Source organism: Nomascus leucogenys, chromosome 10 (assembly GCF_006542625.1).
Source record: "Nomascus leucogenys isolate Asia chromosome 10, Asia_NLE_v1, whole genome shotgun sequence".
NCBI classification, from domain to species: Eukaryota; Metazoa; Chordata; class Mammalia; order Primates; family Hylobatidae; genus Nomascus; species Nomascus leucogenys.
The window spans coordinates 65,120,721-65,181,668 of NC_044390.1; the positions used below are offsets into that span (position 1 = coordinate 65,120,721).

General features: G+C 50.5%; 3 protein-coding genes and 1 pseudogene across 5 annotated transcripts; all 4 read right to left on the reverse strand.

Moving 5' to 3' along the window:
- Positions 1-5,841: 5,841 nt before the first annotated feature.
- LOC115837075 lies at positions 5,842-6,331 on the reverse strand (annotated as a pseudogene).
- A 16,109-nt stretch (positions 6,332-22,440) lies between these two features.
- KLK5 (kallikrein related peptidase 5) lies at positions 22,441-30,070 on the reverse strand. The gene is given in 6 exon segments (XM_030821785.1): positions 22,441-22,928; positions 26,169-26,302; positions 26,388-26,615; positions 26,618-26,643; positions 27,508-27,766; positions 29,998-30,070. Coding segments are annotated over 6 exon segments (876 nt in total). The 3' UTR covers positions 22,441-22,772.
- A 5,598-nt stretch (positions 30,071-35,668) lies between these two features.
- Positions 35,669-46,714, reverse strand: KLK6 (kallikrein related peptidase 6). The gene is made up of 7 exons (XM_030821167.1): positions 46,617-46,714; positions 45,460-45,552; positions 44,984-45,031; positions 44,082-44,238; positions 40,216-40,463; positions 38,672-38,808; positions 35,669-36,354 (listed from the first exon to the last, which is right to left on the reverse strand). The coding sequence occupies exons 3-7, from the start codon at positions 45,021-45,023 to the stop codon at positions 36,202-36,204; spliced, it is 735 nt and encodes a 244-aa protein (XP_030677027.1). The 5' UTR covers positions 45,024-45,031; positions 45,460-45,552; positions 46,617-46,714; the 3' UTR covers positions 35,669-36,201.
- A 6,844-nt stretch (positions 46,715-53,558) lies between these two features.
- On the reverse strand, positions 53,559-59,199 carry KLK7 (kallikrein related peptidase 7). 3 transcript variants are annotated; one of them, XM_030821897.1, is made up of 6 exons: positions 58,991-59,055; positions 57,965-58,095; positions 57,409-57,556; positions 56,639-56,886; positions 56,049-56,185; positions 53,559-53,952 (listed from the first exon to the last, which is right to left on the reverse strand). In XM_030821897.1, the coding sequence occupies exons 2-6, from the start codon at positions 58,035-58,037 to the stop codon at positions 53,797-53,799; spliced, it is 762 nt and encodes a 253-aa protein (XP_030677757.1). In that variant the 5' UTR covers positions 58,038-58,095; positions 58,991-59,055; the 3' UTR covers positions 53,559-53,796. The 3 variants fall into 3 exon arrangements, with proteins under 3 accessions (XP_030677757.1, XP_030677760.1, XP_030677759.1); XM_030821900.1 differs by lacking the exon at positions 57,409-57,556 and having other exon boundaries at positions 53,604-53,952; positions 58,991-59,199; XM_030821899.1 differs by lacking the exon at positions 57,965-58,095 and having other exon boundaries at positions 53,604-53,952; positions 58,991-59,172.
- Between the last annotated feature and the right edge of the window lie 1,749 nt (positions 59,200-60,948).

Here is a 60,948-nt window from a genome sequence, read left to right on the forward strand (position 1 = left end):
GAACAATTTCACTCATCTTGGTCTACTGCCTTGCAGGGGTGTTTTGGTAGAGTGGTTTCTCCACAGTTTTTCTTGAAACCCAAATCCTAATCCAAAGCTTTGCCGAGTAATCCATTATCCTTGAAACAACTCTGTGAGGTTGTACTATTATTCTTGCATTTTGGCTTGGAAGACTGTGTGCTTAGTTCCTCTGCTATCCTGTCTCTGTCCAGCACACACACACACGCACACACACACACACACACACGCACAAATGTCAACATTGGTTTCCTCTGGTTGGTGAGATCATGGGGTGTTTTTTCATTTTTGTTTTTTGAGACGGAGTCTTGCTCTTTCGCTCAGGCTGGAGTGCAGTGACGTGATCCCAGCTCACTGCAACCTTCACCTCCGGGGTTCAAGCGATTGTTCTGCCTCAGCCTCCCCAGTAGCTGGAATTACAGTCTCCCGCCACCATACCTGGCTAATTTTTGCATTTTTGGTAGAGACAGGGTTTCACCATGTTGGCCAGGCTGGTCTCGAACTCCTGGCCTCAAGTGATCCGCCCACCTTGGCCTCCCAAAGTGCTGGGATTACAGGCATGAGCCACTGCACCCGGCCCAGGCTGGGGTTTTTATTATCAGAAATGCTTTCATGGAATTTAAACCCAACTTTTACATGTAGAGGGAAGCGGGAGGGGCGGTCAGCTACCCCGTAAAGGGGAGGCCCCTGTCCAGGCTAGAATTCAGTTTCTGACCATGGTGCTGAGTGTGGGGCTTCCATGACACAAGCTCACAGACACACACACAAACACACACTCACATACTCTCTCATGCTCACTCACGCACGTCTCACGCTCACACACAAAATCACAGACCTACATAAAACACACGCCTATAAGCACACACTCATACTCTCACAGCACACTCAGACATGACCTCACACTCATCTCCACATACACACATTCACACTAACTCGCCATGAAGACCCACAGCTTTCGGGGCCAAGATCAGAATCAACCTGCCTCTTTCTTCTGTACTATTTCAGAGGTTCCTGGATGACCCCTGGGCTGAACTTTCTATTTTATTTTGGTCCCAAGGAAATATAACACTGTAAGATCCAACTGCTGCTTTAATCCAGGCTTAGTTGCAATGAAAGAAAACCTCAGGCCACATGCTAGGATGGGACTAATGAGGAAGTTTAGGAGGGAAAAGGTTGACTAAGCGCCTTGGGAATATGGAGCGTGGGCGTCCTCCTTTGTTGAAAAAGATAAGGTAGATGGTTGAAAAGGACATTCAAACCAGTTGTTAAGATTCAAAGAGAAACAATGGCAATAATAAAACAATTTCACCCAATGGGATGAAGATCTTGGTTAAGCTGGATGTATTTATATTCAATGTCTTGCCATCACAAAATTAATTCCTGGATTGTTTATTTGTTTGAAGCTCCCTGGTGAGCGTAGGTTTATTATTATCATCTATGAAATGTGAATGATCAATAATGATGGGGCCTGGCACGGCTCACCTCTGTAATCCTAGCACTTTGGGAGGCCGAGGTGGGTGGATCACTTGAGGCCAGGAGTTCAAGACCAGCCTGGCCAACATGGCAAAACCCCCTCTCTACTAAAAATACAAAAATGAGCCAGGTGTGGTGGTGGGCGCCTGTAATCCTAGTTAGGGAGGCTGAGGCAGAATTGCTTGAACCTGGCAGGTGGAGGTTGCAGTAAGCTGAGATCGCATCACTGCACTCCAGCCTGGGCGACAGAGCAAGACTGTCTCAAAAAATACTATTACTACTACTAATGATGATGATTATGAAAACTTTGTCAGCATGCTCACTTTAGATAAGGACTTAACTGCTTGTGCCTCAGTTTACTCATCTGTACAATGAGCTTTTTCATGGTATCTTATTCTACAGTTTTTAAAGTGGTGGTTTTACAATATATTATATTTTCTGAAAGTTAAAAGCCATGTTTTTAAGCTAGTTTTTAGCTACTTAAAAGTGAAAAGAGCCTCAAAATCCTGAACAATCAGAGAAATGCGAGTTCAATACAGCAGAATATTACTTTACATCTGTTAGATTACAATGGAAAACTGGGCAATATTATGTAGTAGCAGAGACGTGAAAATTCACATGTAGAAACCTAACCCCCAAGGTGATGGTGTTAAAGATGGGACCTTTGGGAGGTGACTGGCTATGAGGGTGGGGCCCCCAAGATGGGATTAGTGCCCTTAGAAAATAGGTCCCAGAGGCCGGGTGTGGTGGCTCATGCCTGTTATCCCAGCACTTTGGTAGGCTGAGGCAGGCGGACCGCCTGAAGTCCAGGAGTTCAAGACCAGCCTGGCCAACATGGTGAAACCCTGTCTTTACCAAAAATACAAAAATTAGCTGTGCGTGGTGGTGTGTGCCTGTAATCCCAACCACTCAGGAGGCTGAGACAGGAGAATTACTTGAACCTAGGAGGTGGAGGTTGCAGTAAGCCGAGATTACGCCACTGCACTCCAACCTGGGCGACAGAGGGAGACTCCATCTCAAAAAAAAAAAAAAGACCCCAGACAGCTCTCTCCTGTCTACCATGTGAGAACACAGGAACACAGTGAGAAGGTGTCATCTGTGGGCCAGAAAGTGGCCCTCACCAGACACTGAATTTTCTGGCACCTTGATGTCGGACTTTCCAAATTCCAGAACCATGAAAAACAAATTTATATTGTTTACAAGCCACCCAGATTGTGGTATTTTGCCATGGCTACCTGAGCCGACTCAGACAGCTGGAGAAGTGAGATGCTAACAGGGCCCAGACCATGTCAGCCCCTGAAGACTGCGGTGTTCAGTTTGGGCTTTATCTTAAAAGTAGTGGAAGGCCATCAAGAGCTTTGAAGCAGAAAAGGGACTTCCTTCAACCCTTCCCCTAATCCACATGAGATTGAAATCCAAGCCTCCCACCCCTGGCCACCTAGAGCCCTTCAAAATCCTGCCGTCACCAAAGGAACACCCTTTCTGATTTCCAAACGAAATGCACCTCCAGGAAGCCCCAAATGCAGGTGGACGGAGGTGGCAGGGGGTGGTGTTTGCCAAAAACGGTCGACTTTGAAGTAGGGACTTTATTTGACCTCTCAGCATTCTGGTTCTCGAAAGACAGTCCATAGGTAGAGTCCTCCCTTTCAGCCCTAGTGCCGCCTCTTCTCTCCTCTCCCGCTTCCCTCTTTTCCTCCTCCACCCTGCCCTCTGTGAAAGCCCCAGAAATTTGCAGCTCTTCTCATTATTAAGCGGAGTGATCCAGCCTTTTCCAACCCCATCACCACTGCAAGCCCTACTGAGCCAAACACCCCCTGCTGTTGACAGTCACAGCAAAAGGCGCCTCCTTCCCGAAGAGCAGTACTCACCCTCCCCTGTTTGCTGTGTAGGGAACAGCTGAGGGACAGAGTAAGGCAGGAGGAAATAGAGACCAGTGCAGGGGCAAGGGGAGAGGTCTTGCAACTGTCCAGCGTGTGTGTGTTTGCTGTTCCCTCTGTGCCCTTCCCTCTATTACCTGCCTAACCTTCTCCCTTGATGTCTGCAGTCTGTGATCTGATTGACCTCCCTACCTGGCCTCTCCTGACCAGCGGATGTAAAACAAAACCTCTTCCAGGCACTCTCTGTCCACGTTTCCTGCTTTATTTGCCTTCATGGCATTTAACACCACTGTTGAGAGATAACATATTTATAGGTGTTTATTGTCTTTTTCCTCCACTACAAAAAAAAAAAACCCTATATGAAAAAAGGACTTTCTCTTTCTCACCCAACTTGTTCATTGTTGTGGTCAGGGGAGCTAGTGTGCCTGGCACATAGTAGGTGCCCTATAAGTATTTGTTAAATGAAGGTGTAAGTAAATGAATGTCTAGGGGAGAGAAGATAGTGGCTTGGGCTAAGGTGGTGGAAATATTTATTTATTTATTGAGACGGTCTTGCTCTATTGCCAAGGCTAGAACGCAGTGGTGCAATCTCAGCTCACTGTAACCTCTGCCTTCCGGGTTCAAGCGATTCTCAAGCTCCCGCGTAGCTGGGATTACAGGCGCACACCACCACACCCGGCTAATTTTTGTATTTTTAGTAGAGATGGGGCTTCACCACGTTGTCCACGCTGGTCTCAAACTCCTGCTCTCAAGCCATCCGCCTCCCTCAGCCTCCCAAAGTGCTGGGATAACAGGAGTGAGTCACCGCACTTGGTCTAATGTGGTAGAAATAAAGGTAGGCAGAACTCAGCCACTGCGACGCAATCAGACACATGTCCGACTTTTTCCTTCAACATTTGATTGTGAACAAATATACAGCAAAGTGAAAGAAATGTACAGTGAACACCCATATACCTGGATTCTACCGCTAGCATTTTACTGTACTTGCTTTGTCATAGTTACTCTTCCATCATCCGTCATCCATCCATTTGTCCATCTGTCTGTTTTATTTTTGATGCATTTTAATGTAAGTCACAGACATATGTACACATTACATTAGACTCTTAAACTTATATCATTTATTATAATTCAAACTTCATTTTTTGATATAAAAGCCACATATCATGAAATGCACCAAACTTAAATTGCTCTTTTCTTTTCCTTTCTTTCTTTCTTTTTTCTTTCTCTCTCTCTCTCTCTCTTTCCTTTATTTATTTATTTATTTCTCTTTCTCTCGCTCTCTTTCTTTCTCTTTCTTTCTTTCTTTCTTTCTTTCTTTCTTTCTTTCTTTCTTTCTTTCAGACGGAGTCTCGCTCTGTCACCCAGGCTGGAGTGCAATGGTGCAATCTCAGCTCATTGCAAGCTCCGCCTCCCGAGTTCAAGCAATTCTCCAGCCTCAGCCTCCCAAGTAGCTGGGATTACAGGCACCGGCCACCACGCCTGGCTAATTTTTGTAGTTTTAGTAGAGACAGGGGTTCACCATGTTGGCTAGGCTGATCTCGAACACGTGAACTCAGGCGATCTGCCCCCTTCGGCCTCCCAAAGTACTGGGATTATAGGCATGAGCCGCCGCGCCTGGCCTAAGTTGCGCTTTTCAACGAATTTTGACAAATACTTACATCCGTGTAACCCAGACCTCTGTTACCATGCAGAACACTGACCATCCCCTTCATACTAGTTCCCAGTCAATCCCCACCCCTACTGCAAGAGGCAAGCAGCATTCTGATTTCTGTTTACCGTAGGTTAGTTCTGCTTGTTCTGGAGCTCTATATAAATGGAAAGATGAGTATGTACTCTCTTGGTGTAAGGCTCCTTTCACCTGGACATTCACTCATGTTGTTTTTCATTTAGCAGCAGTGAAATTACTGGCAATGACTGAGGCAGATACTATTATTTGACTACACCGCAGTTTGTTTCTCTGTCTTCCTGTTGGTGGACACCTGGGTTGCATCCAGTTTGGGGCTGCGGCAAACAAAGCTGCTGTGAACATTTGTAACAAGTGTTTGTGGGGACATGCCCTTTTTTTTCCATTGGAAAAATGCCTGGGAGTGGGCCATAGAGTAGAGCGTGTTTAACATCATCAGAAACTGCTAGACTTTTTCCCGAAGTGGTGAACCATTTTACACTCCCTTCGACCAGGTATGAGAGTCCGAGGTGCCCCAGCAAGTGTGCAACATCTTGGAGTTTTCATCTTATTTATTTATTTATTGAATTTATTGTAGTTTTCTGTTATTTAGTTTTTATTTCATAATCATAAACTTAACTCTGCAATCCAGCTAGGCATGGAAGGGAACAAGGAAAACGTGGAACCCAAAGGGAACTGCAGCGAGAGCACAAAGATTCTAGGATACTGCAAGCAAGTGGGGTGGAGGGTGCTCTCCCGAGCTACAGAAGGAATGGTCTGGTTGTTAAGGTAAAATACAAGTCAAACTTATTAGAGTTGTTCACAGTCAGCAATGGTGACCTTCTTGCTGGTCTTGCCATTCCTGGACCCAAAGCGCTCCATGGCCTCCACAATATTCATGCCTTCTTTCACCGAGCCCCACCTGCTTCCCATCCAACCACTCCGTCTTGGCAGTGCAGATGAAACACTGGGAACCATTCATGTTGGGGCCAGCATTTGCCATGGACAAGATGCCAGGACCTGTATGCTTTAGGATGAAGTTCTCATTATCAAATTTCTCCCCGTAGAGGGACTTGCCACTGGTGCCTTTATGGCATGTGAAGTCACCACCCTGACACATAAACCCTGGAATAATTCTGTGAAAGCAGGAACCCTTATAACCAAATCCTTTCTCTCCAGTTCTCAGAGCACGAAACTTTTCTGCTGACTTTGGAAACTTGTCTGCGAACAGCTCGAAGGAGATGCGGCCTAAGGGCTCTCCGTCAACGGTGATGTCAAAGAATACAGTGGGGTTGACCATGGCTGATAGTACAGGGCTCTTGGCGGCAGTGTCTGCAAAGCCTATTTTAATTTTTTAAAGCCGATCTGATGGGTGGGTGGTAGCGTCTAATTGTGGTTTGAATTGGATTTCCTCTCATGACGAAAGAAGTTGAGCATTGTTTCGTGTGCTTCATGGCCCTTTGTATGTCTGCTGTTGTCAAGTGGACCTGTGTACACCGAGAGCTGACCCGTTCATGTGTATCAGTTCCGTGGGGCTGCTGTAACAAAGTACCACAAACTGGGGTGGCTTTAAACAAAAGAAATTTATTCTCTCAGAGCTCTGGAGAATATAAGTCTGAAATCAAGGTCCCCACGGTGTCGGCAGGGCCACACGTCCTCAGGCTCTGCGTAGAGTCTTTCCTGGCTTCTGTTGATGGCTGCCGACAACTGACCTTCCCTGGCTGGCAGCTGCAATACTCCAATCTCTGCCTCTCTCTTCACATGGCCTTCTCCCTTTGTGTCTGTCTTCATATTTTCTTCCCTCTTTTTATAAGGACACCAGTCATACTGGATTAAGAGTCCACCACACTCTGGTAAGACTTCAACTATTTATACCTGAAATGACTGTATTTCAAACTAAGATCACATTCTGAGATCCTGGGGATTGGAACCTCAACATATCAGCTGGGCGCGGTGGCTCACATCTGTAATCCCAGCACTTTGGGAGGCCGAGGTGGGTGGATCACCTGAGGTCAGGAGTTCAAGACCAGTCTGGCCAACATGGTGAAACCCCATCTCTACTAAAAAAAAAAAATACAAAAATTAGCCAGGAGTGGTGGTGGATGCCTGTAATCCCAGCTACTTGGGAGGCTGAGGCAGGAGAATTGCTTGAACGTGGGAGGCGGAGTTTGCAGTGAACCAAGATTGCACCATTGCACTCTAGCCTGGGTGACAAGAGTAAAACTCCATCTCAAAAAAAAAAAAAAAGAAAAAACTTCAACATATCTTTTTGCAGAGGAAACGCTTCAACCTATAACATTATGGATTCGGTAGCCTGCCCTTTAAATAATGACCAGGCTCTAGGCTACATCTCAGATGCATCAGTGATGCATCCCAGAAGTGGTAGTGTTACCATGCAACCAGTGGGCTCACAGTCCCATGTGCATAGAGGCCAATACCATGGCACTGGCTTTTGAGAAAAGAAAAACTTAGTTGCACGTTGACTAGCAAAAGGACACAGGAGGAAACACCTGAATCTGTCTGCCTGAGCTGGCGGCTGGAGCAGGTTTTATAAGCATGGAGTAAGGAGGTGTGATCTGATTGGATCAAATCTTATTGGATCCTGGATCCTGCCATGCAGTGTCCGCTTCTTAATTCAGTCCCTGCTCCTCCATCCAAGCACTTTGGTTCCCCCGTGGTTGCACGCATGGTTCATCTGGGTGTACTCAGGTTATATGACCTGAAATACCATGGCAACTGAAAAACAACTCACAACTTTGTTACATAAAAGTGGAACCAGGCTGGGCACGGTGGCTCACACCTGTAATCCCAGCATTTTGGGAGGCCGAGGCAGGTGGATCACCTGAGGTCAGGAGTTTGAGATCAGCCTGGCCAACACGGTGAAACCCCGTCTCTACCAAAAATACAAAAAAACTTCACTGGGCATGGTAGCACACACCTGTAATCCCAGTTACTCGGGAGGCTGAGGCAGAAGAATCGCTTGAACCCAGGAGTTGCAGGTGGCAGTGAGCCGAGATTGTGCCACTGCACTCCAAGCTGGGTGACAAAAGCGAAACTCTGTCTGAAAAAAAAAAAAAAAAAAGCGAAACCAGATTGGTCTGTGCCAACTCTGGGGCAGGCACTGTGCATGAGGTGGAATCGTCATCTTGGTGTTACAGGTGAAGAGTGAGACCTATACACCATGGCTCAGAGAGGTTGAGGACCTTGCCCAAAACTAGACAGCTGGGAATGGCTTGCAGGATTGTAGGACTCCAAATTTCTTTTTCTTTCTTTTCTTTTCTTTTCTTTTTTTTTTTTTTTTTTTGAGACGGAGTCTCGCTCTGTCACCCAGGCTGGAGTGCAGCAGCACGATCCTGGCTCACTGCAACCCCTGTCTGCCAGGTTCAAGCGATTCTCCTGCCTCAGCCTCACAGGTAACTGGGATTACAGGCGCCCGCCACCACGCCCGGCTAATTTTTTGTATTTTTAACAGAGACGGGGTTTCGCCATGTTGGCCAGGCTGGTCTTGAACTCCTGACCTCAAGTGATCCACCGGCCTCGGCCTCCTAAAGTGCTGGAATTACAGGCATGAGCCACCGAGCCTGGCCCTGGACTCCGAATTTCATGCCCCTCCCACAACTTTCCCATGTCCCAGCTCAGTTCTTTCAAAGGCCTCCAGGTGGCGCGATAGAGCAAATGGTGGATTCCGCTAACTTGGGTTTACAATTTCTTCCCGGGAGGCTTGCAGGGTGGGGCACTTGAACGTGCGCACGAAACACCGGGGGATCTTATGGAAATGCCGCTTCTGGTTCAGTTGGTCTGGAGTGGGATTGTGTTTTTAATACGCTCCCAGGGCATGTTGCTTCAGCTTTGAGCAGCAAGAGCTTCATTCAGTGGGGTCAACAGCCCTCGCCACACCTGTGCAGGCAGCCAACTGCAGAACAGTAACTAATGACGTTCATTGCAATCACAGAAACAGCGATTTCCACATGTTTATTCTGTGCCGGCCTCTGTGTTCTTGTCTTTGCCTTCGTGCGCATTCTCTCCTTTAGTGCTCAAGACAGTCTTATGAAGTAGCATCATTTTACAGAATAGGAAACAGGTAGGATTGAACCAGTCTGTGTCTATTGCCCCCCTTCCCTTTTTCCTACAGGATAGATGCCATCCCTGGGGCACTCAGCCCAAGGCATGGGGGAAGAGAGGCCCGGGCTCTGGGGGGTTGGCTGCAAGGCCAAGCAGTGGGACGAGGTCACTCAGGCAGCGGGATTGTGGGGATTAGGAGGAAGAGTGAGATCAATAATATGCAAAGGGCCGGGCGCGGTGGCTCACACCTGTAATCCCAGCACTTTGGGAGGCCGAGGTGGGCAGATTGCTTGAGGTCAGGAGTTCGAGACCAGCCTGGCCAACATGGTGTAACCCCGTCTGTACTAAAAATACAAAAAAATTACAGGTGGTGAGCATCTGTAATCCCAGCTACTGGGGTGGGGAGTGTTGCTGAGGCAGGAGAATCGCTTGAACCCGGGAGGCACAGGTTGCAGTGAGCCGGGATCATGCTGCTGCACTCCAGCCTGGGCAACAGAGCCAGACTCCTCTCTAATAGTAATAATAATAATAATAATAATAATAATAATAATAATAATAGATCTGCAAAGGAACCCAGATCCCGCACTACCTCCCTTACAACTCACCAAAGGAATCTTTTCTCTCTCTCTCTCTCTTTCTCTCTCTCTTCCTCTCATTTCTCCCTCTCTGTTTGCCCTTCTCTTTCCAGATCTCTCTCTGGGTCTCTTTCTCTTCATCTGTCCTCCCTCCTCCCTCCTTTCCTTCCTCAATCTCTCTTGCTCTCCCTATGTCCTTCTTCCATCACTTTCTCTATGATCAGTGTTTCAATCTCTCTCTGTTTCTCTCTCTCTCTTTGAATGTCGCCAAAGCTAGCTCTTCCTCTCTTTCTGAATATTTCTCTACCCTCCCCACCCCCAGTCTCTTTAAGCTTGAGTAAGGTGGTATGAGCCTACAGTCCCAGCTGCTCCAGAGGCTGGGGTGGGAGGATCTCTTGAGCCCAGGAGTTTGAGTCCAGCCTGGGCAACATAGCAAGATTCTGTCTCAAAAAAAAAAAAAATCTGAGTCTGTTTGTCTCTCTTTCCCCAAGTTGCTCTCTTTAAGTCTCTCTGAGTCTATCTGCCTTAAATCTATTCCAGTATATCTCTCTGTTCCTCTCTTTCTTCCTTTTCCTCCTTCCTCTCTCCCTCCTTCCTCTCCCCTCCAAATCTGTGTCTCTCTCCATCTCTCTCTGAGTCTGTCTTTACATGTCTTTGAGTCTCTCTTTCTTTTCTTTTCTTTCTTTCTTTCTTTTTTCTTTTCTTTTTTTTTTTTTTTTTTTTTTGAGATGGAGTCTCACTCTGTTACCTAGGCTGGAGTGCAATGGTGCAATCTCAGCCCACTGCAACCTCTGTCTCCCAGCTTCAAGTGATTCTCTGGCCTCAGCCTCCTGAGCGGCTGGGATTACAGGCATCCACCAACATGCTCGGCTAATTTTTGTGTTTTTAGTAGAGACAGGGTTTCACCATGTTGGCCAGGCCTGTCTTGAACTCCTGACCTCAAGTGATCAGTCCGCCTAGGCCTCCCAAAGTGCTAGGATTACAGGCGTGAGTCACCGCACCTGGCCGAGTCTTTCTTTCTTTAAAGTTCTCAGAGTCTCCCTCCTTCCCCCTTTCCTACCCCTTCACCTCACATCCTTATGGCTTTGGCCCTAGGTACCTATGTTTGCTTTTGCTGGCACAATCTAGTGTTGTGGTTACCGGCACGGGCTCAGGACTCCTACGCCCTTGACTCAAATTCCAGTTCTGCCAAGTACCAGCTGCAGAAATTGAGCCAAATTCACCAAACCTCCCTGCTCGTCAGCCTCCTGGCTGGCTGAGGGCCTCCCTCCTAAGGTTTCTGTCAGGACCAGGAGAAATAAGCATGCAATGAATGCAGTGAGGTGTCTGGCACTGGATGAATGGTAGATGTGGTCATCATCATCATTATTATTATTACTAATAAAAGGTAACCCACAGCCAGCCTCTCTGTAGCCAACAATTAGATGCTTATCTGGTGTGTGGAATGCATGGGGGGAGGGCCCTCCCACCAATAAAATTGGGGCCACTCCCTGACCTCGGTTTCTCGCCAGGATCAACCACCCCAAACGCGAGGACCGGGTGGAGGATGTGCCAGCTTTCTGAGCCACACCCACTGACACTTTTCGCCCTCAGTCAAAGCCTATCTGAGATCCTCAGCCAATTCTGTGCATTTCATGTTTTTTTCTTTTTTAGAAAGTGATTTATCTATTTCCCTGTTTAGAGACAGGTCTTATTATGTTGCCCAGGTTGGTATTGAACTCCTGGGCTCAAACGATCCTGCTGCCTTGGCTTCCCAAAATGCTGGGATTACAGGTGTGAGCCACAATTCTGTGCATTTCAGAGAGATATGTATTCAAGTGAGAATCAGCCACTGCTGGGTTACATTAAGTGTCTGGTTTAACAAGGCAGGGATAAAAAACAGCATCAGAAGGTGGCCACAGTGAGCAGGAACCACAACACACACACACACACACACACACACACTCTAGTCTCACAGGGGGCTCAGCCCCAGGTCAACATCCATGCAAGCTATGGCTTGACAATTTGACAAGCTACTTTTTACTCTGTTTATAGCTTAGGTGAAGAGGTTGAGTATTAAATGCATTATTATCATCACTGGTTCACACAGATTCCTTTCTTCATTTTCTTTTCTTTTTTTTTTTTTTTTTTTTGAGATAGAGTTTTGCTCTTGGTACCCAGGCTGGAGTGCGATCTTGGCTTACCATGACCTCCGCCTCATGGGTTCAAGCAATTCTCCTACCTCAGCCTCCTGAGTAGCTGAGATTACAGGCATGCGCCACCACGCCTGGGTAATTTTTTGTATTTTTAGTAGAGGTGGGGTTTCTCCATATTGATCAGGCTGGTCTTGAACTTCTGACCTCAGGTGATCTGTCCACCTCAGCCTCCCAAAGTGCTGGGATTACAGGCATGAGCCACCATGCCCGGCCCCTTTCTTCATTTTCTCTCTCTCTTTCCCTGCCTTCTTTTCCTCCCTCCCACTCTCCCTCAGTCTTACAAAATGTGCAGTGTGGTTCTTATGTATGTGTGACTTTAATTTACGTAATTGGCATTGGATGATATTCTTACACTATCCTAAGCCACTTTGCAAATAGCACTGTGTTTTTAAGGCCCATCCGTGTTGTTACGTGTTCATACATGTGTTCGTTGCATCTGACTGTTACATAGGAACTTCATGGCGGGACGTCCACCACATTTACACAATTCCCCTACTGATGGGCACTTGGTGGCTTCCAGTTTCTGGCTACTGCAAAGAACACTGCAAAGCACAAGCTTGTACGTGTCCCCTTGTGGGTGTGTAAGAATTTCTTTGGGATGTATAGCCAGGAGAGAAATCGCCGCGTCATTGGGTGTGTGTATACTTGTTTGATGAAATAGCATCAACTCCATCTTCATAATTGGAGACACCACACTCAACCCAGTTGCACTTGAACATTCGAATGTCTACACATCCCTGACAGCCCTTGACCTGGTCTGCCCTTCTCAAAATGAGAAGACTACTTGATGTAAAGTCACATCTCAAGTTTCAGTATCTAAAAAGTTTGAACATCTCTCTCTCTCTCCTTATTGAGACTGGGTCTCACTCTGCGATCACGGCTCACGGCAGCCTCTCAGGCTCAAGTGATCCTCCCACCTCAGCCTCGAGAGTAGCTGGGACCACAGGCTGATACCACCATGCCTGGCTAATTTTTTTTTTTTTTTTTTTTTTTGAGACAAAGTCTCACTCTGTTGCCCAGGCTGGAGTGCAGTGGCGCGATCTCGGCTCACTGCAAGCTCCACCTCCCGGGTTCTCGCCATTCTCCTGCCTCAGCCTCCTGAGTAGCTGGGACTACAGGCGCCCGCCACCACGCCTGCATGCCTGGCTCATTTTTAATATTTTTTTGTAGAGGCCGTGTTTCGCCATGTTGCCCAGGGTGTTGTTGAACTCCTGAGCTCAAGTGATCCGCCTGCCTCGGCCTCCCTAAGTGCCAGGATTACAGGCATGAGCCACCGCGCCCGACATTGAACATCTCTATGTGCATGTTAGCTTTTGGAATTCTGCTTCTGCAAATCACCTCTTTGTAGCTTTTATCCATTTACCTATAATGATATCCATCTTTTTTCTCATTAATTCACAGGTGCTTCTTGCATATTATAGGTTCTAGTTCTTTGTCCATTTTAGATGTTACAAATAACTTCTCCCATTCTGATAAATGCCTACTAATGGTGCTTACCTTCTCTTAAACCAAAGTGTTTAATTTTTAAGTAATCAAACTACTCAATGTTTTGTCATATGATGTGTGTTTTTTTAGGTCTTAAGAAGTCATCCCCTATCACAGAGATTCAAAAATAGGCCGGGTGTGGTGCCTCATGCCTGTATTCCCAGCACTTTGGGACGCCAAGGTAGGCGGATCACTTAAGGTCAGTAGTTCGAGACCAGCCTGGCCAACATGGCAAAACCCCCATCTCTACCCAAAAATAGAAAAAGCAGCTGGGCACAGTGGCAGGCACCTGTAATCCCAGCCACTCGGGAGGCTGAGGCAGGAGAGTTGCTTGAACCCGGAAGGCGGAGGTTGCAGTGAGCCGAGATCACGCCACTGCACTCCAGCCTGGGCGACAGAGCGAGACTCTGTCTTAAAAATATAAATAAATAAATAAATAAATAAATAAATAAATAAATACATAAATAAATAATAGGAGAGAGAGAGTAATGTTTGGACCTTTGGACCTTCCACCTCTTCTCACCTGGAATATGGGTGCCTGGAGGTGGACCAGCCACCTTGCACGATGAGAATAACAGCCACAGGATAAAGATGGGACTACAAAAAGTAGCTCACATATCTGATAATTTCCTTAAGAACTCCATGCATGGACGTCCTACATCTGGGCTTGGAACAGGCAGAATACAATCTTGGGTGTCTGGGCTATCGCAATTGGTTTTCTATATGCCGATATAGAGAGGATGGCATGGGAAATGATGCTTCTAGAAACTGAAAGGTGAGCTAAGACATCGTGCAGATTTTCCTGGGCAGCCTCGACTTTCTTTTCCTGGATGAAGATGTCTTTTTAACATGGAGGCTGGATCCAGAACCAGGAGGGGAGAGATGTCTGTAAATTGTTCCCATTAAGGGTGGAGGAGATCAGTGTATTTCCTGCACGGTGATGTAAGTGGTGAGAAAAATAGGGCTGTGGTGGTGCAAGAAATAAGCTCCTTGCCCTACTAGATATTAAGACATGCTACAAAACAAAATTAATGTTTTTAAAAAAGGGTGGGATCAGTGCAAGAACAGACAAGTAGACCAGAGAGGCAGGAGAGAGGTCCTAGAAAAAGAATCGTAGGAAATTGATGTATCATCATATAATATATTAGGGAGTTAATGTAAGATAAAATATCAACACAAATTAATGGGAGAATGATGGTATATTTAGTAAGTGGCATTAGAAAAACTGGTCTGCTGTGCAGAGAAAAAGAGACCTAGATTTATAATACTACACATGAATTGGATTCCAGCCGTATTAAAGACCACTGTGTGAAAGATAATATTATAAAATTAATAGAAAAAATCGTGGTGAATATATATTTATTTAATTAATTAATTTATTTATTTTTGAAGACAGAGTCCCACTCTATCTTCTACCAGCCCAAGCTGGAGTGCAGACATCTCTCCCCTCCTGGTTCTGGATCCAGCCTCCATGTTAAAAAGACATCTTCATCCAGGAAAAGAAAGTCGAGGCTGCCCAGGAAAATCTGCACGATGTCTTAGCTCACCTTTCAGTTTCTAGAAGCATCATTTCCCATGCCATCCTCTCTATATCGGCATATAGAAAACCAATTGCGGTAGCCCAGACACCCAAGATTGTATTCTGCCTGTTCCAAGCCCAGATGTAGGAGGTCCATGCATGGAGTTCTTAAGGAAATTATCAGATATGTGAGCTACTTTTTGTAGTCCCATCTTTATCCTGCGGCTGTTATTCTCATCGTGCAAGGTGGCTGGTCCACCTCCAGGCACCCATATTCCAGGTGAGAAGAGGTGGAAGGTCCAAAGCTCCAAGCATTACTCTCTCTCTCCTATTATTTATTTATTTATTTATTTATTTATTTATTTATTTATTTATATTTTTAAGACAGAGTCTCGCTCTGTCACCCAGGCTGTAGTGCAGTGGCGCGATCTCGGCTCACTGCAACCTCCGCCTTCCGGGTTCAAGCAACTCTCCTGCCTCAGCCTCCCGAGTAGCTGGGATTACAGGTGCCTGCCACTGTGCCCAGCTAATTTTTGTATTTTTAGTAGAGATGGGGTTTCATCATGTTGGCCAGGATGGTCTTGAACTCCTGACCTCGTGATCCACCCGCCTCGGCCTCCCAAAGTGCTGGGATTATAGGTGTGAGCCACCGCGCCCAGCCTACTCTCTCTCTCTTTTATCAGCAAAACAAAAACTTCCCCCAGAAACTCCAGCTTTGTCTTCTTGCTTATAACTTGATGACATGGCCACCCGGATGTATCCAGGTCATGTGCCTATCTGAGCAATACTCGGGCTCGCCAGTAATGCAGTGGGAAGAATGATAAGTACATCTCAGTTGCACCCAGCTTGCCCCGTGCCAAGTCAGACAAGTCACAAAACACCAACCTCTGCCTCTTAGTCCACACACATCTCCCCTCTGTTCGCCCGTTTGCCCTTGAGCCTGAACTTGATGGGAAAATGCATCCAGGCTCTGCCATTAGCAACAATCAGCGTGGGGATAGCGCTTGCATCTTTGGTGGGCAGAGAACCAAGCACACTGTTTCTCCTAAACTCTTGGTTTATTTTTCTTGAGACAGGGTCTGGCTATGTTGCCCAGGCTGGTCTCGAGCTCCTGGGCTCAAGCAATCCTCCTGCCTCAGGCTCTGAAGTAGTTGGGATTACAGGTGTGAGCCACCATGCCCGGCCTCTCTTCTTTTCATCGCAGTTGTAGCAATTGTCCCACAAGCGTATTACCTTTACAACTGTTAAAGAAACTAGAAACTACCCAAATGTCTCCTCATAGTAAAAAAATGGATCAATAAATCGGAGTACATTTACACAATGGTATACTGCTCAATGATGAGAATAAAACATTTACAACCATAAAGAAAAACCTGGGTGAACCACACAATATATAATACTGAGAAAAAAAAGCCCAACACAAAATAATATAAGTCACTTTTTTTTTTGACGAAGTCTCACTCTGTCGCCAGGCTGGAGAGCAGTGGCGTGATCTCAGCTCACTGCAACCTCTGCCTCCCAGGTTCAAGCGATTCTCCTGCCTCAGCCTCCCAAGTAGCTGGGATTACAGGTGCACACCACCACGCCTGGCTAATTTTTGTATTTTTAGTAGAGATGGAGTTTCACCATGCTGGCCAGGATGGTCTCGATCTCTTGACCTCGTGATCCACTCGCCTCGGCTTCCCAAATGATTTTTTATTTATATAAACTTATTATACTTCTATATGTCTATGTAAATAAATTTATATTTATATGTTGTTCATAAATAGGCAAAATTGATTTATGGTGATAGAAGTCACAAAAGTTGCCACACTTGGGGAGAAGCCATGAAAGTCGCTACCCTTGCAGGCGAGGGAGTTAGGTAGTAGTGGAAGCGGCTACACTTGGCAGGGGAGGTAGTGACTGTAAGGAGGACCCCGCTGGTTTTTCTGAGGAGCTGCTTATGTTTCGTGGCTCCGTCTGAATGCTGGTTACAAGGGTGTGTTCTGTTCTGTGAAAATTCGCTGGCATTTATGATACTTCTGTGCATGTTTCTTTCTTTTTTTTCTTTTCTTTTTTTTTTCTTGAGACAGTCTCATTCTGTCGTCCAGGCTGGAGTGCAATGGCACAATCTTGGCTCACTGCAACCTCCGCCTCCTGGGTTCAAGTGATTCTCTTGCCTCAGCCTCCCGAGTAGCTGGGATTACAGGCGCCCACCACCGAACCCGGCTAATTTTTGTATTTTTAGTAGAGACAGGGTTTCGTCACATTGGCCATGCTGGTTTCGAACCCCTGACCTCAGGTAATCTGCCCGCCTCGGCCTCCCAAAGTGCTGGGATTACAGGCGTGAGCCACCATGCCCAGCCCTGTGCATGTTTCTTTATACTCATTATCTTTCAATAAAAGTTAATTTAAAATATTGCTGCAAGGGCACCCATGGGGCAGACATCATTAGTTGTTCCTCCTCTTCTTTGATGTCAGAATCCTGATTTCTCTCAAGGAGCAGCTCAAAGGAGTGCTTTAGGGGAGGGCCTCCACTCCACCGTGAAAGAGTAATCCTGTTTGGTTCAAATCAACCATGTTAACCTCTCCATCCCACTCCCCGCCCCACCCCACCAGTCTGTGACTGGTTTAGGAAAGGACATGTGACCCAATTCTGGCCAGTAAGAATAAGACAAAATTCTGCTGGGGTGGTTTCTGGAAAAGCATCATCCTTCTCAAAGACAGACCTACTACGGGTGTTGATCTTAAGGAGGATGACCCCCCGCACCGAGGAGAACCAAGAGAAACAGAGAGAAACACAGCCTGACGCCCTGTGTCTGGGGCCGCCCTTACCTGGATTTCTTGATATGTGAAATTAAAACTTATTTACTATTGAAGACAGCATGAATCTTCTCTTACTTGTGCCTCAAAGCAGCTTAACCGGAAACATCATTTTGGAAAATGCGCTCAAGACTGCCCCTTAGCTAGGATTCTGCTCCTATCTAGATTTTTTTAAGATTAAAAAAAAAAATTGAGGCCAGGCGGCTCACGCCTGTAATCCCAGCACTTTGGGAGGCTGAGGTAGGTGGATCACCTGAGGTCAGGAGTTCGAGACCAGCGTGGCCAACATAGTGAAACCCTGTCTCTACTAAAAATACAAAAATTAGCCAGGCATGGTGGCTCACGTCTATAGTCCCAGCTACTCAGGAGGCTGAGGCATGGGAATCACTTGAACTGGGGAGGTGGAAGTTGCAGTGAGCCAAGACTATGCCACTGCACTCCAGCCTGGGTGACAGAGTAAGACTCTGTCTAAAGAAAAAACAAAAACAAGCAAACATTGAATTGCAACTGTCACCCAGTACTATCTACCCCTATTTTCACACCACACCACACACCCTGGCACCCCAGCCTTTCTGGAATGTCCCCTAAAAAGTTGTGAGGAATTGTAAATGGCTAGGCACAAAGGGGAAGATAATGGTGACAATTATGGTATCATTTTGATGTATGTGTCCTTCTCTGACAACATTGACTGTTCATCAGGCAGACACTTCTTATCTCTTCTTCCTTGCTGGTAAGGGCTGCACCCGTGACAGAGAAATGTCAGAAACTCACTTTCTCAGCTTCTCTTAAAGCTAGAGTGTCAGCATTGGGACCTTCTCCAATGAGTGGTCATTGAGACCCAAGAACAGATCCAGGGGTGTGGGGGGACTCTGGAAAAGACTTTCTTTCCTAATGAAGACAGCTCTGCCAACAGAGTCTCTCCTTCCTGCTTTTTGTCTTGGTGCATGAGGATGTGATGTCTGGAGCTGTGGCAGCCATTTTACAGCCATGAGATTACAAGCCTAAAGGAGAAAGCTGACATATTTTCTTCTTCCTGCTAGAACCATAAGTTTAAGGAAGGCAGGAGTTTGGTGTCTGTTTTATTAATCAGTCTATCCCAAGTGTCTGTAATGTTAGCTGGCTCTCATAGGTGCTCATGAGTTGAATAAATGGATGAATGCAGAGGGCAGTAGAGAAGAAAGATGGGTCCCTAATGACATAATGTAGGAATCACCAAACCACAGTACTTCCCTATTTTGGGGCTTCTTATTTTGTAAAATAATACACGTCCTTATTGCTTAATCCACTTTGAGTTGGGCATTTTGTTACTGATAAAATTTTCTAGTGTAATTCCTTTTCTAGAGTGTTCAATTTCCAAAGTATTCCCTGGAGTGACTTTCTATAACCACCCCTGAGTATCTTGAGGAATCTTAGAGCTGGATTGGCGTGTGGAGATCATTACGTTTCAATCCTCCCATTTTACAGGTAGAGAAACTGAGGTTCAGAAAAAGTACAAATGACCTTTACACAGGTCACTCAGAAAGTGCTGAAGACTAAAATGTCCATCCATTGATGTGTTGTCCATTTCAGTGACCACCATGCCCCCAACCTTCTTAGGGACCCTGCCCTGCCCACTGCTATGGATGAAGGGGTGGCTGGGGGATCCATGTTGCACTCTGTGGGCCCACCTTTCAGACTGGAGACAGAGTCTGCATCTGACCCTAGGACAGCTAACCAGATTTTTTCTCTAGGGTCTATGAACTAAGAAAACCCAATAACTGGAGCCAGTTATGGGGGAGACAGGAGACGCTTCGATAGGCAACAGGCAGTCAATGTAATGAGAAAACAGAGGTGGGATGAGAAGAAAGAGACTGTGAAAGACACGTAACTAGGGGAGAAGGGCTAGAGATCCCACAGGCAGCTGCTTCTGCCCTGACATTTTCCAATTTAAATTAATGGATATTCTTTTGATAACTGATATGGCCTGGCCCTGTGTCCCCACCCAAATCTCATCTTGGATTTTAATTTGAATCATAATCCCCACATGTTGGGGGCGGGATCTCATGGGAGGTGATCAGATCATGGGGGCAGTCCCCCCATGCTATTCTCGTGATAGTAGTGAGTTCTCGCAAGATCCGCTGGTTTTATAATTCTCCCCCTTCAGTTTGCCCTTCTCCTTTCTGCCAGCCTGTGAAGAAGAACATGTTTGCTTCCCCTTCTACCATGATCGTAAGTTTTCTGAGGCCTCCCCAGCCATGCTGAACTATGAGTCAATCAAACCTCTTTCCTTTATAAATTACCCAGTCTTGGGTAGTATCTTTGCAGCAACTTGAGAACAGACTAATACAATAACCCACCTCCCGTTTCTACCCTGGCCAACAAGCAGCTCCAGTTTGTTCTCCACAAAGAGCCAGAATGATCTCCTTTGTGCATGAACCAGATCTGGCTGAAAAACCTCCAAGGACTTCCCAAATTCTCAGACAAAACAAACAAGTGTCCAGCTCTATGGGTCTTCTTTCAGCTCCTGGAGAACGTCCAGCATGCTCCCATCTCAGCACTTGGCACTTGACCTCCTCTCTGCCTGGAACATCAGTACCCCAGATGTTCATGGGACTGGCCACATTTTTTTTTTTTTTTTTTTTTGAGATGGAGTCTCCTTCCATCACCCAGGCTGGAGTGCAGTGGCACGATCTCGGCTCACTGCAACTTCCACCTCCCAGGTTCCAGTGATTCTCCTGCCTCAGCCTCCCGAGTAGCTGGGATTACAGGTGTGCAACTCCATGCCCAGCTAATTTTTGTATTTTTGGTAGAGACAGGGTTTCACCATGTTGGCCAGGCTGGTCTCAAACTCCTGACCTCAAGTAACCACCTACCTCAGCCTCCCAAAGTGCTGGGATTAGAGGCGTGAGCCACTGCGCCCTGCTCAGGGCTGGCCACTCTTTATCCTCTCAGTCTCAAATGGTACCTCCTCGGTGAGGCCTTTCGTGTTTGTTACAGTGGCTGCTGTAACAAATCACTGAGAGTCTAGTGCTTAAAACAACACAGATTTATTCTCTTGCAGTTTGGGAGGTCAGAAGTCCTAAAGATCTCACTGGGCAGAAATCAAGGTGGTCGGCAGGGCTGGTTCCTTCTGGAGGCTCTAGGGGAGGGTCCATTCCCATGTCCTCCCGGCTTCCAGAGGTTGCCCATATTCCTCGGCTCATGCCCCTTCCTTCATCTTCATTATTATTATTATTATTATTATTGTTAGAGATGGGGTCTTGCTCTGTTGCCCAGGCTAGAGTGTAGTGGTGCAATCATGGCTCACTGCAGCCCTGAACTCCTGGGCTCTAGTGATCCTCCCACCTCAGTCTCCCGAGTAGCTGGCGCTACAGGCACACACCACTACACCTGGCAAATTAAAAAAAAATTTTTTTTTTGTTTTTTAAAGATGGGATCTCCCTATGTTGCCCAGGCTGGCCTTGAACTCCTGGCCTCAAGCCATGCCCCTGCCTTGGCCTCCCAAAGTGCTGGGATTACAGGCGTGAGCCACCGTGCTCATCTTCCTTTGTCTTCAAAGCCAGCAGCATAGCATCTTCCAGTCTCCCATTCTGATCTTTCTGCCTCCCTCTTATAAGGACCCTTCTGATCATATTGGGTCCACCCAGATAATCCAGGATCATCTCCCCATCTCAAGACCCTTTATCACATCAGCAAAGCCCTCTTGCTATAGAAGGTAACATATTCACAGGCTCCAGAAATTAAGATGGCATTTCGAGGTGGGAGGGAGGCATTATGCTGCCTCCCATGCCCTCCTTGATCATCCAATGTAGAGACCCCCCAACCCACGACATTTCTTCTCTTGCCTCGTGCCCTGCTCTCATTGTGTTCATGTCACTTACATAATTACTATGGCACATACATGTTTATCTCTCTCTCTCTCTCTTTTTTTTGAGCTGGCGTGTTACTCTGTCACCAGGCTGGAGTGCAGTGGCATGATCTCTGCTCACTGTAATCTCCGCCTCCCAGGTTCAAGCAATTCTCCTGCCTCAGTCTCCTGAGTAGCTGGGATTACAGGTGCACGCCACCATGTCCAGCTAATTTTTGTATTTTTTAGTAGAGAGGGGGTTTCACCATGTTGGCCAGGATGGTCTCGATCTCCTGAACTTGTGATTCGCCCACTTCGGCCTCCCAATTCTCTCTCTCTCTTTATTGTCTGTCTTCCACTCCTGGAATGTGAGCTTTACAAGGCAGGAACTTTTTGGTCTGTTTGGCCCAATGCCTTATCCCCAGCACCTGGAACCATTTCTGGTGCAAAATAGCCACTTAGGGCCAGGTGTGGTGGCTCATGCCTGTAATCCTAGCACTTTGGGAGGCCGAGGCGGGCACATCACTTGAGGTCAGGAGTTTGAGACCAGCCTGGCCAACATGGTGAAACCCTGTTTCTACTAAAAATACAAAAACTAGCTGGGCGTGGTGGTGGACGCCTGTAATCCCAAATACTTGGGAGGCTGAGGCAGGAGAATCACTTGAACCTGGGAGGTGGAGGTTGCAGTGAGCTGAGATTGTGCCACTGCACTCCAGCGTGGTTAACAGAGTGAGACTCCATCGCAAATGATAATAATAATAATAATAATAATAATAAATAAAAATAAAAAATAGCCCCCTGGCCAATATTTATGAAGAAGGTGAAAAGTAGTCCGACTGGACCTCTGTTTCTAACAACCCAAATGACTTCATAGACAAAACACATGAGCCTGGAGACGGAGATGCGACTTGTTCACAGCCACCCTGCATGGGGAGGAGACACAGGAAGATTCCACTTCTCAGTTTATTTCTGGGACTAAATTTGGGTCAGAGCTGCAGAGAAGGGATGGGCCCTGAGCTTGAGGATGAAAGTGCCCCAGGGAGATTGAGATGCAACCCCCGCCCTGGACAGTTTTCGAAATTGTTCCCAGGGTTCAACTAGAGAGACAGGGTCAGCCCATTGTGGGGGAAGTGGACCCTGAGTCCAGGAGACATGGGGTCAGGGGCTGGAGAGATGAACATTCTCAACATCTCTGGGAAGGAATGAGGGTCTGAAAGGAGTGTCAGGGCTGTCCTTGCAGCAGGTGGGGATGCCGGTGTGCTGAGTCCTGAGATGACTCAGGAGTTGGCCTGGATGGTTTCCTGGATCCACTTGGTGAACTTGCAGAGGTTGGTGTAGACACCCGGTCTGTTGGGCTGGGCACAAGGGTAATCTCCCCAGGACACGAGTCCCTGCAGGGAGCCATTGCAGACCACAGGCCCCCCAGAATCACCCTGCGGGAGAGAAAGGGAGGCACGAGAGAGGCAGAGACGCCCAGGATGGAGAAGGAGATGGAGACAGACACACAGATGGAAATGACAGAGATGAAGAAATGCAGAAAAAGACAGAGATGGAGACGCAGGCAAAAAGAGAGAGAGGGAGAATGTTATTAATATTTCACTCCAAATCCAACTTTTTTTTTGAGATGGAGTCTTACTCTGTCTCCCAGGTTGGAGTGCAGTGGCCTGACCTCAGCTCACTGCAGCCTCCATCTCCCGGGTTCAAGCAATTCTCCTGCCTCAGCCTCCCAAGTAGCTGCGACTACAGGTGTCCATCACCACACCCGGCTAATTTTTTGTATTTTTTTTTGGTAGAGACGGGGTTTCACCATGTTGGCCAGGCTGGTCTCGAACTCCTGGCCTCAAGTGATTCACCCACCTCAGCCTCCAAAGTGTTGGGATTACAGGCGTGAGCTACCACGCCCGGCCTCCAAGTTCAACCTTTAGACCCCATTTGTCACTCTCCACTCCATCTTCCTCTTCCAGATTCCTGTGGTCCACACAACATTCCTCTTCACATCTTGAATCTTTGTCTCCACTTTCTGTTCCAGCCTGTCTCCCTCATCATGTATTTCTCCGCCTCCCTTTCTCTCTCACTCTCCCCTCCAGCCTGTGCAGGCCTTATTTCTCTTACTGGACACACACCTTCCTTCCTCATTCTCCACCAACCCATCCTTATACCTCCTTTCTGCAAAAATACAGTTCTCAGCCCCTGGATGAGGGCTTCTTGATCTGGGCTTTGTGGGCATCTGAAGCTAGATAATGGTTTGTTGTGGAGGCCTGCCCTATGCATCATAGCACGTTGAGCAGCACCCTTGGCCTCTACCCACTAGATGCCAGTAATGCCCCTTCACACAGTTGTGACAACCAAAAATGTCTCCTGGTATTGCCAATGTCTCCTAGGGGCAGAAGCACTCCTAGTAGAAATCCATTTGCTTGGACTAATTTGTATTTCCTGTCCTCAATTCCCCAAACCTCCCTATAATTACCCTCCTATAATAATACTCACTGCTCTTCAACAGTCTTTTTTTTCCCTCTTTGCCTTCCTTCCTTCCTTCTTCCTTCCTCTCTTTCTTTTTCTTTTTTCTTTCTTTCTTTTTCTTTCTTCTTTCTTTCTTTTTCTTTCTTTCTTCTTTCTCTTTCCTTTCTCTCTCCTTCCTTCCTTCCTTTCTTCCTTCCTTCCTTCCTTCTTCCCTTCCTCCCTTCCTCTCTTCTTCTCTTTCTTTCTTTTTCTTTCTGACACAAAGATCTTGCTTTGTCACCCAGGCTGCTGTCTGGAGTGCAGTGGTGCAGTCATGGCTTACTGCAGCCTCAAACGTTTGGGCTCAAGCAATTCTCCCACCTCAGCCTCCCAAGTAGCTGGAGCTACAGGTACAAGCCACCACACCCGGCTAATATTTTTTTTTAATTTACTACATATTTATCTATCTCTTTATTGCCTGTCTTCCACTTGGGGAACATGAGGTCCATGCGGCAGGAAGTTTTTGGTCTGTTTTGCCCGATGCCATAACCACAGCACCTGGAACCATTCCTGGTAGATAGCCACTCAGCTAATATTTATGAAGAAAATGAAAAGTAGCTCAAGTGGACCTCTGTTTGAGGTAGAGAGAAATATCTATCTCCCAGCTGGGCACGGTGGCTCACACCTGTAATCCCAGCAATTTAGGAGGCCAAGGCAGGCAGATCACTTGAGGTCAGGAGTTCAAGACCAGCCTGGCCAACATGGTGAAACCCCGTCTCTACAGAAAAAAAAAAAAAAAACGGGCATGGTGGTGGGTGCCTGTTATCCCAGCTACTTGGGAGGCTGAGGTGGAAGAAATGCTTGAACCCAGGAGGCGCACGCTGCAGTGAGCTGAGATGGTGCCACTGCACTCCAGCCTGGGTGACAGAGCGAGATGCCATCTCAAGAAAAAAAAAAAAAGAAAAGAAAAGAAATAAATATGTATATATACTACAATAATGATGTAAGTGGTATGAATAAAATCTACTAAAATAAAAACAATTAGTATTTTTTTTTTTTTTTTAGTTTTAGTTGCCCAGGCTGGTCTTGAACTCCTGAGCTCAAGTGACCTTCCCACTTCAGTCTCCCAGAGCGCTGGGATTACAGGCATGTGCCATTGCACCTGGCTTCATTTCTTACTTACATGCATGCAAAATATGAATTACAGAGTCCTGGTATCAATTATTAGGAAAGCCAAGACTTGCCTTTTTCCCAGTAGCAGACACTGTTTCAAGGCAAAGAAACTTAGCTGCCTGGACCTCTAAATTTCAACTTTCTTGTGGTTTAATTTCTCTCATTATTTTTTAAATTTAACATCTCTGCAGAGTTTCTTTTGAGAGGCTGTTAGTTAACTGCTCTGAGCCTTGGCTCCTTGTCTGTAAAATATGGCCAATAATAACAGGTAAATGAGTTAATGAGTTGAGGCATGCAAATCACTTAAAACAGTGTCCAGCAATTAGCCAGATGCTATTATTTTTATACTATTAGTATTGTTGTAGTTGTTATTATTTCTTGCTTGTAGCTTTTAGTGGCCACACCCAGACCACACACCGGTATGAAAAAACAAACAAACAAAAAAACACCTTGAGGTCTGGAAAAACAAGATACTAACTTTGCCTACAGAAAGGCTGAATGGTTTTAAATGCCACCACTTGAATGAGATGTGCTTTCTTTTTTTTTTTTTTTTTTTTTTTCAGACGGAGTCTCACTCTGTCGCCCAGGCTGGAGTGCAGTGGTGCGATCTCGGCTCACTGCAAGCTCTGCCTCCCGGGTTCACGCCATTCTCCTGCCTCAGCCTCTCCGAGTAGCTGGGACTACAGGCACCCACCACCATGCCCGGCTAATTTTTTGTATTTTTAGTAGAGATGGGGTTTCGCCGTGTTAGCCAGAATGGTCTCCATCTCCTGACCTAGCGATCCACCTGCCTCGGCCTCCCAAAGTGCTGGGATTACAGGCGTGAGTCACCGCGCCTGGCATTTCTTACTTGTTTTAATGTGACTACTAGAAAATTGGAAATGACATAAGCAGCTCAGCATCATTCCTACGAAACACCACTACTCTCGGGTACGAGCTCTGTGAGAACAGGGGTCCTGACAGTCTTGGCGAGTGCTGGATCCTCAGAAGTTGGCAACGCTCCATGTTATCGAGTTGGCACTCAGTGTGTATCTGCTGAATAAAGAGAGAGGTGTCCTCACCTGGCAGGAGTCTCTACCTGCTTTGTCACCGGCACAGAACATGGTGTCATCTATCTGTCTCGGGTAGGCATCCTCGCACCTTTTCTGACTTAGCACGCTGATATTCAAGCACTGGAGCACCTTAGGGAAGTGCACTGTCAAACAGGAACACAGTGAGAGGTGGAGAAAGATGGAAGGCGGCAGAGACGGGTCGGTATCAAGAAGAACCTGGACACTCACCTTGGGGGCTCTTGGTTGTCCCCCAGCCAGATACCAAGCACTTTGTCCCAGCAGAGGGACAATGAGAGGAGACGTTGATGGGTCTGACATCTTTAGTGGAACGAATTCTTCTGTTCAGTTTGATGAGCATGAGGTCATTAGAGTGGCCAGGGTGCGAGTAGCCAGGGTGGGGGATGGATTTGATTCCCTGGAACATCTGCTGCCCAGATTCATAAACTGGTGACAGGGATAGTGGCCGAGACGGACTCTGAAAACTCTGAGGAAGATGAGGCAGGTCACCACCAACCCTGATCTCTATCTCCACGTCCAACACCAATCCCAACCCCACACCCAGCCCCAGCCCCACCCCCATCCCCACCCCCAGTCCCCAAACCATCCTCAGCTCCGTCTTGGTCTCCAATCCCATGCCTGTCCCCATCCCAATCACAATTCCAAACCCATCCCATTCCCAACCCTAATTCTTTCCCTACCCAGAAGCCATCACCATATGCATTCTCGAGCCCAAATCCAACCATCTCCAACCCCACCCGAAACTCCAATCCCCATCCTTAATTCTATATCTGTTCCCAATCCCGACCCTATCTCCATGCCATCTTCATTTCCACCCCAGCCCGATTTTCACCCACCCCCAATTCTAAAGCCAATCCCAATTCCACCTCCAACCCAAACCATGCAACAAATATACGCTCCTAACCCCAAATCCAACCCATCCTTAGCTCCTTCCCATTCCCTATCACAACACTCTCCCCTCTCCAACCTCATCCTCCCACCTCGCTCCCCCGCAAAACTCCATCCTTAGTCCTATCCCCAACTCGACCTCCTCCTGTTCCCACATCCCCAACCCGCCCCCGCCAGCCCTCACTTCCATGCCCCGCAACCCCACTTCCCCGTCCCCACCAGCCCTCACCTCCATGCCCCCCAACCCCACTTCCCCGTCCCCACCAGCCCTCACCTCCGTGCCCCCCACCCCCCCCCCCCCCCCCCCCCCCCCCCCCCCCCCCCCCCCCCCCCCCCCCCCCCCCCCCCCCCCCCCCCCCCCCCCCCCCCCCCCCCCCCCCCCCCCCCCCCCCCCCCCCACTTCCCCGTCCTCACCAACCCTCCTCTTGGAACTCTCACTCACTTCTTCCTGCAGTGGGCGGCCGTGAGCAGCCACTGTGGATGCACCAGCACCGCCCCGCAGTAGAGCTGGTTGGGTCTTAGCAACAGCGCAGCCTGCCACGGCTGGGTGTGCTTATCGCAGTCGGACCCATTGATGATGCGGCTGCTGCTGTCATCCGACCCGGCGTCTTCTCCGGCTCCAGCTCCCAGGTCCTGGTTGCTCCCAAAGGGAACGGTGTTAGAGGGGTGGTCACAGGAAACATCGTTGGCGAGAACACGCTCTGGGAACGGAAAATGGGTTGGGCGGGACTCAGAGGCGGGGCTTGGGCTGTGGGTGGGTCTCAGACTCAAGAGGCCGGACCAGCTAGAGGGTGGGTGTCTGACCTGCTGAGGGGGCGGGGCCTGGAGAATAAGAGTGGCACCGCTCAAGACCAGGCTTAAGCTCAAGGACAGAACCCAGGCTCAGGTAGGGTTACTGGACTCTAACTGGACCTCACTGGAATTGGCTAGAACTAAATGGGAGGGTAAAATTGGGTACAGGATTCCTGGACAAGCTCAGGGGTACAGCCAAAGCTGTGGGGACTGGAGCCTGGGGATGGGAGGGAGACCAGGGCTTTAGGGATGGAACTGGTCTCAAGAAGTGGGGTCAGGCCTCAGTGAGTGGGGTCAGGGCTGGAGGCAGGAAGGGGTTTGGAACTGACTTGGTTAGGGCCAAGGCCAGGGTTACATGTTAGAGTCTCCTATAAAGAGCTCTGACTTTGGGCTGGGCACAGTGGCTCACGCCTGTTAACCCCAGCACTCTGGGAGGCCGAGGTGGGCGGATCACCTGAGGTTGGGAGTCGAGACCAGCCTGGCCAACAAGGTGAAACCCCATCTCTACTAAAAACACAAAAATTAGCCTGAGGCGGGGTCGACTAGAGTCTGGCCTAGGGGGCAGTGGCTGGATGTGAGGAAAGGAGATGGGGGTCAGAGGTCCACAATGGGGCGGAGCTAGGGGTTCCGAAGGTAGGACCAGGAAAGAAGGGCTCAGCTTAGGGGGCCACGTGGAGGGGAAGAGCAGGCCTAGGTTTCTGAATTCTCAGATGAAAACATGCCTTCTCAATCCTGTCAATCCCCTCCTCTCACACACAGACCTACAGACTACATACATGCCCCACTCCATCATCAGTCCTCCCGTGCCCATTCACTGATTCTTACCCTTTTATTTTTTTCGAGAGGAAGTTTCGCTCTTGTTGCCCAGGCTGGAGTGCAATGGCATGATCTCGGCTCACCGCAACCTCCACCTCCCGGGTTCAAGCGATTTTCCTGCCCCGGTCTCCTGAGTAGCTGGGATTACAGGCACGTGCCACCACACCGGCTAATTTTTTGTATTTTTAATAGAGACGGGGTTTCTCCATGTTGGTCAGGCTGGCCTCGATCTACCGACCTCAGGTGATACGCCCATCTCGGCCTCCCAAAGGGCTGGGATTACAGGCGTGAGCCACCGCGCCCGGCCTGGTTCTTACCCTCGCTGATGGCCCTGGCACCACCATCATTCAAGAACTCACCCCAAGAACCACGCACACAACAGCAGTAACAGCCAAGCACGCACGCAGTTCTGTAGACAGGCACGCATTGCCTCCACAGGCGCAGCCAACAGTACAGCTCTGTCTCCGGGTACACATGCTCACTAGGTACACACGCTCCTGGGCAGCCTTGCGGGATCGCACACCCTCATCCACAGTGTCTCAGTGCCACGCACAGATGCCGTGTGTGCACAGATGTTCAGACTGCCACATACTCTTCTGCACACAGGCACACACTGCAAGTCAGTCACCTAGCACCCATCTCCCAGAGACAGCCACCCCTGCACCTTCTATCCCTCCAGGCAGAGACAGAAACTCCAGACACACAGCTGCAGCATCACACATACAGTAGCATTTACACGGCCTCACACAGACACACACAGTCACATATAGTCACCCCTACATAGAGCTTCAGGTAGTCACACGGTCACAAATATAGGCATCCATAATGTCACACTCAGCCACAATCACATAATCACCTGCAAGCACACAGTGACACCTTTCCACGGTGATGACCACTTTTATTGCACACAATCCCGGGATCTCAGGGACAGGAACTGCAGATACCTGCAGTCACATACAATGCCAAGTCACCACACACAGCCAAACAGTCCCAGTGCTACATGCATTGACCCACATAGCTGTGGAGCCACACGCAATCTTAAATGCACACACAATCACAAAAGCACACATACAGCCGCAAAGGGTCAGTGCCACCTGCTGCACAGTCACTTGATATGGGAAAAGGCATCCCCCTCCCCGACACACACCGTGGCAGTCACAGGGCCACATACGATCTCACAACCACAAATACAGACATTGACTCACATTCACCCGGTCCGGGAGTCATGCCCAGGCTCACACAGTTCCCCAGGGGACAGGCACTCTAGTGCTGCAGAGACAGTCCTCCCAATCCCACACCCCTCCCACCCCGGAGTTCTGGTTACCTGTGACCCCCAGAAGCAAGGCTGTGATCAGAGCACAGAGCACCCACATCCAGGGGGGTCTTGCTGTAGCCATGGCTGCTGCACCTGGATGGGGGATGTCAGAGGGTTGGGAGGCCCAGGCGATCCGGGGAGCCCTTAACCCACTTCCCCTTCCTCCCCTACCTTATTTCCCCAGGTAGAGAGGAACCACAAGGACGGGCCACCATCAGCACTGTGCTGATACCCAGGCACTATGGAATTCAGAAGATAGGAGTCTAGCAGCCTCCAGACAGGGCAAGGAGGGGACAGAGAAAGATGTGGGTGCAGGACGCACAGACGCCTCTCCTTCCCTGCCTGCTGAGCCACCCTCCCCAGGTCTCACCTGCCCTGTCCCCCAGGTAGGGGGTGGGGGATTTGCTCCCAGCTCAGCCGAGGACTTCTCAGGCCTGTGTCTTCCTGGCCACCGCCTCCTCCTGGGCTCTGGGCACCGGGCCTGAGTTATAACCACCCACTGCTCCCTGGGGCGCATTCCCGGGCAATGAGGCGCCTATCGGGCCTTAGCAATAGCTCCTCCTGCTCCCCCCATCTCCACCCCCAGAGCACCCCCCACCCAGTCCCGAATGTCACTCCCTACCTCCCTGGCCTGGAGAATGGGGAGGGGTCTCCGGAAGCCAGGCCAGCCCCTTCCTTGCCTCCCCCAGCCTGAAGGATCTGGCTTCTCACCAACTCTGGGTCACTATTCTTGGCACCTGGATTGCTTGCTTTCTTCTCTGCATTTTGCTCATTCCACCACTGTCTGTTCCCCCTTGATACTCCTCTTTCCATCTTTGTCTCTGGTTTTTTTCAGTCTTCTTCCATCTCTCTGTGGTTCTCCTTCAACTATCTTTCTGAGTCTCTCTCAATATCTCGTGTCTCTCTGTATCCACCCCTCTGTCTTTCTCTGCCTCCCTCTTGCCTGTCTGTCTCTCTGTCTCTCTCTCTGTGTCTTTTTCTGTCTGTGTCTTCTGTCTCTCTCTCTCTCTCTCTCTCTCCTCCTGTCTGTCTTAGGAGCCTTGTTTTTTTCTCCTTGGGCCACAAGTGTTTCTGTCTCCCTGTTCCTCTCTGTCTTTCTATGCCTCTGTGATTCTTTCTTTTTTAAAGGTTCTGAATGATTTGTCAAATATACCTTAAAGTTCTCAGCCCATTTATTTTCCTTTATTTCACTTCTGCTCTATTTGTTGACAGCATTTTTTTAGGTATAACTAAGGTACAACAAACTGCTTGTTTGTTTATTTATTTATTTGAGACAGAGTCTTGCTCTGTTGCCCAGGCTGGAGGGCAGTGATGTGATCTCGGCCCACTGCAACCTCCACCTCCAGGGTTCAAGTGACTGTCGTGCCTCAGCCTCCAGAGTAGCTAGGATTACAGGTGTGCCCCACGACGCCCGGCTGATTTTTTTTTTTTTTTTTTTTTTTTTGGAAGAGACAGGGTTTCACCATGTTGGCCAGGCTGGTCTTGAACTCCTGGCCTCAAGTGATTCACCTGCCTCTGCCTCCCAAGGTGCTGGAATTATAAGCATGAGCCTCCGTGCCTGGCCCAAACTGCATATTTAAAGGGTAGAGTCTGATGGCTTTAGGTACTTGTCACATCATCACCATAATCAAGAGGATGATCATAGACACCACCCTGAAAACTGTGCTTCTGCCCCTTTGCAGGTACTTGGGACTGTCTGTTAATCTCTCTTTCTTTACACCTCTGTGTCTCCCTTTGTGTCTTTCTCATCTTCTCTTTTCTCTCTGACTCTGTGTGTCCCTGTGTCCCAGGCTCTCTGTGTGTTCTCTCTGTATTATTATTATTCTCTTTCTCTCTCTCTTCCCCACCCCTTCCTCCTTCCCTGTCTTTCTGCCTCCCTCTCCCTGCGTTTTGGGCAGGGGAGACTCAAGCCGCTTTGGAGGAGGAGACCTCAATTCCTTCTCTTGCCTTCACTCTGGGCCCAGGCCATGGAGCACAAAGAGGCAGGGACCCGGTCTGGGAATCCGCAGGTGCCGTGGCCCGGCTGGTGTGGCCAGGCATGGGTGAGAGAGTCGGGCAGGGCTACTTGTTGACGGGAAAACAGATCAAGAGGCCGGGAAAGGGGCAGACGGCTTGGGAAATGGGCATTGGGTGGGGAACCCGAAAGGTGGCTTCTCCCTCCCCACTCCTGAGCAATCTGAGGCCACCTCTCCTGACCTCGTCTCTACGCCAGCTTTTCTTTCCATCTGCTGCCAGCTCCTTGCATCTGTCTTCCTGTCTCCTTGTCTCTGTCCTCACTAGGAAGTAAGAGCTAATGAAACATTCATCTGTGATGTGCCAGACACAGGTGTCCGTGAACAAAATGACAAAGACGCCTGAAGACGCTGCCTTCTTCGAGCCCTCATTCCTTGAGGGCAAAAAAACAACTGAGCTGTGTTGCTCACATCTATAATTCTTTTAAGGGGAGATTGTAGAGCACTCAAGGCTGGTTTTACTGCACAGGAAAAAAAACAAAAACCCAAAATAACAAAAACCTATTCTGAGGTTTATTTTGATTATGAGAATTAATATTTCATTCATTAAAGTGACAAAACCGTGGCCAGGCGCAGTGCCTCACCCCTGTAATCCCAGCACTTTGGGAGGCCAAGCTGGGCAGATCACCTGAGGTCAGGAGTTCGAGACCAGCCTGGCCAACATGGTGAAACCCTGTCTCTACTAAAAATACAAAAATTAGCCAGGCGTGGTGGCGGATGCCTGTAATCCCAGCTACTCAGGAGGCTGAGGCAGGAGAATCACTTGAACTTGGGAGATGGAGGTTGGAGTGAGCTGAGATCACGCCACTGCACTCCAGCCTGGGTGACAAGAGCGAAACTCCATCTCAAAATAAATAAATAAATAAATAAATAAATAAATAAATAAATAAATAAAGTGACAAAACCAGCGACCTACTTCTTCCTTAGTCTTGTAAGTTGTTTGCAACCCATTTTGGTCTAGATAAATCTTTTTTTTCTTTGTTTCTTTTACACACCAGTTGCTTTTATTTTTATTTATTTTTATTTTTTTTGAGATGGAGTCTCACTCTGTCACCCAGGCTGGAGTGCAGTGGTGCGATCTCGGCTCACAGCAACCTCCGCCTCCTGGGTTCAAACGATTCTCCTGTCTCAGCCTCCCTCCCGCGTAGCTGGGACTACAGGAAGCACACCGGCTAATTATATTTTCGTATTTTTAGTAGAGACAGGGTTTCACCGTGTTAGCCAGGATGGTCTCCATCTCCTGACCTGGTGATCCGCTCGCCTCAGCCTCCCAAAGCGCTAGGATTACAGGTGTGAGCCACCGCGCCCGGCCTATGGCGTCCTCATAATAATGCTTGGTCCTATTCACAAACTAAGTTAATTAAACACCTTCAGACATTTTAAACTACATTTCTAAAACCAACACATTCAATCTCTTCTGGAAGTCCCTTGATTTTTAGGCACCACTTCCAAAGCATTGAAGTGAGTTTGTACATCTGAGTGTATTACACTCATAAATATGACCCATGTTGCATTCTTTCAGATATCCCAATGCTGGATATTAACTTGGTGTTAACTCCATCTTAAAAAATCACAGCTCAATTATTACACATTTAAAGCTGAAGTCACAAGGCTTTCCCTATAACAGGTGAAATTCTCTTAGACACACAAGCTCCTAAAATACCAAAAGTATAGAGATTCTGCTTCAAAAAAATAAAATTCATAAGAAGGGTTGGATGTCTAAACATTTTAATGCTCAATTCCAAAACATCTCAGAATTATAAGAAGACTTCAGTACGGAAGAGTGGTTAGGAGCCCAAACTGTGGCACCAGCCCCTAGCATTTAAATTCTGGTGCAGCCACCTACTAGCTGTGAGACTTTGCTGACACCATGGACCCCCTCTGTGCCTTGGTTTCCGTGTCTGTAAAATAGGAACAATAATGGTATCCACCTCACAGGCTGGCCATGAGGATCAAATGAGTTAATATATGTAAGGCACTTAGAATAGTACCTGGCAAGTGCTAATAAGTATATTTTAAATTATTATTATTATTGTTGCCATGACTATCATTATTCTTATTATCCATTCAGAAAGTCAGTTTCTTTCTGAATGGCTCACGCCTGCCATCCCAACATTTTGGGAGTCTGAGATGCATGGATCACTTGAGGTCGGGAGTTTGAGACCAGCCTGGTCAACATGGTGAAACCCTGTCTCTACTAAAAAAAAAATAATAATAATAATTAACTGGGTGTGCTGGTACACAGCTGTAATCCCAGCTACTCGGGAGGTTGAGGCAGGAGAATTGCTTGAGCCCGGGAGGCAGAGGTTGCAGTGAGCCAAGATCGTGCCATTGCACTCCACCCTGGGCGACAGAGTGAGACTCTGAGACTCCGTCTCAAAAAGAAAAAAAGAAAGCCAATTTTCTCTCGATTAACTGCAGCTGATTTTGGTCTGGACCGTCACTGGCTGGGTTCCTCTTGGTGACCCTGGTGAATTTCACGGCTTTTCTGGAGAAGGTTGCTCAGCGGGGGCCCAGGTCATTCACATGACTTCATAATTCCATCAACTCACAAAGTCAGCCACTTCCTTCCATCACATCCCCATGATAGAATGTTGCATTTCTTTGATTCTTAAGACAAAGATCATAGGGTCTTTCTAAAGCCCAGATCTGACCACATCCTTCCTTTTCTCCAGGCCCTCGGGATCAGGTCCAACTTCTGCCTGGCGCTCAGTGGCAACATCTTCCGCTGACCTACATTTCCAGCCACGTCATTCATTTCTCCCACCTCAAACCCCAGCCTCCACCATCCAGGACGACTCACAGGTGTCCTCACACCCCCAGGATTTTCTACATGTTGTTCCTTCTGTGAGAATGCCACCCACCCGAACTTCTCCAAAGGGTGAACTCATATCCAGCCTTCCTTTCCAACCCTCCCAGGCCCAGCCCCACCTCAATCCTCATCTTGTCTCCCTGCACCATCACCTCAACCTCCTCCCCAGCCCCAGCCTCCAGTGTCTCCCCTCTGGTTTATCCTGCACATGGCCCTAGGGCTGCCCCAGCTCACAGACTTTCCATGGCTCCCCACTGCCCTCAGGAGAAGGTTCCAGCCTCTCACGCTGGCATCTAAGATCCTTGGGGATCTGATCCCTGCCCTCCTCTCCCATCACCGTTACCCATGCATGGTGGTCTTCCTACCCTCCCACCTTCCTGGTTTTGCTGTGACAAAAGTTTAGGCTGGGTGCGGTGGCTCACACCTGTAATCCCAGCACTTTGGGAGGCCTAGGTGGGTGGCTCATGAGGTCAGGAGTTCGAGACCAGCCTGGCCAACATGGTGACACCCCGCCTCTACTAAAAATACAAAAATTAGCTGGGCGTGGTGGCACATGCCTATAATCCCAGCTACTCAGGAGGCTGAGGGAGGAGGATCGCTTGAACCCGGGAGGTGGAGGTTGCAGTGAACTGAGATGATGTCACTGCACTCCAGCCTGGGTGACAGAGCAAGACTTCATCTTGGGGAGGGAAAAAAAAAATGTAGGGGCAAGAGCCATCTTTGAGGTCTAGCACAAGGTGGAGGCATCAAGAGTGCCTTCCTGGAGGGGAAGAAAAATCAAATTGGGCTGTGAAGGAGAACTGAGAATATCCAGATTTCAGAAAGGTGGAAGTCAAATCAAAGCAAAAAGCCCCACTCATAATAAAATTCATTCTTTATTGAGTGCATGGTGGTCCAGGCGCTATTCTGTGTATGTCATAGGTGTGAAACCTTAAATCTTTCCAACAGCCACTGCCTTATGGAGACTGTATCATCTTTATCTTCATTTTACAGGTGAGAAATCTACAGTGAAGAAAGGTACATCCCAAGGGGACACCGATAGTAAGCGGTGGAGCTGGGATTCCAGACACGCGGCTGGGCCTCTGCAGGAAGAAATCAAACGTGTGGAAGGGTCCGGGAGAGGAGAGGCCTAGAAGGGATTTTCCTGTATTCTCTTAGTGGCGGGGGTAAGACCAAGGACCCGAGTCCTCACTCATCACATCCTCCCCAGTGATGCAAGGATGGAGCTGGGGTAAAACCAGGGAGAATTAGAGCCCTCACGTCGCTGCGTTTATTAAGCATCAGGGTCAGAGCTGGGCAGGAGGGGAGGGGAGGCAAGGTCTAGGTGAGAGACGTTCTGGAACCAGCCAGTGGGGTGGTAGGTCGGGAGGTGGATGTCACATGTCAGGGTCACTTGGCCTGAATGGTTTTTTGGATCCAGTTCGTGTATCTGCAGACGTTGGTGTAGACTCCTGGCTTCTCCTTTGATCCACAGGGGATGTTACCCCATGACACAAGGCCTCGGAGGTGGTCTCCACATACCAGCGGACCCCCAGAATCACCCTGCAGGAAAGAGGGAGAAAGTCAGATACAGATAGAAACCCAGAGACTGTGTGTGTGTGTGTGTGTGTGTGTGTGTGTGTGTGTGTGTGTGTGTGTGTGAGACAGAGAGGGGGGTAGAAAGGGACAGAGATACTTACTGAAAGATGGAGAGAAAGACTCAGGGACAGAGAGACAGAGAGAGACAGTAAGACACACAAAGGCACAGAAAGAGAATGTTAGAGAGAGAGTAAAGAGACTCAAAGACACAGAGATAGGAATGTCAAGATGCAGAGGAACATAGAGAGCAAGAAAGAGAAACAGTTTAAGAATGGAGACTGAGAGGTGTGGAGAGAGGCAGAGGTGTAGAGACAGATGGAGAGAGAGAGAAAAGAAGAAGATGAAGACGAAGACGAAGACGAGAAGGAGGAAGGGGACGAGAGGGAGGAGGGGAAGGAGAGGGAGGAGGGGAAGGAGAGGGAGGAGGGGAGGGGGAGGGGGTCAGGGAGAGGGAGGAGGAGGAAGAGGAGGAGGAAAAGAGGGAGTGGAAAAGGAAGAGGAAGAGGAAGAAGGAGGGGGGAGGAGGGGAAGGAGAGGGAGGAGGGGGAGGTGGAGAGGGAGAGGGAGGAGGAGGAAAAGGAAGAGGAGAAGAGGCAGCGGAAGATGAAGAGGAAGAGGAAGAGGAAGAAGGAGGAAGAGGAGGAAAAGGAGATGAATAGGAGGAGGAGAAGAGGAGGAAGAGGAGGAGGAGAAGGAAGAGGAAGAGGAGGAGGAAAACGAGAAGGAGGAGGAGGAAGAGGAGAAGGAGGAAGAGGAGAAGGGGGAGGAGGAAGAGGGAGAGGACGAGGGGAGGAGGAGGAGGAGGGGGAGGAGGAGGGGAGGAGGAGGGGGAGGGGAGGAGGAGGGGGGGGAGGAGGAGGGGGAGGGGAGGAGGAGGGGGAGGGGGAGGAGGGGGGAGGGGGAGGAGGGGGAGGGGAGGAGGAGGGGGAGGGGAGGAGGAGGGGAGGAGGGGGGGGGGGAGGGGGAGGGGGAGGGGGAGGAGACGATAAGACCCAGGTGGGAGAGGTAGGGAGGGCCCAGGGAGAGATATGCCTGGCCCTATTCTGTCCAGGGACACCTCTCCACCTCGTGTCTTGAGGACAGTCTTGCCCGCCTGCCCTTTCTTTGCGTCCAACTTGCTATGTATCGCTTTCCCTGTCTCTGTCTCTGTGTCTGCCTCTGTCTCCCTCTTGGTTGGTCTCTGCACATCCCTCAATGTATTAGTCATTCTGGCATAAAGAGTAGAGCCTGGATGGATGACAGTGGAGGAAACCCAAGTTAAAGTATTCGGGAGGGAGTCCCCTTTCCCCAGCTAGTGTCTCCCTCCTCCAGAGCCTGGTCGTTTCTGAGCAGGACTCGTGGGGGCTCTGTTTGAGGAAGGACAGTCCCCTCACACCATCTGCCTCCTTACTGCCTCTCTTTGGGTCTTTTTGTTTTTAGACAGAGTCTGGCTCTGTCCCCAGGCTGGAGTGCAGTGGCACGATCTCAGCTCACTGCAGCCTCTGCCTCCTGGGTTTAAGCAATTCTCCAGCCTCAGCCTCCCGAGTAGCTGGGACTACAGGTGTGTCCCACCACACTTGGATAATTTTTGTATTTTTTTTTTTTTTGAGATGGAGTCTTGCTCTGTTGCCAGGCTGGAGTGCAGTGGCACGATCTTGGCTCACTGCAACAACCTCTGCCTCCAGGCTCAAGTGATTCTCTTGCCACAGCCTCCTGAGTAGCTGGGACTACAGGCGCCTGCCACTATACCCAGCTAATTTTTTTATTTTTAGTAGAAATGAGGTTTCACCATATTGGCCAGGATGGTCTCAATCTCTTGACCTGGTGATTCACCCACCTTGGCCTCCCAACGTACTGGGATTACAGGCGTGAGCCACTGTGCCTGGCCTAATTTTTGTATTTTTAGTAGAGACAGGGTTTCACCACGTTGGTCAGGCTGGTCTCAAACTCCTGATCCCAGGTGATCCCTCCCACCTCGGCCTCCCAAAGTGCTGGGATTACAGGCGTGAGCCACCGCTCCTGGTCTTTCTGGTTCTTGATCCCGACGCCTCCATCCTTGTCTCTGTACTTCTTGTCTCTGCCAACTGTGTCTTTATATCTCTGCATGTCCCTGACTGTGTCTCTGTGTGTTGAACTAAGTCTCTCCTCCTTTTCAGGGCTTGGGTTCTCCCTCAGCCTGTCTCTATCTGTCTCTGTAAAGCTCTCTTTTGGCCTGTGTGTCTCTCTCTTCCTGTGTCTGGCCATGTTTTTGTGCCTTCGTCCTGTCTCTGGCTGTGTAACTGGCAGGTCCGGGTCGCCTCACCTGGCAGGAATCCTTCCCGTACTTCTCATCCCCGGCACACAACATGTTCTGGGTGATCTGGCCGGGATAGGCATGCTCACAGTCCTCACGGGGCACCAGGTGGATGTATGCACACTGGATGGTGTCAGGGAAATCACCTGTTAGGGGAGAGATGGCCCAGACTCAGCCCAGGCCTTGCACTCCCGACATCCTCCCCAGCCATCCCCCAACCCCTATAAGTCCTCCATCCCCTATAGGTCCCTCTTTTCTATTGGTTCCCCTCTTCCTGTTTGTCCTTCATTCTTACAACCCTGCCTCCTAATTGGTCCCTCTTTCTATCATTCTTCCCTCCCATTGGCTGTCTTCCTCATTAATAGTCTCTTCTTCAGGAGTCCTTATTTCCTGTTGGTTTTCCTCTTCTCTTAGGTCCCTCCTCCACTTTTCTGTCTTCCACTGGTCCCACCTTCTTCAGTAGTTTCATCTGACCTGGAGGTCTCTTCCTCTATTAGGCCCTCCTCTACTGTACCCCTCCTGATGAGTAGTCCATTCTTCATTGGACACTTCTTGCCCATTGATTCATCTTGATTGGTCACTCTATGACCATTGGTCTTTTCCTAACTGGCCATGCCCTCTCCCATTGGTTCTTCCTTTCTATTGGTTCTTCATCCAATGGTCCATCTCCATCATTGGTCCTTTTCTAACTGTCCCCACCCTCCCTCATGGATCCTCCCTTTCTATTGGCCCTTCATTCAATGGTCTACCTTCCTCATTGGTCCTTTCCAGACTGGCCCTACTCTCCCTCATTGGCTCTCTCTTCCTATTGGTCTGCCTCCCTCGTTGGTCCTTTTCTAACTGGCCTCACCATCCCCCATTGGCTCTCCCTTCCTATTAGCCCTTCATCCAATGGTCCACCTCCCTCATTGGTCCTTTTCTAACTTGCCCCATCCTCCCCCATTGGCTCTGCCTTCCCATTGGCCCTTCATCCAATGGTTCACCTTTCTTATTGGCCCTTCACACACAGGCCCACCTTCATGGTTCCTGCTGATCTATTGGACCTGTTTTTTCCTCTAGTGACTCCTCTGGACCACTGATCCTTTCCCCTTAGTCCCTCTTCCATCAGCTCTACCCCCATTCACTGTCTTAATTCACATCCTTCAGTTGGCTTTTGTGCTTTATTGGTTTCTCTTCTTCCATCAGTTCCTTCTCCATTATTCCTTCCTGCTCTTCAATGAATCCTGAGCAGTCCCCTTTGACCTTTGACCTCCTTCCTGATTAGCATCTCCCCACTGACCTTCCCTCTTTATTGAACCTTCATCTTATGTTCCATCTCTCCCATGCTATTCACCCATTGGTCTACATGTTCCATTGGCTGTTCACTCACTGGCCCAGCTCCCAAATTCACTCTCTCTCCCCCTTGACCTTTCTCCCATTGAAACCCTGTCCCATTGGTCCTCACCATTAGCCCATTTTCCCATGGCCCGTCACCAATTGTCCCACCTCCCATCCTTTGGCCCACTTCCCCCAGTAGCCAGTAGCCTGCTCCCCACCAGCCTCCCACTACTGACCATCTGCTGTCTTGCCCCAGCCCAGGATGTGGCAGCTGGTGGTGTTGGCTGAGCAGTCCCTCTCCAGGGGAAGGGGCTGGATGAGTTCAGAGAGTTTGGCTGGGCGTGCCAGGCGCAGCAGCATGATGTCTTGGTCATGGGTGGCGGCATCATAGCCAGGGTGGATCACAGCCCGGACAACAGAACTCTGCTCCTGGGAACTCTCCCTTTGCCGAAGGTTATGCTTCCCCAGGAAGACCTGAAGATTCCTGGGAAGGAAGAGGGCTGGGTCTCACCTAGAGCCCTTGGGCTACAGTTGAGGCTTCAGAGAGAGCTGGGAAGTCATGAATCAGCTGGCCTGCTCCTCCCACAGTCTTCTCCAGCTGGGTAAATGGCAATTCCATCCTTTCAGAATAATCTTGGGGGCTATTCTTCACTCTCTTTATTTCATGCCCTACATCCAAGCTGTCCAGAAATCCTTTTGCCTCTCTGAAGCATATCCAGAATCTGGCCACATCTCACTTTTCCCACAGCTACCATCTTGGTTTGAGCTGCCTTTTCACTTCCTACCTGAACTAGAGCAGTAGCCTCCTCACTGGGTTCCCTGCTCTGTCTCTGGCCCCCCCACAGTCCGTCCTCCACAAAGCAACCAAAGATATTTTAACAATGTAAGTTGGTCCTGTGCCTCCTCTGCTCAGCCCCTCCTATGACTCCCATCTCATTCAGAATCAAAGCCAAAGTTCTCAACGTGGCACACCAGGTCTTGCAGGCACTGGCCATCATCTCTCAGACATCTTCTCCTCCCACTTTCCCCTTCTGTCCCTCTGCTCCAGCCAAACGCTGGCTTCCCTGTCTTGCCTTGAACACAATAGTGGTCTTCCCACCCCAGGGCCTTTGCACTGCTGTTTCCTCTGCCAGCAAGTCTGTCCTCCAAGTATCTGCATAGCTCACTCCCTCACTTCCTTTAAATGTTGGTGCCTCTCAGGGAAGCCTTCCCTAGTTGCCCAGTTAAAATACAAATACCTGTTAGTAGGCAATTCCTGTCTCCCTCCCCTGCTTTCTGTTCCACCAGAGAACCTATCACAATCATCTGACATGCTGTATATTTATTGTTAAATATTTACTCATTGTATTGTTTCTCCTTGCAGAGCAATGCTGTCCACTAAATACTACGATGCCATGATCTCTATCTGCACTGTCCAGAGGTGGCTGGAGGCACCACAAGCTGCAGGTGGCTGCTGAGTACTTGAAATGTGGCTTGTGGATTTTCTATTTCATTAACTTCAATATAATTTGCTATATGTGGCTGACGGCTACCATATTAGACAGTGCAGCTCTAGGATGTCAAGATGGGGATTTTTGTTCTATTCAGATATAGTATCTCCAGTGCCTTGATCAGCACCTGGCACATGATAGGTGTTTGATACACATTCCTGAAACAAACAGAGAGTCACTCCCTTGCTCAAACATCACCCATGGCTCCCCATTGTCCTAAGAATAAAACCTGGGCTCCTCCACTTGGCACTGGAGCCCCTGTGCGATCTGGCTGTAGTCACTTTCCAACCTTATCTCCCAGCACCCTCTGCCGCGCAGTGAATGGGAAACTTTCTTTTCTGAGAATACTCAAGACAGTTCTCACCTCAGGGGTATTATCACCGCCTTTCCTCTGCCCTGAACACTCTTTTCCCATCTTCATGCCTCCACTTGGATTTTATCTCATTAGAAAGTCCTCCCTGACCCTCCTCCATCTAAAGTAGGTACCCCTATTCTTTTCCTTCATAATTTGTAATTATATGGGGTTTTGAAGGGTTGGCTTCTTTTGTTTGTTTTTTTGAGACAGGGTCTCGCTCTGTCACCCAGGCTGGATCTGCAGTGGTGTTCTGTAGATCACAGCTCACTGCAGCTTTGAACTCCTGGGCTCGAGTGATCCACCTGCCTTGGCCTCCCAAAGTGCTGGGATTACAGGCATGAGCCACCACGGCCAGCCCAATTTGCTTCTTCTTTCTTTCCTTTTTTTTTAGACAGAGTCTTGCTCTGTGGTTCAGGCTGGAGTGCAGTGGCGCAATCTCGGCTCACTGCAACCTCCGCCTCCCAGGTTCAAGCGATTCTCCTGCCTTAGCCTCCCAAGTGGCTGGAATTACAGGAGCCCACCACCACGCCTGGCTAATTTTTTGCATTTTCAGTAGAGACAGGGTTTTGCCATGTTGGCCAAGCTGCTCTCGAACTCCTGACCTCAGGTGATCCACCCACCTCGGCCTCCCAAAGTGCTGGGGTTACAGGCACAAGCCACCGCGCCCGGCCCCCACTTTGCTTCTTAGATAACTGCTTGTCTGCACCTTTCTGTCCTTGTGCTCCCGAGGGCAGGGATGACGTGTGTGTCTCATCCATTGCTGAATCTCCACTGCCCAACTCGAATGTGGCACTTAGCAGGTGCTCTTAGTCAATGTGCATCAAAGGAATGAATGATGGTGGTGAGAGTCATCCCAGGTCTCCTTGGGGTCAGGGGAACCACCCCAGGGATTGTCACTTGCTATTTCGCTGCACCTCAGTTTCCTCATTTGCAAAATGGTGCCAAGAGTCCCTTGTGGTGGGCATTCTGGGAAAGATGTAGAAATGGTTTCACTCAGCACCTGATTGGTAGTTAGCATTAAACAAGTGGCAGCTGTTGTGAATCTAACTAGTGAGGATCAGCGCCCAGGGTTTTCGTCCTGGGCCCTCCAGCTCCTCCAACTATGCCAGCTTTTTGGATGATCTCATTTAGTCCCATGGCTTTAAATATACCTGTTTGCTGATGATGCCTTCATTTTAACCTCCAGCCCTGACCTCTCCTCTGAGCTCCAGAGGCCTCCCTGGCCTCCCTGCTGGGACATCTCCCAGGCATCTCAAACTCACTGTGGCTAAAGCAAAATGTCAGATGCTCCCCTGCCCACACCCAGCCTGTTTCTCTTTCCCTTTCCCACAACTCAGAGAAAGACGTGGCAAAACACCCAGTTGTTCAGGACAAATACCCAGAAGCCAGCCCTGCTTCTTCCCTCTCCCTCCTGTTCCTCGTTGCCAAATTCTGCTGGCTCAGTCTCAGAATTCCACATCCCAAGATATTCAACATCCCTCCATCCCCACTGCGACCTCCTGGGTTCAAGCCACCCTCCTATGTCGCCGGATGAAAGCAACAGCCCCCACATGGGCCTCCCTCCCTCTCCTCTTGCCCAGTCCACGTTCTACATGGTTGCCAGGGTGCTTGTAAAAATGTAAATCAGGCTGGGTGTGGTGGTGGCTCATGCCTGTAATCCCAGCTCTTTGGGAGGCCGAGGCGGGTGGATCACCTGAGGTCAGGAGTTCGAGACCAGCCTGGCCAACATGGTGAAACCCCGTTTCTACCAAAAATACAAAAATTAGCCCGGCAAGGTGGTGCACACCTGTAATCTCAGCTACTTGGGGTGCTGAGGCAGGAGAATCACTGGAACCCAGGAGGTGGAGGTTGCAGTGAGCTGAGATCATGCCACTACACTCCAGCCTGGGTGACAGAGTGAGACTCTATCTCAAAAAACAAACGACAAAAACAAAACTGCCCAGTGGCTTCCTACTGTGCTGAGAATTAAATCCAAATGCCCATCACGCCCTGCAGGTCCCCAAATGATCCAATTCCCCCATTAGAAAGTAGGTTCAGGAAAACAGCAATTTTGCTTGTTTTTTTTTTTCTTTTCCACTGCTATGCCCGCAGGGCCTGGCACACACTAAGTACTCAATTAAGCAATGGTCAAATGCACCTGGCTGTCAGATGGCCACATGCTGGGATGGGGGGATGCCTGTGTCACCTCCTGCCTGACATCTACAAGACACCCTCGGGGTTCAGTCGCATCTGCTGTTCATTTATGGTGTAGACTCACGGTTTTTTGCAGTGGGCAGCTGTGAGGACCCACAGTGGGTGGATAAGGACCCCGCCACAGAGCAAGTGGCCCGAGGTGTAGAGGGCAGCTTGGTAGGGGTGAGATGTCTTGTCGCAGGGTCCGCCATGCACCAACTTATTCTGCTCCTCTGCCCAGGCTGAGGGAGAGAGGATCTGAGTCAGAGAGGAGTTCTGGAGAAACCAAGCGTATCCCCCTCAACATGAACTCCAATCAAGATTGGTCAGGTGCAGTGGCTTATGCCTGTAATCCCAGCTGAGGCAGGAGGATCGCTTGAGCCCAGGAGTTTGAGACCAGCCTGGGTAACACAGTGAGACCTCGTCTCCACATACACACACACACACACACACACACACACACACACACACACACACTAGGAGGGTATGGTGGCATACGCCTGTAGTCCCAGCTACTTGGGAGGCTGAGGTAGGAGGGTCGCTTGAGACCCAAGAGTTCAAGTCTGCAGTGAACTGTGGATCATGACACTACACTCCAGCCTGGGAGACAGAGTGAGACCCTGTCTCAAAAAAGAAAAGCTTCTCTATATTTCCACTCCCAAACTTACCCCATTCCCATTACCAACCCAACTGTATCCTCTATCCCCGGGCTCTCTCCAGCTTTCCAACCTACCTGCTACCTCTTCTCCGTTTAGATCCCCATCCCTTAAGCCAACCCCACTCCAAACCCTCATATCTTCAAACCCACCTCCCACCACCCTCCCCATCTGTATTCCCCACCCTTAGCCTAATCCCCAACGTCTTCCTCATTTCAAAGCTCCTCCACCCCAACCCTGTGCATATCCCCATCCCCAATACCAGCCTCTTCTCCATCAACAAGCCCAACCCTGTCTGCAAGCCTCCCCCATCCAAATACCCTTTCCCCACCTGCAGCAATCAGACTCAGCACCACCATCAGCTTCTTCATGGCCGCTCCTGAGAGGGGAAGCCACATGGTCCATTAGTCACTGCCTCGACCCTCCCCCCATCCCTCTGTCTGCTCCCTCTGCATCCTCTCCTTCCTTCCTGGCCTGCTATGTTCTCCTGCCTTGACCTCTGTCCTTCCCATCTAGCCTCCTGATTTATTCTTCCCCAGCCCATGTCTTCCATCAGAGGAGCCCATGAAAACAGTGCCAAAGAGAATTCAGAACTACGTCCACTGGTCCAGTAACCCGTGGTGAGATTCTGATTAAATCTTTCTACTTTCTTGGGCACTGATTTGCCTTCCTGTCGACAGGAGAGTGTTACCCTAGGGGGCCCTAGCGTTCTTCCTCTGTATGGGAGTTTTCCTCTGAGCCTGGCTCTGTGCGCAATGGCCACCCACCCCGCCCACCCGGCAGGTTCTGTGATGCCTGTGATCTTACCTGCTGCAGGCCTCCGGGCCTCCGGGGATTCTTGAGTCGGGGGAAGGAACAGCTTCGAGAGGAGGAGGCAGAAAGAGTTAGAAATGTGGGGAGCTGTGAGGAGAGAAGACACTCAGATGCAGTGGCAGAGCCAAGTGGAGGACGCAGGGGCCGCAGAGCCCAGGGCTGCAGGGACTGCCAGACACACACCCCCGGCTCCCAGGCCTCCCTGGAAGAGGCTGGTTCTGTCCCCAGATGCTTCTGGAACGTCCTTTTAACCCCTGTCTCTCAGGTCCCTGAGCCAGGAGACTGGCTACACCCTTTTCCTCCTTACCCAGGCCTCCCACACACATTCCTCCCGCCCCCACGCTCTGCTCCTGCTGACCCCTGACCAGGCCTCCAGGGAGGGGAGCACTGGTCCCTGAGTGCAGTGAGGGCCTGGACTCCTGGGTCTGAGGGAGGAGGGGCTGGGGGCCTGGACCCTTGCATCTGAGCGGGGAGGGGCTGGAAGCCTGGACTCTTGGGTCTGAGGGGCTGAGGGCTGGACTCCTGGGTCTGAGGGAGGAGGGGCTGGGGGCCTGGACCCTTGCATCTGAGCGGGGAGGGGCTGGAAGCCTGGACTCTTGGGTCTGAGGGGCTGAGGGCTGGACTCCTGGGTCTGAGGGAGGAGAGGCTGGGGGCCTGGACTCCTGAGTCTGAGGGAGGAGGTGGGAACTTGGACTCCTGGGTCTGAGGGAGGAGGGGCTGGGGGCCTGGACTCCTGAGTCTGAGGGAGGAGGTGGGAACTTGGACTCCTGGGTCTGAGGGAGGAGGGGCTGGGGGCCTGGACTCCTGGGCCTGAGGGGTTTGAGGGAGAAGGGGCTGGGGGCCTGGAATCCTGGGTTTAAGGGGCTGAGGCCTGGACTCCTGGGTCTGAGGGAGGAGGGGCTGGGGCCTGAATCTGAGGCAGAGGAAGTTCTAGTCAGCTCAGTCCTTAGACCTCCAGGTCTTGGAGAAAGAAAGTGTCTGAAGACAAATTCCGGCCTCTGGGGCAGGCAGATGGTGCCCCAGGCCTCCCTGCACCCCCAGCACTCTCTGTGCCACCCAGGGACCTGCAGGCCCTCACTCTGGGCTCCAGAGCCCTCGGGCACTGGGAACCAGCCTGCCCAGGTTCAGCGCGGTTGGGGTGACTCACACACCTGCCCGTAGGTCCCTCTGTGTGCTGCCTGCCGACCTCTGTGTCCCCAGGAGAGAGCGAGCCAGCCAGCTGGGGAGACAGCGTGTGTCACCACACTGGCCCCCGCCCCTGCCCCGGGCTGGGGAGCAGGCCCAGGCACTATGGGGAAAGGGCCCAGGAACAATCGGGCTTTGTCCGCCCCCAGCACCCCAGTGCCATGCTCCCAGCAGCTCCGCGCCTCAACCTCTCTTCCGGCGGGCAGGCGGGAGGGCGGTTACATCAATGGCTTCCTTTTGTCCCTGTCTGACGGTCCTCCTTTGCAGTCTCTGACTGCCCACCCGGACCTGACTGGAGATTTCCACATCCTCCTGGTCCTTCTCCTCCAAGTCTGCCCACCCCTGAGGTCTCTTGCTCCATCTGTCTCCCTGGCCATGGAGGGGAGGGGGCTTCCATCTCTCTCTCTGTCCCATCTCAGTCTCTGTATTTGTGTCTCTCTACCTTTTTCTCCACTTTATTTTGTCCCTGTCTCTCTCCCTCATTTTTTCTCTCTCCCCCTTCCTCTCTCCTTCCTTCCTTCCTTCCTTTCGTCCTTCCTTCCTTCCATCCTTCTCTCTCTCTCTTTCTTTCTTTCTTTTTTTCTTTCTTTCTTTTTCTTTCTTTCTTTCTTTCTTTGATGGAGTCTCGCTCTGTCACCCGGGCTGGAGTGCCGTGGTGTGATCTCAGCTCACCGCAACCTCCACCTCCTGAGTTCAAGCAGTTCTCCCGCTTCAGCCTCCCAAGTAGCTGGGATTACAGGCACCCACCACCACGCCCGGCTAAATGTTTTTTCTATTTTTAGTGGAGAAGAGGTTTCACCATGTTGGCCAGGCTGGTCTCAAACTCCTGACCTCAGGTGATCCACCCACCTTGGCCTCCCAAAGTGCCAGATTACAGGTGTGAGCCACTGTGCCCGGCCTCTCTCCCTTTCTTTCCCCTTGATTCTCTGACTCTCCGTGCTTATCTTCTCCTGGGTCTCTTCTTAGATTTCCCGGGGGGAAGCACTGTGTGTGCCCAGAAGGGAGTCAGGTTTCCCAGGAAGTAGCGGGGATGATTCCCAAGCGATGAGGAAGCTAGCAGGATGCAGGAGGATTTGAGGACTTATTGATGAGATGTGGATGCACAGCGAGAGGATGGAGTTAAGCAGAAATCGGAGAGCGCTTGGGAACGCCATGGGGCTGTGATGAGATGGTGGTGCCGGGCAGTAGCAGAGGGATCCGGGAAGACTTAGGGAGGTGCCTTTGAACTTGGGTCTAGAAAGCTGAGCCAGGCGTAGGTCAGGAGGAAAGGCTATGAAAATGCCTGGCCTGGGTGCACATGGGAAACCGCAGGCAGTGGTTGGGGTGGTTGGTATGGGCTGGAGGGTGAGGGTGTGTGTGTGGCAGAGCGGAGGGAAACGAGGAGGGGGAAGTCACTGTGTAATAAGGACAATGACAGGAATGAAGTCTGGCTCAGCACCTGTTTGGGCTGGGCACTGCAGGTAACTTAAAAACAATTCTTTTTTCTTTTGAGACAAGGTCCTGTTCTGTCGCCCAGGCTGGAGTGCAGTGGCACGATCCTGGCTCCTAGTAGCCTCAACCCTCCTGGGCTCAAGCGACCCTCCCGCCTCAGTCTTCCCAGGAGCTGGGACCACAGGCATGAGCCATTGTTCCCAGCCAACCCTTTTCTTTCTCTTGCATTGAATCTAATTGTCATCTTGCATTGTCCATCCCCCATGACTCCAGGGATGAAGACTACTTTGGTGTTCAGTATACTCTCTGGGGGCTCCCTCTCACACTTGGTCCCCACTGACCTCAGCATCTTCTTCTCAGGACGTGCTATCCTCACAGACAGCAAGTCTGATGTTGCACAGCCCAGTGACCAGGCCCTATCCCTCTGCCTCCTCTCTCTGGTAGGTCCCTTCCTCTCTGTCCCCACACCCCCAACCCCAACTCAGAGCTGCACCTTTCCCACTTGGACCAGGATCCCTGTGTTCTCTGTATCCCTTGCCCCAGAGAGACCTTCCTGTGCCTGGTGCTGACCTTGCCCCTCCTCTCACAGACCTGCCCTGGGTCCCCATCTCCCTTGGGACCAAGTCCCAGCCCCCCAGCCTGGCATTTGAGGACCTTTAGCATCCAGAGAAGTCCTGGCCAATGAAATGTGATGCCAAGCATGCATGCACATTTACGTTTTCCAATCACCACAATTTTTTTTTAAAGTCAGAAGACTTTTTAAGTGTCCTTACCACAAAAAATAAGGGTGTAAAATAATGCATATGTTAAATAGCTTGGTTTAGCCATTCCACAATATATACATACATATATCAAACATGATGTTATACACCAGAAATATATACAATTTTTACTTGTCACTTAAAAAATAAATTTAAGGCCAGGCATAGTGGCTCATGTCTGTAATCCCAGCACTTTGAGAGGCCAAGGTGGGTAGAGAGCTTGAGTCTGGGAGTTCATGACCAGCCTGGGCAACATAGTGAGAAACTATCTCTGCAAAAAGTGAAAAAATTAGCCAGACGTGGTGGCGCACACTTGTAGTCTCAGCTACTCAGGCTGAGGAGGGAGAATTGCCGAGCCTGGGAGGTCGAGCCTGCAGTGAGCTGTGACACTGTGCCACTGCGCCCCAGCCTGGCATGGCTGGACAAGGTGGCTCATGCCTGTAATCCAAGCACGTTGGGAGGCAGAGGTGGGAAGATCACTTGAGCCTAGGAGTTCAAGACCAGCCTGGGCAATATAGTGAGACCCTATCTCTTAAAAAAAAAAAAGAAAGAAAGAAAAAAATTACCTAGGTGTGGTGGCACACATCTGTGGTCCCAGCTATGCAGGAGGCTAAGGTGGGATAATTGCTTGAGCCTGGAGGCCCAGGTTGCAGTAAGCCATAATCATTCCACTGGACTCCAGTGTGACAGCGCCAGACCCTGTCAAAAAATTTTTTTAAAAAGAGTCCTGAGTGGTGAGTGGCCCTCACACTGCATGACACAGCTATGCCTACATCTCCATGTGGCTCCAGCTTTCTAGAACACATCAAGCTTCCCTGACCCGTGCCATGCCCTCTGGCCTCTGGCCCTTCACTGAATGCTATTCCCTCTTCTTGAGACGGAGTCTCGCTCTGTGGCCCAGGCTGGAGTGAAGTGGCGCGATCTCTACTCACTGCAACCTTCGCCTCCTGGGTTCAAGCAATTCTCCAGCCTCAGCCTCCCCAGTAGCTGGGATTACAGGCACACACCACCATGCCTGTATTTTTAGTAGAGATGGGGTTTCACCATGTTGGCCAGGCCGGTCATGAACTCCTGACCTCAGGTGATCTGCCCGCCTCGGCCTCCCAAAGTGCTGGGATTACAGGCGTGAGCTACCGTGCCCGGCCAATTCTCTCTTCTTAGCATGTTTTCTCCACCTTTTCCTGGCAATAACCTGTCCTTCAAGTCTTTGCTTGGACATTACCTCCTCCAGGAAACCTTCCCTGAACACCACCCAGCCTCCACTTGCTGTAGTTGGATTACTCATTCTGTCACGTAGGTTCCCACAGCAGGTGTCTCCCTCAACCCACCCTGGACGGGGGCCACCTGGATTGACATTCATCGTCTCTTCCACTGGACCGTGAGCTCCTTGAGGGCAGGTACGGGACTGACTCATCCCTGTGTCCTGAACAACCACACAGGACCTAGCCCAGAAGAAGCCTTAGGCAAGACTGACCAAATGACTAAATGACTTTATCACACCCACTCCCATTTTACAGATAAGAAAACTGAGGCTCAGAATGGGAAGTTCATTGCTCAACATCAAACATCCAGGAAATGGTGGAGCCTGAATGGGAACTCAGCTTCCAACACGGCAGTGGATGCGGCCCATCCCTTGGTGGCCTGGCTGGGTCTATCTTATGACAGTACAAGGTGAGTGAACTTGGGAGGAAATGTTGAGAGCTGGGTGGGGAAAGAAGGGAGGTGTTAGGCTGCGGGGAGTGGAGGGACTTTGAAGAGAAAGAAATTTCTAACCCTACCTTTTCTCTGGTGACCTTCATGGTTTGCCATCTCTGCATACTTTGAATGCTTATTTACTGGATATTTTGCTCCAGATTGACTTGCTCTGCAAAGCTCTTCAATAAATAAATTCTTATGTCTGGGTGCAGCAGTTCACACCTGTAATCCCTGCACTTTGGAGGTCTGAGGTGGGAGGATTACTTGAGCTCAGGAATTAGAGACCAGCCTGGACAACATAGTGAGACCCCGTCTCTACTAAAAAAAAAAAAAAAAAAAAATCAGCATTCATGGTCCCAGCTACTCGAAAGGCTGAGGCAAAAGGATTGTTTGAGCCCAGGAGATTGAGGCTGCAGTGAGCTATGATCATGCCACCACGCTCTAGCCTGGATGATAGAGCAAGACCCTATGTCAAAAAAAGAAAAAAAAATTTATAAGGAAACTTCATGAGACTGTAAGCAGAAAAAAGTGCCAGAAGTCATAAACAATAAAAACCAATGCCTGGGCCAGGCACGGTGGCTCATGCCTGTAATCCCAACACTTTGGGAGGTCAAGGCGGGCGGATTGCCTGAGGTCAGGAGTTGGAGGCCAGCCTGGCCAACGTGGTGAAACTTGGTCTCTACTGAAAATACAAAAATTAGCCGGGCATGGTGGCAGGCACCTGTAATCCCAGCTACTCGGGAGGCTGAGGCAGGAGAATCACTTGAACATGGGAAGCAGAGGTTGCAGTGAGCTGAGATCGCGCCATTGCACTCCAGCCTGGGTGACAAGAGCAAGACTTTGTCTCAAAAAAAAGAAAAAAGAAAAAAAGACAAAACTAAATTAAAACCAATGCCCGCTGAAGGAAGGCTTACCCTGTGCCACACAATGTTGGAGCACTTTCTGTATATTAACTTATTGAATCTCTGTAATAACCCTAGAAAGTAGGTGCTTTTTCTCCCATTTCAAGGATGAAGGAACAGGGACGGGGTAAGTAATCAGCTTAAAGGAAAATAGCTTGTAGGAACTAGAACTGGGATTTGAACCCAAGAAGCCAAGATCCAGAGCTAGTCCCTTAACTACCACACTATACTGCTTACCCAAAGAAAGATGAATTACTTAAAAAAAAAATTCAACATTAGTACCATCTCAATCATTGCAAACCAATCTACCTGTAGCTTGCATGTAGGAGAGCAGAGGGCCAGGGCTGACTTAGTGCAAATGCAATGTTTCGTTACTTTTTAAAATTCTAGATTGAATGTTGGAGTGGCTTGCAGAAGAGAGAGAAAATGTTGCTAAAACATCAGGGGAATGACTGGTCGGAAATGTTTGACATTCTTTAAACTTGACAGGCCCAGAAACAGAAGGGGCTGGGGACCTGGACTCCTGGGTCTGAGGGAGGAGGTGTTGGGGGGAGTCTGGACTCCTGGGTCTGAGGGAGGAGGGGTTGGGGGGAGTCTGGACTCCTGGGTCTGAGGGAGGAGGGGCTGGGGGGAGTCTGGACTCCTGGGTCTGAGGGAGGAGGGGTTGGGGGGAGTCTGGACTCCTGGGTCTGAGGGAGGAGGGGCTGGGGGGAGTCTGGACTCCTGGGTCTGAGGGAGGAGGGGCTGGGGGGAGTCTGGACTCCTGGGTCTGAGGGAGGAGAGGCTGGGGGGAGTCTGAACTCCTGGGTCTGAGGGAGGAGGGGCTGGGGGGTCCGGACTCCTGGGTCTGAGGGAGGAGGAGGCTGGGGAGTGGAGTCTGAACTCCTGGGTCTGAGGGAGGAGGGGCTGAGGGGTGGAGTCTGAATTCCTGGGTCTGAGGGAGGAGGGGCTGAGGGGTAGAGTCTGAACTCCTGGGTCTGAGGGAGGAGGGGCTGGGGGTGGTCTGGACTCCTGGGTCTGAGGGAGGAGGAGCTGGGGGTGGTCTGGACTCCTGGGTCTGAGGGAGGAGGAGCTGGACGGAGTCTGGACTCCTGGGTCTGAGGGAGGAGGGGCTGGGGGTGGGCTGGTCTCCTGGGTCTGAGGGAGGAGGGGCTGGGGGGAGTCTGGACTCCTGGGTCTGAGGGAGGAGGGGCTGGGGGTGTCTGGACTCCTGGGTCTGAGGGAGGAGGGGCTGGGGAGAGTCTGAACTCCTGGGTCTGAGGGAGGAGGAGCTGGGGGGTCTGGACTCCTGGGTCTGAGGGGTGGAGTCTGAACTCCTGGGTCTGAAGGAGGAGGGGCTCTGTGGGGGGGCCTGTACTCCTGGGTCTGAGGGAGGAGGGGCAGGGAGGGGTCTGGACTCCTGTGTCTGAGGGAGGAGGGGCTGGGGGCCTGGACTCCTGTGTTTTCTGTGTTAGCCTCCTATATGGGAGAATCAGAATTAGTGGCTGCAGAATTTCTGCAATATGACAGGGCTGGGGCACCTGGGTTAGGAGAGACTCAGAGGGAGATGAGATAAGGAGGGGAAGGATCTGGAGGATGTTGGTGGGGAGGGAATTCTGGGAGAAAAACAGGAAGAACAGGTAGGAGGGCGTGCCCTGGGCTGGAGTGGCTCCTCAGTCAGCAGCGTCTGAGGTGTGACCACACAGAGGATCTTTGATGTTAGATGGCTGGGGGTGTGGCCAGGCTCTGAGTCACAGAGGACTCCTCCCTCATCCTACCCCCTTCCCGAGGTTCCTTTCCCTCCCTTCTTGGGGAGCAGGTGCCATCTTCCTCCAGCACTGTTTGCTCACTTCTGGCAGACCCCTGTGGGACCCCTGTGTCCTGTCTACTGTCATCCCAATCCCTCTGAAAACCACCAGCCTCCCTCCTCACTTGTCACTCGTGAGATGCTCAGAAACACTTTCACACCCCTTCCCACGCTGATGAAGTCCTGTTCTCTCCTCCCTCCTCCCCTAATCTCTCTCCTTCTTCCTAATCTTAGGAAGAACCTAAGATTAGAGTTACTAGGTCAAAGGCGGTGAATAAGGGTCTCGGTGTACATTGACCAATGGTCTTCCATAAAGATTGTACAAACGTCCAGTTCCAGTGTTTCAGAGTGCTGGTCTCACTGACTCTTCTCCAGCACTGAGGGTTTTGTGTTTCTTTATTTGTTTTGGTTTTAGGTCTTTACCAATTTGATTGGTTTATAAACAGGGCATGAGGTTTAAATATATCTTTGAGGAAAGGTAAAGTCAAATATGACTTTATAGGTCATCAGCGTCCTTACTCCTATGCATTTTCTATTTGAAGTACACAGTTAATTAACTCTTGGTGCGGTGTTAGTGATGCTTTTTCATGGTGTCATTTATCCACTTGGTGAACTTGCAGACTTGAGTGTAGACTCCTGGGTCATTGGGTTGGCCGCAAGGGAAAGTTCCCCAGGACACTAGACCTTGCAGCGTACCTCTGCACACCAACGGTCCCCCTGAGTCACCCTAGAGGGAATAGAGCCGGAGATTAACTTTGGCTTCAGATCAAAGTCCAACTCATTCTCACACATTCCTCGGTTATCCGTCTTTGTCTTGCAGATTATGGACTTCCACCACAGCCAATGAGAAGAGACTCATTGTCTCTGAGGACCAATGGGAGAGCTAGTGCTAGGGACACACTAGGTCCTTTGAAGACACTGGTTTGACCCTTGGCCAATGAGACCAATTGCAGAGAAGGGGTGGGGCTTCCAGGATCAGACCACTCTTTATTTTCCAATGTTAAGGACCCTGCTCCAAGCTAGTGGGAGAAGGAACATCACCTCCAAGGGGTGGATGCATGCCCTGTGGCGCAGGAAAGGGGGACACGATGGTCTCGGAGACCAGGGTCAAGACCAGTTACATAATTTACAGGGCTTGGTGCAAAACGAAAATGCAGGGCTCTTTGTTCAGAAATTATTAAGAATTTCAAGACAACAACAGGAATGCGTTAGACTAAGTTTGAGACCCTTCTGAGTGTGGGGCTCTGTGTCAGTGCAGAGCCTGCACATTCATGAAACTGGCCCTCACCAGGGGAGAAGGGGAACATCCTATTCTCTAGGACAGTCATCTCTCTCCCATCTCCTCTATCCCTAACACTCACCATCCCACATCCCTTGAGAGCTGAAGGTGCAGATGTGAGCAAGGAGTATGGGTGTGGAGAGACAGAGAGAGTTGGAGGTGGAGAAGAAAGAGGGAAAGGAGAGAGAGACAAAGAGAGATAAGGAAGAGGGAAAGGGTATGGGGAGAGAAAGAGACAGAGATATGGAGGTGGAAAAGAAGGAGGGAGAAGAGACAGAGACAAAGAGATGAGGGAGAGGGGAAGGGTGTGGGAAAAGAAGAGAGAGACAGAGAGATGGGGGTGGAGAAGAAAGAGGGAGAAGAGAGAGACAAAGAGAAAGGGGGAGGGGGAAGGTGTGGGGAGAGAGATGGGGCAGGGGTGGGGAGAGGAGAGAGAGACTGGAAGAGAGGGGGAGAATAAAGAGAGAGAAAAAAAGACAGAGATGGGGGAGCAGGTGGGAAGAGGAGAGAGACAGAAGAAAGAGAAAGAGAGACAGAGTAGAAAGGAGGGGGCAAGGAGAGAAGAGGGAGAGAGATGAAGAGAGACAGAGAAGTGGGGGAGAGAGAGAAACAAGAGAGGGCCAGAGAGGAGACAGACAGAGGAAAAAAGAGAGAGCAGCGGGCAGGGAGAGGAGAGAGAGGGAGGGGAGGAGAGAGAGAAGCAAGAGAAAGAGGGAGAAGACAGAGAGCAGAGAGGAGGGCGTGGAGAGAGAGCAAGGGAGAGAGAACAAGCTAGCTCGACACAGAGAAAAAACAAAGAGGAAAAGAATGAAATGAAATTGTGCCACAAAGAGAGACGTGGGAAGACTGTTCAGAAACAGAGGGGATGACAAAAGGCCAGGAAGAGGGAACAGAGAGGAGGCGGAGGGAAAGAGTGTTTTCCCCGGGACCAGAGCCAGGGTCAGGTGAGTGAGTCATCAGCTTCAGGCACAAAATCTCAGTAACTGCAATACATAATACTTCAATGCAGTACTTAGCGAAATCAAATGTAATGCATAAAACTGCATGATGGGCATGGTATCCACATTTTAAATGAAGACAGTGCCAGTACAGCGCTGTGCTGAGCCACGCTGGTGCCTACGGCAAGGGAAAATTCAGTAAGATCCACCTGCTCTTTATTTAAAATGGCGACATTTTGTCCATTGTGGACTTCTGCATGAATTTTTATTTTTAAATATTGCATTATGATTTATCTCAATCATGAGGGTTTCGGTGCCCCCTTAAGGTTTGGGCCTGGGGCCAACACCTCAGTCTCCTTCCCTGGTCCCACCCCCACTTTCTCACCCCTGTTAAACTCTCTGTCCTATCCCCAGGGCTACTTCGGCCCCTAAGTAAACTCCCACCCCTGATGTAGGCAGAAAATGAGGTGGAAAAAGCTGAGGAGGCCAGGCCTGGGGGGAGGGCAAGGCCGGGCTTGGTGCCCAGTCACTGGGGTCAAGTTCTGTCCCTGGGACATGCAGACAGGGTACCCAGGACTGGGGAGGAATTGGGGGGGAGGGTCTCACATTGCAGGCGTTTTTCTTGGAGTTGGGGATGCCAGCGCACAGCATGGAATTTTCCAGTAAGTCCTTATAAACCTTCGTGCAGTCCTGGGGGGAGATGAGCTTGACATCCACGCACATGAGGTCAGAGGGAAAGGTCACTGCAGGGAGGAGCAGGGAGAGCTGTTAGTCAGAGAGGATGAGGGCGAGGACCAGAAGGGCTGTTGTTCAGGCTCCTGGGTCTGAGGGAGGAGGGGCTGGGGGCCTGGACTCCTGGGTCTGAGGGAGGAGGGGCTGGGGGCCTGGACTCCTGGGTCTGAGGGAGGAGGGCGGGGCCTGGACTCCTGGGTCTGAGGGAGGAGGGGCTGGGGTCTGGACTCCTGGGTCTGAGGGAGGAGAGGCTGGGGCCTGGACTCCTGGGTCTGAGGGAGGAGGGCTGGGGTCTGGACTCCTGGGTCTGAGGGAGGAGGCTGGGGGCCTGGACTCCTGGGTCTGAGGGAGGAGGGCTGGGGCCTGGACTCCTGGGTCTGAGGAGGAGGGCTGGGGGCCTGGACTCCTGGGTCTGAGGGAAGAGGGCTGGGGGCCTGGACTCCTGGGTCACTGAGGCCACCTACCATCTGGGCTCGTGGTAGTGCCCCAGCCGGAGACAGTACAGGTGGTTCCAGGGGGTTCGCAGCGGGAGGGCAGCCTGACTTTCTTCACCGTGGATGACAGCCTGGCCCGGCTATTGAGCTTCACGAGCATGAGGTCATTAACATGGGTCTGTGTGGAGTAGCCAGGGTGGCGGAATGACTTTGAGGCTTTGATCCTCTGAGCTTTCCTGTCGCCCAGCGTATCACTGCCCAGGTGCACGGTGTACTCACTGGGAGGAGAGAGTGACATTCACAGATTCAGAAGAGACACTGTGACAGAGAGGGTGTGCAAAGACCTGGGGGATGGGGTGGGGACAGAGACCCAGAGGGGGGACAGAGACCCAGAGAGAGGACGGGGGACAGAGACCCAGAGAGAGGACGGGGGACAGAGACCCAGAGAGAGGGGAACAGAGACCCAGAGACAGAGGGGAACAGAGATCCAGAGAGAGAGGGACAGAGACCCAGAGAGAGGGGAACAGAGATCCAGAGAGAGAGGGGGACAGAGCCCCAGAGAAAGGGAGACAGAGAGCCAGGGAGAGAAGGGGACAGAGACACAGAGAGGGGGGAACAAAGATCCAGAGAGAAAGGGGGACAGAGACCCAGAGAGAAGGAGACAGAGAGCCAGGGAGAGAGGGGGACAGAGCCCCAGAGAGAGGAGGATAGAGCCGTAGGCACAGAAAGGCTGCCCCTCCACCCCCATAGTGAGCTGGAGACGCTGGCACACCTCCAGCAGAGCCTTGGGCGGCACCTACTTCATCTTGCAGTGGGCGGCAGTGAGCACCCAGCGCTCACTGACCAGGACGCCTCCGCAGTGGAGCTGATTGCCACTGAGCAGGGCCACCTGCCATGGGTGGGAGCCTCTTGTACATGGGGCGCCATCAATAATCTTGTCACCCTGGGCTGGATGGAGACATGGAGGAGCATGTGGGTAGCTAGCATCAGGGGAAGGCTGAGGCTGCACCTCAGGGATTCCCGGAGTCAGAGATGGAGAGAGACAGATGAAAATGCATGGAGAAATACGGAGAAAGCAAGAGACAGGGATAGAGACAGAGGGAGTCCACTCAGAAACCCAGGAGGCGCATCTCATCGGGGGAACCACAGAGAGACACTGAGCACAGGAGGCAGGGCCTGGAGGGGACAGAGACCCCCCGAGTCAGCAGAAGCAGGAAGAGCGGGGGCTTCAGCCGACAGTCTGGTCCTCCCAGGATGGAAGCTGTTTGAGGAGGGAGGGGTTCTGACTCAGGGACTCCTTGGAGAGGGTCAGTGGGGGCCCCGAGGTGAGGTCAGGCTTCCCAGTCCAGCTTTCACCTTCTTCTCCAGCAGTTTCCAGGGCTAAGAATAGCAGTAGGATCTGCAGGGGCAGGAGAAGGGATCTTGCCATGGTGCCCTGCTGAGCCGCTCAGGGGCTGCCAGGCGAGGAAGGGCCTCTCCTGCTGGAGCTGGGAAGGAGAAAGCATTCAGGTCCAGCCCCTCCTCCCTCAGACCCAGGGGTCCAGACCCTAGCAGCTTCTTCCCTCAGACCCAAGAGTCCAGACCCTAGCACCTTCCTCCCTCAGATCCAGGGGTCCAGACCCTAGCACCTTCCTCCCTCAGACCCAGGAGTCCAGACCCTCATCGCCCTCCTCCCTCAGACCCAGGAGTCGAGACCCCCAGCCCCTCCTCCCTCAGACCCAGAAATCCCTCTTTCTCTGGCCTCTCCTTCCTCACACTCAGAAGTCCAGACCCCTAACCTCCTCCTCCCTCATACCCAGGAGTCCAGACCCTAGCACCTTCCTCCCTTAGACCCAGAGGTCCAGACCCTCATCGCCGTCCTCCCTCAGACCTAGGAGTCCAGGCCCCAGCCCCTCCTCCCTCAGACCCAGGAGTCCAGGCCCCCAGCCCCTCCTCCCTCAGACCCAGGAGTCCAGGCCCCCAGCCCCTCCTCCCTCAGACCCAGGAGTCCAGGCCCCCAGCCCCTCCTCCCTCAGACCAAGGAGTCCAGACCCCCAGCCCCTCCTCCCTCAGACCCAGGAGTCCAGGCCCCCAGCCCCTCCTCCCTCAGACCCAGGAGTCCAGGCCCCCAGCCCCTCCTCCCTCAGACCCAAAATTCCTGTTCTTCAGACCCCTAGAGACCCAGGAATCTAGGCTCCGATCTTGCCCCTCCCTGTGGAACCCAAACTTCTGACTCTTTAGTTCCTTTTTCCCTAAAAGGCCCCAAATTGCAGACTTCCAGGCCCTCACCGCTCAGGACCGGGAGTCCAGGCTGCAGCCCCTACCTCTCGGGAGCAGAGTCAGGCTTGGAGCCAGCATCACCCCCTCCCCTACAGGTGCACCCTTGATGAAGCCGCTTCTCACCTCGAGAGGATCTGATGTGATCCACGTTCGGACTGGGGCTGGCACACAGCTGGGATCCAAGATCTCCAGCCCTCTGCTGGGCCGTCCTCTTATACCACCCCCCGCCCCATGCCCGGCCCCAGTGCCCTGGGGTGCAGGCGGAGCCGACTCTGGGACACCCCCGCCTGCATTTGCGGTTCTGGTTATCTGGAACCCCTGACGCAGCGAGAGCAATTGGCACCACTGCACTCTCTCTCCACCCTCCCTCCGAAGGACGGGCGGTGCCCAGCTCCCGCGCCCCCGCAGGTTCTGGTCCCACAGTCCCTCCTGGCTGCTCTCGGGGGAGGGACCCGGTGCGCTGGGTCTGAGGGGCAGGAGCGGGATTCAAGGAGGCGCTGAGCTCAGAGAATAGGCTCTGGCTGGGGTCCTTCTCTGGGGCCGTTTTTTCTTTCTTTCTTTCTTCCCTTCCTTCTTCCCTCCCTCCCTCCCTCCCTTCCTTCCTTCCTTCCTGCCTTCCTTCCTTCCTTTCTTTTTTTTTGGACAGAGTCTCTCTATTGCCAGGCTGGAGTGCTGTGGCGCGATCTCGGCTCACTGCAAGCTCCGCCTCCCGGGTTCAAGCGATTCTCCTGCCTCAGCCTCCCGAGTACCTGGGATTACAGGCACGCACCACCACTCCCAGCTAATTTTTGTATTTTTAGTAGAGACGGGGTTTCACTATGTTGGCCAGGATGGTCTCGATCTCCTGACCTCATGATCTGCCCGCCTTTGTCCCCCAAAGTGCTGGGATTACAGGGGTGAGCCACTGCGCCCGGCTTCTGGGGCCATTTTCTTGCCCTCACCCCCTCTCAGGGGTGGCCTAGACCCTGCATCCTAATTCTGGCCCGCCTGTGAGAACTTGTCCAATCTGATCCCAGTCGTGCCTGTAAGCCTGAACGCATTCCCAACTCTAATAGGTGTAAGTTAAAAACAACGCTTTCCCTAACCCCACCCCACTAATATTTGCCATACTTAGGATCTATGTTCTTATGGTCATTTTAATCATGTTATACATATATTTCTTTGTATATTATGTATTTATAACAAAAATGTCTGTACTTAACATTATCTAATACAACTTTTTTTAGGGCTTCATTTATTAATTTATAAGGAAATATTTATTTTTCTTTTTTTAACTTTTCAGTTTGGGGGTACACGTGCGGTATGTTCAGGTTTGTTGCATAGGTGAACGTGCGCCATGGGGGTTTGTCACACAGATTATTTAATCACCCAGGTATTAAGCCTAGTACCCATTAGTTATTTTTTTCTGATCCTCTCCTTCCTCCCACTCTCCACCCTCTCATAGGCCCCAGTGTGTGTACCCAAAGGAATATAAATCATTCTGTTTAAAGACACATGGACATGTATGTTCATTGTAGCACTATTGACAATAGCAAACACATGGAATCAACCGAAATGTCCATCAGTGATAGAGTGGATTAAGAAAATGTGGTACATATACACCATGGAATACTACGTAGCCATAAAAAAGAATAAGATCATGTCCTTTGTAGGGATGTGAATGGAGCTGGAGGCCATTACCCTTATAAGCTAAAGCAGGAACAGAAAACCAGATATGGCATGTTCCTGCTTACAAGTGGGAGCTAAATGATGAGACTGCATGGACACATAGAGGAGAAGAAACTTTCTTTTTTTTGTTTTTTTTAGATGGAGTCTGGCTCTGTCACCCAGGCTGGAGTGCAATGGCACGATCTAGGCTCACCGCAACCTCTGCCCCCTGTGTTCAAGTGATTCTCCTGCCTCAGCGTCCTGAGTAGCTGGATTACAGGCGTGCACCACCATGCCCAACTAATTTTTGTATTTTTAGTAGAGATGGGGTTTCACCATGTTGGTCAGGCTGCTCTCCAACTGCTGACCTCAGGTGATCCACCAGCCTCGGCCTCCCAAAGTACTGCGATTACAGGCCTGAGCCACCGCGCCTA

Coding starts and splice junctions, on each gene's coding strand:
- KLK6 (XM_030821167.1), bottom strand. CDS start 45,023: ATGAAGAAGCTGATGGTGGTGCTGAGTCTGATTGCTGCAG. Junction 44,239..44,983: donor GCTGAGTCTGATTGCTGCAG/GTGGGGAAAGGG, acceptor TCTCTCCCTCAG/CCTGGGCAGAGGAGCAGAAT. Junction 38,809..40,215: donor CTGGGGCAAGACAGCAGATG/GTCAGTAGTGGG, acceptor CTCCCCTAACAG/GTGATTTCCCTGACACCATC.
- KLK7 (XM_030821897.1), bottom strand. CDS start 58,037: ATGGCAAGATCCCTTCTCCTGCCCCTGCAGATCCTACTGCTATTCTTA. Junction 57,557..57,964: donor GGAAACTGCTGGAGAAGAAG/GTGAAAGCTGGA, acceptor GTCTCCATCCAG/CCCAGGGTGACAAGATTATT. Junction 56,887..57,408: donor GCCGCCCACTGCAAGATGAA/GTAGGTGCCGCC, acceptor CTCTCCTCCCAG/TGAGTACACCGTGCACCTGG.